The 72089-nt window shown below is 41.6% G+C and overlaps 1 protein-coding gene across 1 annotated transcript; it reads left to right on the top strand.

The window, feature by feature from the left end:
• Positions 1-16468: 16468 nt before the first annotated feature.
• Positions 16469-34163, top strand: LOC311039635 (ring canal kelch homolog; the record flags this gene model as incomplete). Its single annotated transcript, XM_084049572.1, has 10 exons — positions 16469-16600; positions 17121-17318; positions 18067-18201; positions 19692-19883; positions 20342-20485; positions 21582-21744; positions 22507-22650; positions 28356-28541; positions 32813-32984; positions 33923-34163. 10 exons carry the CDS (start codon positions 16469-16471, stop codon positions 34161-34163), a joined length of 1707 nt encoding a protein of 568 aa, XP_083905698.1.
• Between the last annotated feature and the right edge of the window lie 37926 nt (positions 34164-72089).

Raw genomic sequence — 72089 nt, 5'->3', positions numbered from 1 at the left:
CGATGACGTCATCGCGCATTCGCACATGGTCATTATAATAGTAAATAATACAATAATACATAAACACCGGACCGCTCATGGTCATTATAATAATAAATGAAGAGAGAGAGAGAGCAACACTTACAGTCTATGAAACAAGGCACGCTCATTTATGGCTAAATAATGTCATACTTAATAATAAGACAGTGGTGGGAAAAGTAGCTCATTCACTGTGTGACGAAAACCCTCTTTCTCTGCGCCAAGTAGAACACACGGCGCGCACACAGAGTGAATGTGGGGTCTGTCGTCCTAAAACACAATCGCCCCGGTGCCGAGAGTCCCTGCTTTATAGTGGTGTTCGATGTTTTTACATTGCCAACTCTCACATGTACATAAACGTTCAGATTTCAAATATAAAGTGCTTACCCCTGAGCCACGGACGTTACAAGGCGATCCGGACCACGATAAGTACCCGTATCTCCCGTATTGTTCAATAAAAAGCATTTTAATCCGATCGTCGGCCATTTTCTCCTAATTTTCTCCGATGCTTTCAACCATGCGACACCAATGGTTGGACGGTGTATTGCACTCTGATACATTACCAAAATAAAAGAACAGAAAAAGAAAATGTCCGGCAATGGGATTAAAATGCTTTTTATTGAACAATACGGGAGATATGGGTACTTATCACGGTCCGGATTGCCTTGTAACATCCATGGCTCAGGGGTAAGCACTTTATATTTGAAATCTGAACGTTTATGTACATGTGAGAGTTGGCAATGTAAAAAAAAAAACGAACACCAGAGACTCGACGGCGTCATGTGAACCATGGCTACTGTTTGCGCTGCAGCTGAGCCCTAATAATGTTGTTTTCGTTTATGTTCACGTATGCTGTTCACGTATGCTATTAAAATAATGCAGCTATTGCAGTATTGGGCCTTAACATGTGATTACAAATGTATTTGTATTTGGCCCCTCATATATATAATTATAAAATAAATGTAAATATAAAATCTGATATAAAATTGAAACATGCAGCTGATCGATGCGTTTCTGCGTCTACGTGTGGACAGGGATTTTTGTTTATCTTTGTCATGTGGCCAGGGATTCTTTTTAAAAACGGAGGACTAAAATATCCGTTTAGTAAAAGATCCATGTACGTTTAGCCAAGGCCTTAAGTCACGGCTGCCAGAGAGAAATAATAACAAGCCACAGCTCACAATCAATCAAAGCTGCCAGCTATATAGGTAAATGAGGAAGAAGAGAAGAGAGACAATAAAACAAGTTAAGAGAGAGAAGGTAGAGAGAAGGTTTGATAATGGAAGCACACCGCATCCTGGCTACGGCCATTGGTCTGCTATTGATGAGTTTAATGCAGCAAAATCAGCTCCTGTTATATTTGCTGCTGACCCGGAGGAGGAGCCGGTCGGCGGAGAACTACGCGCGTCTGCGACTTGGGCTTGGAGCGCCAGACTCCACATGGCTTGCGCCTCTCCCCCCCCACCCAGAAGCACCGCGCTAGACAATGACACATGCGCAAAAGAACAAATGTATACCAGTCTGATACCAGTGCGTTTACATGGGCAATGTAGCCCGATTCTATCGGTATATACCAGCCCTTCAAACCCGAATGAAATTTCATTCGGATCAGACCGGTATGGCCATACCGATGCGTTTACATGAGCAATTCTATTCTGAATGAGCATTCATTCCGAATTGAAGTGGAATAAACCTGTCCATGTAAACGCAGCCACTGAGTACTAGTCCGACACCCAAGCGACACCTGAGTGACACCTAAGTGTCATTGGCTGTCCTGGCTGTCCTTCACTCCTTTAAGCCAATGGCGACACGGCCCGCCCCCCGCAGTAGTCCTGCTCCGCTGCCTCCCCTCATTCACAGACAGTGCAACTTTTACTGCACCTTCAGACAGGAAGGTTAGCCTAAATGCTAGCGTGCTTCATTAGATCTAGTTTGGCTATTAAGTAAGGCCGGGCCGTTAACGCCGTTACCGGGCTAAGTTAACGGCGGACTCTTATCGTGCGATAAAAAAATTACAGCCGTTAATCTATTCTCAAAGTTGGGTCTGGGAGCCAATTACATTAGCTGATGTATGCCTGGTCGAATTACTCTGTGTCTGTGTGTGACTGCGTGTGTGTGTGTGTGTGTGTGTGTGTGTGTGTGTGTGTGTGTGTGTGTGTGTGTGTGTGTGTGTGTGTGTGTGTGTGTGTGTGTGTGTGTGTGTGTGTGTGTGTGTGTGTGTGTGTGTGTGTGTGTGTGTGGGAGGGGGGAGATAGGTGTCGGGTTTCACATGGTGTACCGACGTGCGCACTGCTGCCTCTCATTCACTCAGACAGAGACCGAGTGTGTCCGTCTCGTTGTGAGCGCTGCTCGCCTGTTGCTCCACTCGTTAATTCATTTGCTCCAGGAGTGTAAGCCCAGCAAAGCTTATTGATCATTGGGCAAAAGCAAAGCCTCCACTACCGTGTTGGTGGACAAATATAGCAGTAGTTGGGCGCTGTTTGGCAATAGAGTGTAGGCCAGTGGTTCTAAAAGTGGGGTGTGGGGATCCCCAGCTAAATGATGGGTAGTTACTACCAAATGGACCCTTATGGGTCTGTAACTCAGAGTGTACAAATCGAACCAAATGGACCCTTATATGGGTCTGTAACTCGCAGTGTACAAACCAAATGGACCCTTATGGGTCTGTAAATTCAGTGTCCAAATGGAACCAATTGGTCACAATTTTCAAAGACAGGCCTACTGGAGAAACTTTTCAATAGCAGACTAGATTCTTTTTTGGAAAGATTTAATGTAGCCTACTCTCAGAGTCAATATGGTTTTAGAACCTACTCTCAGAGTCAATATGGTTTTAGAACTAACAGATCAACATCTCAGGCATTGATGGAATCCATTGAAAGAATCACAGTTGCAATTGGAATATTAATTTACCTCAAAAAACAAACTGGAGAAAATTGGCATTAGAGGCATTGCAGTAGATTGGATTAAAACAAAGTTATTTGGACGGACGTCAACAGTTTGTGAAGCTGGGCAAATACAGCTCAAATAATTTGGACATTGCTTGTGGCGTCTCCCAGGGGTCAGTATTGGGGCCCAAACTTTTTATTCTTCACATCAATGATATTTGCCAAATGTCTAAGCTTCTGTCACTGGTACTTTTTGCAGTTGACACTTTTTTGCTCTGGGGATTATCCAGATGATAATATAAAATAATTTGGAATAAACAGGGATTGCTTTTTAAAATGCAGTGTTTACACATGTTTTTCAGACAGGATAAAACTGTTTTTTTTATCGATCATATCGACATCGGTTATATCGGTTATCGGCCATAACAGCATTATATCATATCGGATATCGATATCGGCCAAAATGTCACATCGGTGCATCCCTAGAACACACATATTTTGAATGCCTTCGGCAGACTTCAAATGAGCCATTTTAATCTAGATAAATCTAGATTAACTCCAGGATTGCAGATATATTAATCTAGATTAAAAAAAAATAATCTATGCCCACCTCTACTATTAAGTTATTATTTGGCCATGTTCACACTGACTTCAATCCTAGCTATTGTTGGGAAGACCCGTGTGGTGTCACAAAATGTTGCCACCACTTATATAAAAAACATTAGAGCGTTTAGCGTTGCAGATTCTGTGACGCTATGTTGCCAGGTTTGGCGAGAGAAACAAGCAATCCAAAAAAACAAGTAATCAGGTCTATGAAAAGATTGGGGCAAAAAAAGCCTGCCGCATGCGGCTTCATTATGACTTTGGTCATTTCTTGTTTGTCTCCGCCAGGCCGGACGGCTGGAGAGTATGTTTTTGCCCCCGTCCAGCCATCCGTCTGTGTGTTTGTCTATGAGCAGCTAATCTCCGCCACTGTTGGACCGATTGGCGTGAAACTTTGCTTTGCTGGCACATTAGCCTGTTACAGCGCCACCAGGAGGCCTATTTTTCACTCCTAAAGATTTTGTCCAAACCTCACGCAAATCAGTACACATTATCTCTGTAGTCATGTAATCAAGACGTATCTGTCTGATTTTTCAGATTCCGTCTTGATTGGCTATTCAATTGGCTTCCAAAGGAAGAAATGGCACTATACATGTTTTAAATCTGTCTCATGATGGTGCTATAACAGGCCAATTCACATTTTGGCCTATAACTCTTGAACCATCTGTCTTACGATAAAACATATTTTCCCCCTGGATTCCTTGGATCATCCCCAAATAGGCCATGACCATTTCCACCTGAAAACGCTTTTCCTTTGTGTTGCTTTTTTATATTTTTTATTGCAAAACACACTTTTTGCTTATACTATTGATGTTGTCCACACGATCACACCTCACCCAAATTGGTATTTCATATCTCTCTAGTTATGTCATGTGATCAAGATGTACAGTATCTCTCAGATTTCTCATATGCCATTCCGATTGGCTTCAATTGGCTTCCAAAGTTTGCGCGAGAGGCCCGTTTTGCACAAAATGCCTCAAATCATGAACCTACTGTAGTGCTCGAATCCCTCACTCTCCATATCGGCCCCCTCCGGCCATTTGTGCCAGATTACATTTTCCACCATTTTTCATTTTCTTCAAAACACACGTTTTGCTACTACTCCTACAGATGTTGTTGTCCAAAACTCACAGAAATCTGTACACATTAACTCTGGGCTCATGTGATCAAGGTGTACAGTATGAGTCTGCTTTTTCTGATCCAATTCCAATTGGCTATGGCTGTATAACATAGTATTATATAATGAGGTTACACACTCATTTCACCTCATTCCCTGTGGCAGAGGGACTAGAACAGACTTTTGTCAATCATTAATCAATCATTATTTTCATGTAAAATCCACTTTTTGTTAATCCTTTAGTGGTAATGTGCATTTGATTGAAGATCAAAATGCATGTGATTAAACAAAGCTGTCTGCTTTTCATATGGATAAATACTCTGGTCTTAGTGAATGCTGAAGGTAAGACCTTTTTCATTTACACAACACTGCATCATGTGTTTTTTTGTTTTTGTTTTTTTACAACAACCATAGTATGTGGAAATATGGCAAATTGGCACAGGAATTCAAATGCTATTTTGCTTTTTATTGATTTCTTGCTGCTCTGGTCTTAAACTCTGAAACAAACAGTCTGGGAAAATAATAATACAGGGTTTGATAATGCTGTGGCTTAATGTGCAATCCATAACTATGGATAGGAGGTTCTCTTTCAAATACTTGTTTCGTTGTCTCAGTATGAGGATTGATCTCTGCTCCTACAGTATATCCTTACCCCAAGCAGCCAGTATTGACAGGCAGTCGTGACGCCAACTGACTATGCCTACAGCTTGACTCGTCTAAAAAAGACCAAATCTTGCTTTACTCAGAAAGCAACTCCTTTCTCAGACTACCAACTTTTGCACACCCAGCTTAAAAGTCAAACAGAGTGAGCTACGCCTCAGTCACCGGGCCATTACTGTGTTGGTAGGTAAAGAATTCTAGATTCTACTCTCTTCTCCTTTTGGGAGAGTGTGTAGGATGTCACTAGACAGCAATAAGGCTGACAAACTACTTTAGTCCCTACGCTATAGCTGCTTAGCTTTCAGCGACCATGCTCAATGCAAGGTGCCAAGCTACCTTGCTCTGGTCAATGGAATGTTTGTATTGACAAGATCTGTAGGGGGCACAGTGGAGTAACTAAGACAAAAATCCATCCAGTGGAATATTTTCTTTTCTGGACAAAACATTTATTTTAGTCTTACTTTTTAATTTGGGGAGTAGTATTGTATTGTATGTATTATGAAGTAAGGTATATACCCTCTTATCTATATGTACATTTGTGCATGTTAAAACTAAATACTGTTCAAATACACTTATCTATAGTGGGCAGGGGGCCTGCACCCTCGCTATGAATGTTTTTGTTTTTACTAGATAATTAAACCAGCCACACCAGTGAGTATCAACCTTTTCTGTTTCTGAGACTTTACTTTCCCGGACTGTAAGACACCTCCATGTGTTTATGTGTCATCATAAAGTGTCCGTTACTGGGGTGTTAAGGACTCAAACACCTGCATTCACACGTGTCCTGCAGGGACAGGAGAGAGCTCTCTGTGGTGCACTCAGCTGACCTCACTATACCCTCCATAGAACAGTGGTTCTCAAACTTTTTCATGTCAAGGACCCCCAAATTGACACTTATTAATCTGCAGATCCCCATTTGAAAAGATATGCCAGGGACCCCCATAAGAGAAGATTTTTATGGCTCTATAGCAGTGATTCTCAACCATTTTAATTTCAAGGACCCCCAGTTTGACATGCATTAGGCTAGGGACCCCCATTTTATGGCATTTCTATCTCTGGGACCCCAATTTATGTTGTAAAATCTATGTTAATTTAACTCTGAGAGTGTACAAATGGAACCAAATGGATTTGTACACTCTTGGTTCCATTTTTGGTTCCATTTGTTACAGACCCATAAGGGTCCATTCCTAACCATCCATCATTTAGCTAGGACCCCCTGGAACTCCCTCAAGGACCCCTGGGGGTCCCCGGACCCCACTTTGAGAACCACTGCCATAGAACTCTTATGGTGCACTCAGCTGACCTTACCACCCTCTATAGAACTTGCACGCACACCTTCTCTGCCTCACTTTTTTTCCTTCTCCCTTTCTGGAAAACAACAACAATGATTCAACCACTTATTAGTGTGGTTGCCCTAACAGGGCAACCAGACTATTGTTCTAGTCCCACTTTATTCCACTTTCTAGATAAACTTTATTTCAAACCGCATCTCCTCCCACAGTTTTTATCCCCCAATGTCGTGTCATGTCAAAATGACCGGCTTGACCGGGAATCGTGCGCTTGTATTTTGCTAAGAGATTGGTTAAATTAATCAATTGATATTGATTAATTAGTGCATTAAATTTCCCCATCCACTTTAATGGAAAAGTGAAAAAACTCAAATTCAAGTCTCAGAAACCGTAAGAGCTAGAGTTACCAGATTTGGAGGGGAGGTTCATAATTTAGTCCGAAATTATTATAAAAATTATCACACCATTCGGCCTCATGGTGGCGCTATAACAGTCCGCTTTACGTTTTGGCCTATAACTCTTGAACCGTAGGTTGCAAAATTTCTTTTCACCTGGATTCCTTGGGACACGACGCATCTCCCCATATAGGCCACGCCCATTTGCGTCAGGACAGATTTTCCGCCATTTTGAATTTTCTTCAAAACACACTTTTTGCACCTTTTCCTACAGATTTTGTCTAAATCTCACAAAAATCGATACACGTGATCTATGGACCCATGCGATAAACATATCCAAACGGCATTTTGATAGTCCTTACCGTTCGTCCGTAATTGGCTTCCAAAGTTAGTGGGAGGGGCCCGTTTTACCAAAAATGCCAAAAAACAACAAAACGTCCGGTCAATCTCTAATTTGAATCACATGTCAAGGGTGGTTTACTCAAAGAATCCCCAAAAGCATTTCCACTTTGATTCATATGAGGCGCCACAAATGCGCAAAATGTAACCGTTTGATGCAAAAACATGATTTTTGGGGGGATCAGTTCTCTCAAAAAGAAAAGCAAGTAATCTCAAGAGTGACATGACGATGTCATTGGCCCGCTATATTTGTGGGATTGGGCCTGTTTCTTTAGTGGGAGGGGCCTATTTCCTCAAATCAAAACGGCACGCGTCACGAACGCGAGATCCGATCGGCACCGAATTCGAATCACGTCGCGGCCACGACCCGCGACGGCGCAACCACACTTTGCAATTTCCCAGAGTTGCGACGTGTCTAGTTTTCTACTTGGTCTGTGTCTCATAGGAGGGCTGTGGACAGTCCAAAAACCCGTCTACCAGTGACATCATCATTAGGCAGGATTTTTTTTTCAACAAGATTTAAAACATTTTATTTTGATTTTGATTAACGTGAGAACAATGGCTTCTATTATTGCATTGCAACTTTCCAGGAATACAAAGCCTGCAGTTTCTATTAGCTTGGATTCCCCATCGATGATGTCACTGGTAGACGGGTTTCTGAACTGTCCACAGCTCTCCTATGAGACACAGACTGAGTAGAAAAAAAGGGTAAAGTTTTATCATGAGCATTAGTGAGGACCTACTATATGAAGATAGGTTGAAAATGGGTGAAGTCGTCCTTTAGATACTAAACAAGTTTTAAAATCTGGCACACAGCTCTTATTGGCACTATAGCGGGGCGCACCTGTTAACCTGCAAACACTGTCTTCCTCTAATGACAAAAAAACAAACAAACAAACGTAGGCCTACTTCATGAATTATACTGTGGCAGATTGTAAATAATATGGCATATAATGTAGGCTGAAAGCTAAGATGGTCAAATAATGCATTGATATAGCCTGACACTCAGCCTGAATTTTCATTTCGTTTCACTCCATGCGAGGTCAGCGATTCAGGGGGTGGAGCCAGGCTAGCATAACATCCGGAACCTTGTAACCGCCGTAACCGACATGTTTCCAGTCGGACCTAATTCTGAATGATACGGACAACATGGCGACCTCCACCACCGTAACCCAGAGTTGTATAACTCTTTGTTTACAGTTTACAGCTTAGTTAAAATATTGATATTTACACGACATACATTTTAGAAAACATTGGTTTTATTAGACACGTGATGTTTGTGATGTCTGGAGGGGTTGACAGCTCTGTTATTAAAGGAAGAGGCAAGAATATGTAAGGATGAATTAAAGTAATCTCTGTTTTAGGGTAAATCAGTCCGTTAATAAATCTGACTCCATGACTTTCTAAAGGTCTGTGACAAATACAATATATTAACAGAAAAACACACACATCTGCACATTCTACACACCCAGTGGTGGAAGAAGTACTCAGATATTTTACTTAAGTAAAAGTAGCAATACCACAATATAAACATACTCTGTTACAAGCAAAAGGACTGTGTTCAAAATGTTACTTGAGTATAAAAGTACAAAAGTATTGGCATCGAAATATACTTAAAGTATCCAAAGTAAAAGTACTAAAATGTTTGAAAATAGCAGATCTACAAGCACACAACGCATCGCAGCTTGTAGATCTATAGCGTATGTATTGAATAGGGCTAAAGTGGTTAATGTATGTTTTATAGCCTAATGTAAGCATTTATATCTGCAAAGTAACTAGTAACTAAAGTTTTCAAATAATTGTTGTGGAGTAAAAGTATAATATTTGTCTCTGAGATGTATAGTGGAGTACAAAGTACAGAAAATTGGGAATACTCCAGTAAAGTAAGAGCACCTAAAAATTGTACTTAAGTACAGTACTTGAGTAAATGTACTTAGTTACTTTACACCACAAACTATGAAAACAAAATCAATACAACAACTGCAACTTTAGCCTAGACACAGACATGTCATGTATACATATATAGCCTATTCAACCATTTGTACCAGTATACTGATATAGAATCAATATATGCAATATAATTAACTTAATATGTATAGGTATTTATACAGCAAAGGCTCTTATTACACTTTAATCTCAGCATCCATATTCTGGGGGGAACATTAGCCAAAAAACAAATTGCAGATCTACAAGCTCACAACGCAGCGCGTCACAATGTGATTCGTTGTGAGCTTGTAGATCGGCTACTTTTGAAAATGTTTAAAAGTTTTAAAATGAGGACACCTCGACTGTGTAATTGCAGATACCGATGTTGTCCAAAAAGTCAAATAATGGTTGATATATTGGTTGGGCTCTAATGTCCATCTTTCTGTTCAACATGCTAATGTCTTTATAATGTGTGAATTATATCTGGAACTGTTTCTTCCACAGTATCTTTCCAGTAACCTGTTGAAGGAGTATGAGGAGGAAAGGAACCCTAACCCAGGCATAACTATGCACCAAGCACATCATATTCAACCATTTGTACCAGTATGCTGTCAACTCATTGGGTATGTAGTAGTACAGGAATGTACTGGTTGATTCTGATGTTTGTTTATGCATTCATTCACGAGATTCTTATGGTTGTGTTGTTAAACACAACCATAGGAAACAATGCCCATTTAGATCATGTCAATGGTCAGGTCTCACCTAGACACAGGATCTGACACAATTTTACCTGATGTTCAGATTCAATTTATCCCCCTTAGCTCAATGGTAAACAAATCTGCACTTTCTCAGGAAACCGCGTTCAAATCCTGGGTAGAAGAGGATGGTTACGTATTGCTGCTTTAAAAAAGGAGCCATATAAATGATGGTTAATCATTGATCTGATGCTGATCTCTATTTGTTGTACTTTATTGTCCCCTTGACAAAATGTGTCCTCTGTAGCTATTTAATCCATCTGGGTGATCAATGACACAAATTGGTATCATGATATTTATAGACCCAATGTTGTCATTCTTTCCATAATCATTCTAATTACACAATTCAACAATGTGCATCCATGTATTAAAGCTGTAATCCATACGTTTTAAGGTAATTACATTGATGTCCAAGCTATAAGAAAGATGACAGCGCATCTAGTGTTTAATCTGGTGTGATGTCTGCTTCAAATAGCGTTACTGACATTGTCAAGCAGTTGGTGTCCTACCTGACACCAGGGTCTAAACGTTGTTTAACTCAATCAGATTCAGTGTGAGGATTGAGAGGGTAGTAATGTAATGTCAATGGAGGGTAGTAACATACACCATACATATGTACTAGTTATATTGTATTAACATACTGTACCATACAGATGTGCTAGTTATATTGTATTAACATACTCTACCATACAGATGTACTAGTTAAATTGTTATATCTATATATCTATATATGTTATATCTATATGAGTAGTTCCGGAGAAGCGGATTGAGTGGCCCTGTCTTGCCCTAAGAGGACTGACCGTGGGTAGCTACTGGAACGTAAGTCGGGGCTTGATCAACCCCGGCTGGGTCACCTGGGCGAGGGTGTATGTTGTATGTTGCGAGACCCGAAACACCCTATGACCCCAGGCTACAACACTGATGATACGTCCCAGGTGCATCCACGTGATGTTTTCTTTATAGTTAGTGACTCTATTTATAGTGGCTCATAGGAATTAGACTACGTGACAACCAGGAATAGTTTGGTGACCACCTGAGAGACGGATGACAACCAGAATGTAGACGGCATCCGGGAGCAGTATGGGTTGGCGTCCCAGCCTGTGTCTTCCGTGAGGAAGAAGCCCAACAAATCCACGGTGAGGTCTTTACGGAGGGCCATTCAAGCAAGCCGCAAGTGGAGCCTGCAGTACCACCACGGCCCAAGAAACCATCACGCCAGAAGGAAATGTTTGGATCGGGGGGAGTCTGGTGCAACGCTCAGGTCCTGGACCTGGTGAGACGAAGGAGGAGCCCGGCCAGGAGGCCACCCACAGAGCCTAGTCCCTCCACGTGCCAGAGCCTCCCCCAGTCCCGGCAGAGTAGTTCCGGAGAAGCGGATTGAGTGGCCCTGTCTTGCCCTAAGAGGACTGACCGTGGGTAACTACTGGGACGTAAGTCGGGGCTTGATCAACCCCAGCTGGGTCACCTGGGCGAGGGTGTATGTTGTTGCGAGACCCGAAACATCCTTTGACCCCAGGCTACAACACGTGATGATACGTCCCAGGTGCATCCATGTGATGTTTTCTTTATAGTGTATTAACATACTCTACCATACAGATGTACTAGTTATATTGTATTAACATACTCTACCATACAGATGTACTAGTTATATTGTATTAACATACTACCATACAGATGTACTAGTTATATTGTATTAACATACTACCATACAGATGTACTAGTTATATTGTATTAACATACTACCATACAGATGTACTAGTTATATTGTATTAACATACTACCATACAGATGTACTAGTTATATTGTATTAACATACTCTGCCTTACAGATGTACTAGTTATATTGTATTAACATTGACTGATCAATTTCAAAACCCTGTTCTTTGTAAATCTCTCCAGGAAAGGTTCCTCAAACATCCTGAAGGTTATGCCCAAGAGATGGCGCTGTCACACAGAGTCAAAGAATGGGAGGAGAACATCTGTCCCGTGCTGTTAATGCAGGTACCACACAGTGGTGGAAAAAGTACTCAAATTCTTTACTTAAGTAAAAGTACCAATACTGCAATATAAAAATACTCTGTTACAAGTCAAAGTCCAGAATAAAAAAAATACTTGAGTAAAAGTACAAAAGTATTGGCATCAAAATGTACTTAAAGTATCAAAAGTAAAAGTACTAAATATTTGAAAATAGCAGATCTACAAGCTCACAACGCGTCGCATCGCGACGCGTTGTGAGCTTGTAAATCCGCTATTTTCAAATAGCCTCGTTATAAAATAGGGCTAAAGTGGTTCATGTATGTTTCATAATATCATAATTTAAATCTGAAAAGTAACTAGTTACTAAAGTTTTCAAATAATGGTAGTGGAGTAAAAGTACAATATTTGCCCCTGAGATGTAGTGGAGTGGAGTGTAGAAGTAAAAGTATTGGAAATTGGAAATACTCAAGTAAAGTACAAATACCTCCAAATCTTACTTAAGTACAGTACTTAAGTAAATGTACTTAGTTACTTTCCACCTCTGGTACTACCACACAACCTGTGGCTTTACCACACATAATCACATTAAAGTCTGCGCACTGGAATTTCTGATGAAGATCTTTTGATTGAAACATGAACAACAATAAACAAGTGCGGAGCTGAGAACCAGCGTGCAGACTTTATTCTTCCAGCCCCAGGACAAATGAGCGTGCATTTTCTCTTTGCCACAATCCATAACATGTGTCAGTAGTAGTCTTAATATCAATGTCATGGTCTATTCACATGGCTTTATATTTTTTGAATTGGACAAAATATAAACCAATACAATTATTACAGTCTCATTGAACTTGAGGATCTGAACAAATAAGTAAATGGTGCCAAAGGAGCTGTCAATAGGTTATACCATCTGTATGGTCCTTTAAGTTCACCTCAAGTTCACCTCTCTCTCTCTCTCTCTCTCTCTCTCTCTCTCTCTCTCTCCCGCCCCCCCCCCACTTTACATCCATGACTATGGGGACAGGATCGTGGAAGGTTCGGGCAGCATGAAGCAAAGGTAGTCATTCACTTCCATCTTGGGTGGCCTTGACAACTTGGAAGCATGTAAGTACATGCTTGCTTCCCTCCAGCTGGTGAGCAGTCACATGTTAGAACTACTTTGAATTTAGCTGAGCTCTTTGATTTGGACTGTACGTACGTCACACCTGATGTGAATGTTTATTTCTACTGTCATTACCAGGCCAATGGTTACACGTTGGAGATGGACTAGGGTGAGTACCTGGAGGGAGGAGAGCCTGGACACCATGAGACTGACCCTGCTGTGCACCAACAGACCGCTCTTTAAAAACCTCAATGCAGCTAATGCCACCTGTTCTGGGGGCGACAGCGGCTCAGTAGGGGTAGAGCTGTCTTGGAATCGGAAGGTTACCGGTTTGATCCTATTTGTGCTGCAGCAAGGATTAAATAAACCATATTGTACTGTAACATAACAGCATGTAAGACAGACAAAGTGACAGATGCAAGCTTTCCAGTTGTCTGATCCTTTGGCCTGGAATAAGCTTTGATTCACTAAACCATTTTAGAGATAGGGTTAATGTCATGGAGGAAACATAAATCTGTAAATGTTTTGAGAGCCTTACGAGAGAGCTTGTTATGGTAACATTATTAGAAATAATCACACCAAGTTACATATTGAAGTAACAAAATGTTTTTATCATTTATATTTAGTCATCTGTACTAACTTAATATACAGTGTTCTATGTATGTCTTAACCTCAAGGTCAAATACAATTAAAAATAATTGTTTGTGGCTTTTCTTTATAATATTAATAAATACAATCATAAACTGTACTAATGTCATGTATACTGTCCTATTAATGTCAATGACTAAGCATATTGGTTGAGGGTGACCGGTCCCTGCTCTCTGTGTGTATGAATATATATAATATCTGTATGCTGATGTTCTGCACTGCATGCACACTTGTTTGTAATGTCCAGCAGGTGGCAGCAAAAGCCTAATTTCATCAAAGAATATGCCACAAGCCATGACGTTTGTATATTCATGTTGAATATTGAATTAGAATGGGTTAATGATCACATATGTTCATGTTTGTCGTAGGGGGTCAATTACAACACATTTTCATAAGTAAGATGACCTTTGTTTCACAGCCACATACACATGATAATGAAAGATGTCTAACTCCAGCTGCAGTATTATCCAGTCAGTCCATCAGTTCAATAGATTGAAGAGTATTGTGTCCTGACTTTGATGCAAACACTGATCTGGTAGACCTCATTCTGTTCTGAGACATTATAAATGTAAATAAATGTATCATAGTACAGAAGATGATGCAAAAGTCATCTTGAGGAAAAGATGGATGGGTACCCCATGGAGCCCCTTTAAGGACCCCAGGGTGTCCCCGGACCGCCGGACCCCACTTTAAGAACCACTGGGCTATGGACAGTTCAGTTCCAAGCAAATGGAAACTACAGCCTTTCTCTTCCTGGTAAGTTAGAATGTGTTATCCTTTTAGCATTAATGTCTTACTGTACTACATGCTGTTTACATTTCTGACTAATGACGTATCCAATCAATCAATCACGATCAGGCACAATCAATACTTTGTAAACCACACCATTATTTTTGCCTCCTGCTTTGCGTTATTTTCCCCCCATTTTCTTCTGGATGATTTTCCTATGAATGGAAAAGAAGTTTAATTTAACTGTTTACTGTAACAGTACATATTTTTGACTTGTTTATTATTGATCGAATATTGATATCAAAGACAAGCACAGCAAATTATAGTTCAATACAAGGTCTGCTAAGAGAATTTAAAACCCAGAAAGCACTATGGCTTGTTTCCATTGGGGTACAATATGATGCAAATATCAGTAGAAATCAAAAATAAAAATATGTAGGCCTACAGTTCAATAAACAGTTAGGCTACTTCCATTCATAGGAAAAGCATCCAGAAGAGAAAGGGGGAAAATAACTGTTAAAAGCAGCAGCAAACAGAATGTTAGAATGTGTGTTTAAAAGGCGATCTACAATAACTAACTAATATTATGAAATATAATAATTGCATTGTAATTGTTATAGATAGATATATAGATAGATAGATAGATAGCCTGCAGCAAACATAATGGTGTTTAAAAGGCGATCTAAAATAATGAACTAACTAATATTATAAAATATAATAATTGTGTCGCACCATCGCTAGAGATAGACAGATATTATAGCCTGCAGGCTGTAATATATGTTTGGGTGGGCGTGTTTGGGTGAAAGGGGCGCGGCCTCCCGATCGAGTGCGGTCACGTGGTGACAACAAGCGTGAGGAAGAAAGCACGTCCAAAAAGGAACATTTGTGTCATTTATTCGTATTTATTTATTGCTTTACGGACTAATTCCATTGCAGTTTTACGAGGTTTGTTCATTTATGTAAATTGTGTCACGACTGTGTTTGTTGTAGCCTACTTGAGACACACTCACACATACGCCATACTACACTAGCCCCTTGGATCAAGGCTTTCACTGACTTTCACTTTCCTGCCTACGATTGGGTTGGCTAGCACCCCCAGTGGGTCCTGCACTTTCATCAGTAAAGCCTGTACTCCATATATGTATGTACATTACAACAAATATATAAGGTGCTTACCCGGTTAGTCCAAATGTTAACTAGCATTTTGGGAGTGTGCAATGTATTAGTCCATATTTTTCAATAGATAAGTGTTTTAATCCTGTCTGTGTCATATTCTGTCGGAATTCAGTTCCCTGTGTTCCTCAGTGGATCATGGTCATTAATCTGCTTTTTAGATATTTTTAAGACATAAACAAGTAAATAAATGAATGTGGAGGAAATGGTTGAACTGAATCAGTTGTTTTAGGATAGTTTGCAATAAAACAGGTGCAAGTATTTACAAGTAGGCCTACAACATAATCAACAACACAACGGCTGTTAGTAATCATTTAATCAACACCAGCCCATCAGCAAACCATGAAATATTTCTAGATTTTAACCTTTATGTATGTATGTATGTATGTATGTATGTATGTATGTATGTATGTATGTATGTGTATATATATATATATATATATATATATATATATATATATATATATATATATATATATATTCTATCAGGTCTCGCTAGGACCGTTATATTATACCTCTATGGCTAGGACGCGCCTCACTAGCCAACACACAAGACGGAAACAACAGGTTGGGAATTGATTGCTTGAAATAATCACCTGTGCGTCCAGTCCCAATGTTAGTAAACAAATAATTGGTCTATATATATATATATATATATATATATATATATATATATATATATATATATATATATATATCATTTTTAATTTTATTATTATCATTATTTATAAAATGTGTCGGCAATGGGTCCCGACCCACTGTTTGGCAAACAGTGGTGTAACCAGATGTAACAGTAATGCTGTGTGTTGTGCAGACGTGGCCCACTGCACCACACCTCGCCTCAGCCATGGCTGACAACATCGCGACTGCTGCCTGCAGGAGTGCATCACCACCGGATGAGAAGAGAATGAGACTGGACACTGACCATGTGAGTTTGTTTTACTATTTGAACTTTTTGTTTTTGCAAAACCGTTGAATACGATACAGTATTTTTGACAACATGACATGCCCAAAATAGGAATGCCAGGCAGGATGAAAGTGGATGAAAAAGCAAGTTTTGGATTGATGTTTAGAATTTGGACATGGCCTCGTGCCACCCCTTGTGATATTTGGTGCCATACTGTAGTCCATTGAAGTCCAGGAAGTACTGGCATTCACCTCTGTGATGTCACACAGGTGGAAAACGTATTCAAAATTAATTAAAAAAAAAACTCAAAACACACTTACAACATAACAATGTATTATGTCCTCAACTCAGTGCACAATATGTGAACTGCCCCTTTAAACTGTCATTGAGGGACTAATACACAAGGGAAAATATTACATTTCACAAGGTATACAAGGACAGTTTCAAAGCCACCATTACCAGATGATCAGCAAAATATTCCCAGTTGTTTTTTTTGTCTGATAATATAAATCTCCCTCTGGATGTTGCCGTTGCACTTCAGGAGGACGGCACCAGTGCACTTCTACTACCCTCACTGGATGCTAAGTTGTTTGAGGAACCCAACCATCCCAAAAGGGTGTTAGAGGGCCTGAACAGGCTGCGCCTCAACAGTGCCTTGTGTGACTTGATCCTGTGCTGTGAGGGACAGGAGTTCCCCTGCCATCGTTACGTACTGGCCTCCTTCAGCCCTTACTTTGAGGTAACATTACACACGACAGTTATTGACCTGCTGCTGTTGCTTAGGGAATGGCATTTAATTCTGCCTTGGCTTTCAAGTGAACCGAAGATCAATTAGAAAATGTGCTCCTCGGAGCACAAGTCTCCGCCAGCAGAACCGTGCTATCAACTGTCATCAACTGTGATATCAGTTTGTACTGGAATGTACTGTTCTTGATTAATCCTGTCTAAGCTATTTATATTACGTATTGTGATGACACCAGTGTGTCTACATAATGTATTGCTCCGCCATTTCTCAGCCATTTTGTGATTATTCCTGTCTTACCTCACTTTGAAAGAGACCAAGACTCTTTCAAAGTGACACATCTATTTAAAGGCCGCTATACGTCATGCGTCTCACTAGCCAATCTGAGCACACTCTTTCAACGTATTGTCACGTGTCACGTGAGGCTTGACCAATGTTAGCTTGGCCGAGGGGGGGGGGGGGGGGGGGCGGAAAGTGAAAACATAGTCTCCTGGCGGAGACAATTAATTGTTGACACAATGTAAATAAGAAACCAGTGGTTCTCAATGTTGGGTCCCGGCCTCCCGGGTCTCCCAGGGGTCCTTGATGAATTGCAGTTCCTTAACTCAGAGACTGAACAAATGGAACCATTATACAGTCTCTGAGTTAAAATAATACAATATGTATAGTGTACAAACCTGGGGGTCCTTTAAAGGTATAACTATGAACACTCCAAGCCAACCATTCACCCTTTCAACCTGCACAGGCCATGTTTACATCTGGCATGAAGGAGTCCACACAGGAAAGGGTAACCATCAGCGGAGTAGAACCTCAGACCATTGGTTTGTTGGTGAACTACGCCTACACATCAAAGGTGTCCATCTCCGCGGCAAATGTGCAGGTAATGTCGAGGTGACTGGTTGCCCCGTCGCTCAGAGGTCCTTCTGGTCGATCTACACGACAAATTGCACTTTTACCTTTGCGCTAGGTATGCTCTTATTTGCTTGTTTGAGAAGAGAATGCACTTAAGACTTCTGGTGATTAGTAGTTTTTTGTTGCCTACCTTTGTTGAATGCACTCATTGTAAGTCGCCTTGGATAAAAGCGAGTGCTAAATGACTGTAATGTAATGTTATGTATTATCATGAACCTTATTCGTTGTCCCCGTTTTTGTCCTACATAACCTTTTTTTCCCTGACCTACCAATCCGAAAACAAATGCTTTCATCATGTCACACATGATTAACAATAAAGTTGCACTGCACACAGAAAGAATGTCGCTCGGCCACACGCCTGTGTGTGTGTGTGTGTGTGTGTGTGTGTATGTGTGTGTGTGTGTGTGTGTGTGTGTGTGTGTGTGTGTGTGTGTGTGTCTGACTCTAGTCACGTTGAGACACACCACGTTGGTTCAGCCCTTAAAGTTTCCCCCCAAAACTTCACTTGGAAGTTACATTTAAGAAACTTTAATAAATATGACAACAGCAAAAGTTTTTATGTAACATTGTCCATCTTCTCTGCTTCTCTCCGTCCCGGTCCCCTCGACATGCTCCGCCTCAGCCGATCTGCAAGCCCACAACGCGTTGCCAGTGTTGCGAGATGTATGATAATCGCCATACCACAAAAAAGTGTGTGAATTTATTAAATTCCCAGGCTGCTGATTTGGGATCAGGTTTGGCTTTTCAAAATAAGTCTAGTAAGTAAATCTGACCCTAGAGCTGTACTTGGAGGCATTAAAAACACAGATCGCGTCTTTCCAGTCCAGTTCTAGGCTTTTATTTGTGTAAGGTCCAGGAAGTTGCCTGCTTCCACGCAGCATATGTGATGTGTTTTTCTCGAGTCTCAAACAAGGTTGTTTCTTACAATAAATACGCATTTTTTTTGGCAGTGTACCATAGTGTTCTTTTAAATATGATAATTTTAAACCTCCAGTGCGATAATTTAACATTTCCCATCTGGCAACACTGCGCATCGCTGTTGCAACGGTGTGTGCTTGTCAGCTGTGTTCCCTGCGCGACACTGTTCTAATCCGAAGCAAAAACAGGCACGAGGCAGAAACGCACAGACATAAAGCGGTGACGGGTCACAAACGAGAGAGAGCCCCAATATATTCTCCTCTCATAAAAATAACAGAAAATGAACGTAGATTATAGCCATAATCCTTAACTAATATAGTTGGTTTCACTATTTTGTTTAGCCTGTTATTATAGCATTTGTTAGTGTGCACGTCACGGGTGTTCATTATTGTACAACTATGAATTACTTTATATAATTATATAGTATATAAAATATTCGAATATATTCGAGCATTGAAATTCGAATGGGATTATAGAGGAAAACTGACAGCCCTAGTCTTAATGGGTTATTAAACAAACATTTTTGTTCATTTGGTCTAGGCCCTGCTGACAGCGTCAAACTTGTGGGATGTCGCGGCTGTTCGAGAGGCCTGCTGCAGGTACATGGAGTGTCACATGGACGCAAACAACTGTGTGGGGATTTACTGCTTCGCTGATGCGCACTCCTGTAAAATGTTGGAGAAACACAGCATGGATTACGTCTTGGAACATTTCAGTATCGTCTATCAGCAGGTCAGTGATTGAGGGATCATAAGTTTGTATGTCTTTTGTTGGCTCTATCTCCTAAAACTTTGTTTTATTACTATCGCTCAACCTTTTAACCACCACAACTCACCCAGACCTGGGTTGAAACTTTCAGTGATTGAATATAATATTAATGAGCTACAGTCACAAGCCCATTTCACTGTACAAACCATCTATCACCAATGAGCACTTCACTTGTACACACACACACACACACACACACACACACACACACACACACACACACACACACACACACACACACACACACATACACATGCACACGCACATACAGTACTCTTGTGTTTTTCAATATTAAGCACTTAAGCCCTATACTTCTCGTCCGATGAACAGACAAATAGCCAATCTCTCGGCTGTTTTTGAATCCTGAAATTGTTGAGAACTGAAACGGTGAGCAAATCTAGTGTATTTATTTCTACCCGTAGGAAGAGTTCCTCTCTCTCTCGATGGAAAGACTGACAAAGATTCTCGCCAGTGACCATCTCAACGTGCTCAAGGAGGACATGGCGTTTGAGGCAGCCATGTTATGGTTAGACAAGGATCCTATCCGTAGGCAGAGCATTGAAAAGGTCAGTTATCTCTAATAAAGGCCCCTGCAGACCAAACTGAGTTGTGCTGACTATTAGAGACTGGGATGGGAGATCAGATTTGGAGATGTTTGGTGTTATAAGGTGTTAAATCCCATCCGTTGTTGAGCGGAGTCCCTCAGCACTATGCTAGTGTATTGTGTGTGTATTTTTCACCCTACATTAAATATCTTCGCTGAAAATAGCTTGCGACGCATTGTAAGCTTGTCGATCTGCTATTTTCTACGAATGGTTTCCCAGAATACAGATGCTGGGGTTTAAGTAAAGGTTGCTCCTGCATAAACAGACTCTCTCCTCTCTTGGTGTTTGCTGTCCCAATTAATTCTTCTGGTTCTGGTTCGCGCTTGGCAAATGTGAGAGAGTCGGACGACGGGCGGACGGACGTGTTCTGATTTGCTCAGGCTGAACAAGGCCAACCATTTGGGCTGGAGGGTCGGATGGAACGGCTCAGACGCAGTCGCCTCACTAGCAACCGATGTCTATGTACACACACCAAACGCACTACAAGCGATTTTCCACAACTGCTTAGTGGTGTCACGATACGCCTAATCCACGATTCGATTCGACTTTCGATTATAAGGTCACGATTCGATTCGATACAATATATATTTTTAAAACGTCCTTTTTTTCATTTAGGCTATTGTCTTGATTTGTAAAGAAAAACACATGTTTCTCAATAAGTCCCTTTTATTTGAATAATATCAAATGAGAATGAGAATAACAAAAAGGGTTTTATGCCCTTACAACAACTGTCATTTTCAGATTCTTTAAGATGAGTTAACAACAACATTCGGGTCCCATGTCATTGTTTGGTTGCCTTTGTTGTTTTTATTCCATGTTTTTAAACCCTGTAGCACTTTGAGATTGAGCTATGCACAATTTCACCCACTTTTTTACTTCTGTAAACCTGTGATGTGACAATAAAGCAGTGCCCACTGTCCAATACATGCTTGACATGGTCTACCTGTATACATGGTATTTGCTGGTACTATGAAATGCATAATTATTGCATAATGTTGTTCACCCAATAATATCCAGTTGGACTAGTCAATAACTAGCGTTCTATGTGCTCTGTAAGGTGCTAGAGCAGATCCGTCTGCCTCTCATCAGCCCGTCCTACCGCCACACTGTGAGTGAGTCTCTGGATGTGCTGAAGGAACACACAGGCTGCCAGAGGTTCATCTCTGAGGCCAAGAACCTGGCCAAGCCCTGCGGTACGACACGCCCAGGCAGGACCACAGGTATCCTGCCTCACACATGCATGTTGCAACTGATGGTGGTGCAAAATGAAAAAAATACATCAAGTTTTTTTTCTGGCTGTACAGAAACATACCGTGCTATACAAAATATGTGTTTAATTTGCTAAGAATAATTGCATCATGATTTAATTTTTTTAATTGTACAATTCAATCTTTGATTTAGATTTTTGTGCTTTCGTAGAAGACCAAATGTATAACGATTTGTTTTTTGCTGGATTAATTCAGTGACTGCTAATTTGGGCTGTCAGAACATTTCACCTGACGACTGTGTCCACTTCAGCCCTTTGTCTTACTACTAATATGTGAGCTTGTAGATCTACAAACTCTGGCTATTTTTGGATTGGTGACAATCTTGGTGGTTGAAAAGATGACAAGCTTGTAGATCAGATCTGCTATTTTTGGCTAATGCTTCAAGTGGTTAAATACATTTGGTTCGAGGTTCCCACAGTCATGACATTCCTGGAATTTAGATAGATCTACAACAACATGTTGCACCGTGACACGCTGTTCACTTGTAGATCTGTTGATTGTCACATGACACCCTCGCTCGTGTCTGTCTAGGTACATTGGTAGCACACAGGTGTAAGAGCCTCAGTATTGCACCGTATGATTGCTGCAGGCCTAGGAATGCAATAAAATACTTTTGGAAAAGCTATGAAAAAAATTAAAGTTTTGAATATGAATTGTTAAACATGTGTGTGGGAACCCTAATTTGGTTTCAATCCCCCCCCCCACTTGTTGAAGTGATCGTGATGATTGGAGGACAAACTCGTGACATTGTCGTCTCTGACAAGATGAAGAGCTTTGATCTCCTTACCAAACAGTGGAAGACTCTGGGACGTGTGCCCTTCTTCTTGGCGTCCCAAAGTTCTTCTGTGGTGATGTCAGGTGAGGAGACGGCCTGTCACAATTATTACATAATCGCTTAATGGCAATTATTTGAAATAACCCAATATCTATTTTTGCATTATCATCATAATCATTTCCATGTGGAAACATGTTCATACATTTTTCCAAAAATGTGGAAATGGCAAATCTATGCAACACGTTGAGAGCTTGTAGATCTGCTATTTCCACTATTTAAAAAATAGTTTGAAAGTGTAAAATTATTAAATATGTCATTTGTTTTTTTATATATTGAAGTTATGCTATATTGTGAAAATAGTTGATCAGAAGCTCACTGTGACTAATGGGGATTCTTGATTGGCTTTTTTCACTATATTTAAAATGTATTGTCATTTGGAGTCCCAAGAGTCCCTTAATGTAGTCCAGTCAAAAGTACAATATTTCTATTTTGTAATAGAAATAAATATAAAAATATATAAAATATAAAATAAATATAAAAATATATTTTAAAAAAAACGTACAAATATACTTAAGTTCAATTAAATGTACTTGTTATGTTACTGCCCACCATTGCCTGTAATGGATCCTACTGTTTTGCCGCTGAATTCTTGCACTGCAAATTCAGTTGGGTGCAAGTGAATTTACAATTTAGGCATTGAAGTAGCTACAGAATATAGCCCACCTGGCAGCTTATGTCACAGTACACTGGACCTGTCCTGGCTTGGCAAAGATATCTGCATATGCACATAGCATAAACCAGCAGGTACAGTAGAGGTTGGACATTAGATGTGAGGTGGTGACACTTCGGTAGGTCCATATATTAGACTGTATAAATGAGATGGACAAAGCCACTCCGCTGCTTTCTGCAGACCGAAAATGAAGCCGATTGTTCCACGACTGTAGGTCCGCCATCGGGGGGGGGGGGGGGGGGGGGGGGGGGGGGGGAATGAATTCTATTGGTTGTGTAGCTTGTCAATCAAATCATCCCGCCCCTCCTAGAGAATAGCCTACTTTATCGTCAATTTTAAAATAAATAGGACCATAATTTAGCAAAACGCATATCCTGATGATTGAAAGGAGACTTTAAACTAGCGACTGGAAGCATATAGAATTTATGAAAAATTTTATTACAGTAAGAAAATCTAGTCTAAAGTTTGTCAAAAAACCCATTCACTCGCGTTAAAATAAATTCTTTCTGACACCGCAGGTCGGCGCAGGGTAAAACAGCGCCACTCTGGCCATTTTGTCGGCCTCATCGTAAATATCTAAGACTTGCCCCTTGGTCCATATTGGCAGCAGGCATATTCACCTTATTCCTGGAAACTCCCACTGTGGGCCTCGCCATGCCCACTTCGGGAGTGGCCAGGTAGGGGAGTGGAGGTGGCACGCTGGGCAAGACCTGGGCTGTTGGTTGTCTGGGAAGTGACAACCGGAAGTGGTTAAATTTGTCGGAAGTACCGCCCAAGGAAATTACGTTGATGCTTTACAAATCTGTTTACATTCTCTGTGAATTAAACGAGTGTTGTGATAGTTTAGGATAGAAAAGATAGTTTCCGGGGGAAACACGTACGACGGAAGTGCTGCCCTATAGACACTCTCTGCTTTAGGTCGTGACCAGGCTCTTCTCTTCGCAGATGAGTGCATAGACATATAAAGGTAGACGCCTCCTTCGGCTCTGAAGCGTTCGTATCTCGGGCGCGCTTCCTTGTTCCGCAGGGCTATCCCATATAAGGCTTGGGCAAGCTGGAAACTTCCGTGTGCGTCACAGAAGGGGGCGTTCGGTAGGCCGATCAGAGGCAGGTGGGGCGGGTCTTTTCTTAAGAGGCAGCCGCGCAGCAACTAGTCAGTTAGACGCGCTGTGATTGGCCAGTAGTTAACGCGATGTGATTGATCAGTAGTCAAACAGCCCTGCGGAAGAGTCTTGTATTGAGATACCAGTCGCTACAATGAACTGCAGAGGCCAATGAGGTATCTAGGTTTCTATATCTATGGATGAGTGAGGCTGGGAACGAGGCTAGGGAGGTGGGGAGCCCCATATCAATGAGTTTCCTGTTTACCAGCGTTGCCATGTTTACATATAATAAACAATTTGGAGCTTTTCTTTAAGTGTAGTTACTTAATTAGACTTGCTTTCTAATGCTTTTTAAACCAGCGGTTCCCATATTTCTTCATGTCAAGGACCCCCAGATTAATATGTATTTGTCCGCAGAGTCACAGACCCCCATCTGAAAATATGTGGTGTCAGAGACTCCAAAGATACTACATACTTCTGTCCGTTCTCTAGATATATGACGTGACACTCACGGGTGGCAAACTCGCACCGGAAGTTAGATGAATTACATTGCAGTGGATGGAGCCGGCTGGAGCAGCTCATGTACAAACATTATTTCTGAACAATTGAGACCATTGTAAAATAGTCGCTTCAGGAAAATAAAAGAAAACCTATCACACATTTTTTTCTGCTCTCTTGTTTTTCCATGTAACACTCTACATAAATGTATTTACGTAGGTATCCAAAGAGCAGAGAGAGAAGATTCTCACTGGGCAGCCAGACTGATTGACATTGACAGTCCCTGATTGACAGCTGTCTGCCAATCAGTCAACACCTCTTGACAGCTCACACACGTGAGCCCCCCCCCCCCCCCCCCCCCCCCCAGTGTTGCAGGCCACATGCATGGGCAAATTATTTTTCAATACTGCAATGTAGAATACTCAGTTACAATTAAAAGTCCGGAATTCAAAATGTACTTGAGTAAAAGTATAAATGCATTTGCATCAAAATGTACTTAAAATACCAAAAGTAAAAGTACTCATTATACAAAATGTCCCAATTCAAGTTTTCAAATGTATACAAATCTTTTGAAAATAGCAGATCTACAAGCTCACAATGCATCAAATCCTGATTTGTGATGCATTGTGAGCTTGTAGATCGGCTATTTTCTTACTGTATGTTTTGTAATAATAATCAAATCAATATAATAATCAATAATCAAATAATAATTAATAAAGTAATTAAGTACATGTACTCAAGTACTGTATTTAAGTACAATTTTGAGGCATTTGTACTTTACTCGAGTATTTCCAATTTCCAATACTTTTACTTTTACTCCACTACATCTCATACTTTTACTCCACTATAATTATTTGAAATGTATGTATGTATGTATGTATGTATGTACGTACGTACTGTATGTATGTGAGACATTTTTTATAATAAAAAAACCCCGAATATATTATCAAACATCTACAATGTGAACTATAGTGTTGACAGAGTGACAATGACATATCACATGAGTCATTGTGAAACAATTATGATTCATGGTCACAATAAATATATTATTTCAGTAATGTAATTAAATTGATTATATCTTATTGTATTTCATTTTATTTGAATGCAGGGTCATTAAAACGAGTGCATAAACAAACATATGTGTTGAATTAACTGTGCAAAAAGTCATTGGTTAAAGATTGGAGTCATTGGACTAACAGCTAGATCACAAAACTTGAAGAACAAGGCACTGGATTAATTAAGCTTGGCTGTTAGCCTGGTCCGGACCACTTTGTAGATTTTGATTAGTATTACAAAACATACAGTAAGAATGTCTACAAGCTCACAATGCATTGGGGGGGGGGGGGGGGGGGGGCACGTGTGTGAGCTGTCAACAGGTGTTGACTGATTGATTGGCAGACAGCTGTCAATCAGTGACTGTCAATCAGTCTGGCTGCCCAGTGAGAATCTTACTCTCTCTATGTAGAGTGTATATGGAAAAACAAGAGAGCAGAAAAAAATGTGTGATATGTTTTCTTTTATTTTCCTGAAGCGATTATTTTACAATGGTCTCAATCATTCAGAAATAATTAAGCAATATTACACGAGAGGGTGTGCTTTACCGTCATTATTGGCACGACAGTGATGCGGTCAGGAACGAGGCGCCAGCCGAGTTCCGCCAGCATCACTGAAGTGCCAATAATGTAAGGTAAAGCACACCCTCGAGTGTAATATTGCGATTATACAACAGTTACCAACAAAACACATCCAAATGTATTCATATTGTGGGGCAATTAATAATAAAAATGTTTCGCTATTGTCCGTTTCCCTGTAAAGAGAAGAGTTTTTGACTGAGAGACATTAAATAGTCCCTGTAGCAGTGCTTTGAGTTTGAGGCACCGTCTCATCAACACAGCTGAGCTATCAATGCTTGCGCAGTGGAATGAATTCCAGTAGGCTATATGCTCCGTCGTACGACCGTGTCACGCGGCCAAAATAACTGATCTACAAGCTGACAACGCGTCGCGATGGCGACGCGTTGTGAACTTGTAGATCGGCTATTTTGGCCACGTGACACGGTCGTACGACGGAGCATATAGCCTACTGGACTGTTAACGAAATGGGAGTCATTTTACTTTACACAGGAGGATATTTATAACCTTCTAACCATTGATCAACCGTAAATCCACCAAATTAACAACATAGTCCATTTTGCATAGCTGTTTGTTCTCCGGTGGCGGCGGTGGGTCAGGCTACTGTCTGTTTGTTTTCCTACCGTGGGACAGAGTGACTTCACAGCACAGCTGTGCCATATAATGGTCTAATCAGGTGCGGACTGGACTGCACTGCGGAGTGATTTATTAATGTGATTAGGCCCGTGCTATGATGCTGGTTTGAAGCACGGCTAGAAAGCTATTTCAACCAATCAGATTGCTTGGTCGGAACTACCTGTTGTATAATGTTTGTTCATGAGCTGTTCCAGCCGGCTCCATCCACTGCAATGTAATTCATCTAACTTCCGGTGCTAATTTGCCACCCGTGAGTGTCACGTCATATATCTAGAGAACGGACGGAAGTATGTCCTTTCCTTTCAAAAACTTCCTTGGAATGAAGCAGGACATAGATAAAAACTCAATGGCGCCCACTGTAAGAGGCAATGGTGGTGCCCTGGAGAATAGAATTAGAATAAGGTGAATACTGTGTACATGAGATTAGACAGTAAGGTGCAAAAGAGTATCAACCTATTGTCAGGTTCACAGGTCAGGCCTTGTTCAACAGTGACAAGTGAACCATCACAATAACATAGATATAAGCATTCAAGTTGTGTATACATATTAAAATCGTTATTTCTTTGACAATCATCAAGGCATAACTCGTTTTAATTCTGCTCTTCTCCCACCATAGGCTCTACTGTGTATTTTGCCGGATTAGCTTTGTCAACACCATCAACACCCATCAGTTGGGAGATGTGGCGATATGACGTTGCCCATAACTCATGGTTGAAGATGGCTCCCATGAATGAAGCACGCCGCACTCGCTTGAGTAAGATCAGCACACTATGGCATTCATTTTAAAGTCATATAATGTGTGTAACCTTTCAATTCAACAAACATTAGTCAGGTACTGTTCATTATCCAAATTTGTAATCAACCTAATCACATTTGCAACTCAATGATTTTTTGTTGTGCATGAAAATGTCAGTAGATCAGCAGTTTCTGAAATAATCAGACCTGCCCGTTTGGCATCACCAACCATGCCATGTTCAAAGTCACTTAAATCACCCTTTCGCCCATTCTGATGCTTGGTTTGAACTGCAGCAGTTCAATTCAAGTTGAATTTAAAATTACTTTTGGTATATTACTTTTTGGTATAACCTCTAAAGGAGTTGTTGCCTTGGTTTACCCAAGGAGATGCTGCATATTGCACATGGCCATGGTCATCAGTTGTAATGATCAGGTTTATTTATGTATACACTTAGGCCTGGTGATGCTGGACGGATATGTGTATGCAGTCGGTGGCCCGTGGAAGGACTCCATGCAGCGCTACCACCCCAGCACCAACACCTGGCAGCTCATCAAGTGTGTCGTGGTGGCAGTCCATTCCACTCCATCCGTTGATTCCATTCCTTCTCTGGTCGCACTAGATGGACTGCTCTATTATATTGGTATGGAACAAGTTTGCACGTCAGCCGTTTCAGCCTGCTGAAGAGTAATCAGGGTTCAATTTGCTGGAGGGAGGGATTCCATGCCTCTGCTTTTGATACCCCCATCATGCTATTTGTTGTACGACGACATATATAGGGCTTAGGTGGTTGTTGTCTACGCCAGGCCGAAGGTGTGGCCGAGACTGTTGTGCACCCTATCCGTCCGTGTGTGTGTCCGTCCGTCTGTGAACAGCTAATCTCTGGCACCGTTGGCCAGATCAAAGTGAAAGTGAGCACACAGTCACTCCCTGGATGCCAGAGCAGAACCTCTGCCCCATTTCTTTCACATTGGCCCGTTATAGCGCCACCAGGAGGCAGATTTTTCCTGAACACATTTTGTATATTACTCATACAGATTTTGTTCTAACATCACGCAAATCGGTACACATTATCTCGATAGTCATGTGATCAAGACGGATCTGTAAGATTTTTTTATCCTAATATTTCATCCTCCTGATTGGCTAAGATTGGCCTCCAAAGTTTGCAGGAGTGGTCTGTTTTGAACAAAATGCCTCAAATCATGAACGCAGTGTGCAATTGCCATGAAACTTTGTACGCACTTTCCTGATGAGACTGATTTTTCAAATCAGTCTCATGCTGATGCTATAACAGGACAATTTGCATTTTTACCTATAACTAGACCGATCGACATGGAACTTTGCATGCACACTTACTAGAGGACAAGGAAAAACCTCTGCCCTGCATTCTCCACATCACCCTTTTATAGTGCCACCAGGTGGCGATTTTAGCAAAACACATTTTTGGATATTTCTCCTACAGATGTTTTATTAAAAAAAAAGGGCTTTTATGCCTTTATTGATAGGACAGTAGGCTGACGGGAAATGGGGAGAGAGATGGGGTGTGACACGCAGCAAAGGCCTTCGGGATCGGGACTTGAACCCGCAACGCGCTGTCAGGCTACATTAAGCCTAGATGCCCGGACTGCTACGCCAGTGGTCCGGGCCTCTCCTACATATTTTGTCCAAACATCACGCAAATCGGTACACATTATTTCCCTAGTCATGTGATCAAGAAGGATCTGTCCGATTTTTCATATTCCATCCTGACTGGCTAAGATTGGCATCTAAAGTTTGCGGCAGTGGTTCGCTTTGAACAAAAAGGCAGAGGAAGAAATGCCTGGGCATTAGGGACATGTAATGTAATGTAATGTAATGTAATGGGCACCAGGGACATGTGGGCACCTGGATGAGTGGGCACCTGCATTAGGATTCGTGTTAGCATGCTGCTTTGTTACATAGCATGTTGTTTTGTTGTTGGTAAGTGATATTTAACCCACTGTTATTTAAACCGCCAAACACGACACAACAACGTCAAAAGTACAATATAAGAGTTTATTTGCCAAAATAGTACTGAGGTCAAAAGTACATTATAACAGAGTTTCAAACATTCGCAATAACTGGAATGATGGCCTGTGGAAGCCAGAGCATTGGAGCGTTTACAACCGTGCCATCAAGACCAACAACAATGTTGAAGGTTGGCATAACCGTCTGAACCGAAAGGCACAGTGTGGAAACGTGCAGCTGTACCTCCTGGTGAAATTGCTGCATAATGAAGCAAGCTTAATCCCCATCCAGCTCCAGCTTGTCTCAGAAGACAAGCTGCATCACTACCAGTGCAAGCAAACTAGACTTTTTCAGGGCAGACTGGCCAAGTTGTGGTCTGCCTGGTGCCCAGATGTCCAGGTGCCCAGTTGTCCCAAAAATATGGTGCCCAGATGTCCCTAGTGCCCACCTGACTTGTATTCGCTCCGATGTACACTTTTTCTAGTTTGTTCTGTTATTTGTGCAAATCGAACCCTGAGCATAATAACTGAAAATGTCTTTGGTATTACGTGTTATCCTGAATAATATTTGTGTGTGTGTGTGTGTGTGTGTGTGTGTGTGTGTGTGTGTGTGTGTGTGTGTGTGTGTGTGTGTGTGTGTGTGTGTGTGTGTGTGTTGGTCTGTCCGTCCGTCCGTCCGTCCGTCCGTCCGTCCATCCTCCTGGGCCCTAGGTGGCCTTCTAGATCCAGCCCTGGTGGCCAAGTACAGCCCTGAAACATCTGTATGGACAGAAGTCACTCCTATGCATATTCCCCGTGATGAACCAGCTGTCTGTACTCTAAATGGAAAGATCTACCTTATAGGTATCATACCTGTTCTTAGTCAGTGGTGGAAGAAGTACTCAGTGTTTTATTTGAGTAAAAGTAGCAATACCAGTATGTAGAAATATGCTGTTACAAGTAAAAGTCCTGTATTGAAACGTTTACTTGTGTAAAAGTGCAGAAATATTGGCATAAACATATTCTTGCAAACTAAACATAAGAGTATTTATTCATTAGTCATTATGCAGAATGGCCCATTTCACAATCATCTTATTGGGATGGGATATAGATTATATGTTCATCACATTGACTCATTCACTGCCAGAGTTTTTCAGAACACTCTGCAGCCAGTGCAGACGTATTTGAACATTTTTACAGAATATTTCGCTCCTGGGTGATCGACACGCAGAGTGTCGCAAAAGACTGAGGAGTGTCTCTGCTTCCATCGTAAAGGGGGGGGGGGGACGACGACGAGAAAGCTGAGAAAATATTTTTTCTTCCTAAATCCTTTAACATTAGATCGGACGGGGCTGGGTATGTTGTGATCACGTTATTTCCGGGTATTATCTTCTCCGGAAGTCATAGGATCACTCATAGGCAAAGAGCGCTATCTACTGTAAACACTGAAAATACTGTATGACGTGTTACATGTCATTGGCACAGTGGGCTTTGGAAAACATGTAGGTGTTACACGTCATTGGCACTGAATGAGTTGATTGTTAATTAGTGTGGTTGCCCTAACAGGGCAAACAGACTATAGTAATCTTCCCACTTTACTCTTATTAGTGTGGTTGCCCGAATAGGGCAACCAGACTATACTGTAGTAATCTGTAAACTTTATTCTTCCTAGATAAACTTTATTTTGGCACGCTACTCCTCCCACAGTTTTTTTCCCCCCAATTTCGTGCTGTATGTCAAAATGACCGGCTTCAACGGGAATCGTGCACTTGTATTTTGCTAAGAGATTGGTTACATAGTTTAATTGATATTGATTTATTAGTGCATTAAATGTCCCCATCCACTTTAGTGGGAAAATGAAAAAACTCCCATTCAAGTATTTTTGTCTCGGAAATCGTAAGGGCTAGAGTTACAAGACTTTGAGGGAAGGTTCATAGTTTATTGCCAAATTATTTAAAAAAAGATTACACCAGTCGGCCACATGGTGGCGCTATAACAGCCCACTGTACCTTTTGGCCTATAACTTTTGAACCGTAGGTCGTAAAATAAAAAAAACGTTACCTCTAGATTCCTTGGGTCATGACGCAACTCCCCATATAGGCCACGCCCATTTGCGTCTGGATCGATTTTCCGCCATTTTGAATTTTCTTCAAAACACACCTTTAGTTCCTCCTCCCACATATTTTATCCACATTTTTTGTCCGTAATTTGCTTCCAAAGTTAGTGGGAGGGGCCCATTTTACCAAAAATGCCAAAAATCAAGAACAAAACGTCCAGTCAATCCCAAATTTGAATCACATGTCAAGGGTGGTTTACTCAACAAATCCCCAAAAGCATTTCGACTTTGATCCATAGGGGGCGCCACAAATGTGCAAAATGTAACCGTTTGATGCAAAAACATTATTTTGGGGGGATCAATCCTCTCAAAATGAAACGCAAGTGATCTCAGGAGTGACGTCTGACGTGACAATGTAATTGGTGCAGCCTCCGACGGTATTCCTCCCAGCGTATTCCTCGAGTCCCGGCGGCCGCGACCGGCGTCGGCGCAACCACACTTTGCAATTTTCCCTGAATTGCGAAAATTATAGTTAAAATATATGCTGCTGAATAGCTTAACCTAAAACATTACACAATTTATCAGTTAGTGTTTGTTTTGTATTAATCTAATTCTGCAAAGTAAATAAAGCTCTTAACTAATTAGTAGTGGAGTCAAAAGTTAAATATTTGCCCAAGAGATGTAGTGGAGTAGAAATAAAAAGTAGCCTAGTTTAACCCTTTGGAAATATTCAAGTAATTGTACTTTAAGCACAGTACTTCAGTAAATGTGTTTAGTTACTCTCGACCACCACTCTTAGTTCCATAATGGACTCCCTTCAACTTCACTGTAGTTTGGGAACCTAATACGGCCCACTGACAGTCACTATCCTGTTCATTCTTGTTGATCAAATAGGTGGTACAAATATCAAGTACAAGGCAGAAAACACAATGGAGTGCTACAACCCCAAGACCGACCAGTGGAGCGTGTGTGCCCCCATGAGAGAGCCACGCAGTGAGCCTGGCGTGGTGGTGGTGGATGGAAAGATCTGTGTGCTAGGAGGAAGGAATTGGTACACCTACCAAGAGTAAGACACTGCTGGAGGCCTGTCGACATCTGATGATTCATTGTCACACAAATAAATGCGATTAACGACAGAATTTTTTTTTTGACGTTGAACCCTGACATGTAAATCAAAAAGTCTGTTTGGCTTTTTTGGCTTCGTAATTTTTTTTTTGCCCAGGGTAGATATGACAAATAACGTAACCCATTAAGACTGGGAACGCATCCGTGTTACTTTTAGATTTCTTTGGCCATTCAAAAATAGCAGATATACCAGCTCATAGTGCAGCAGCGAGTGCCATGCTATGAGCTTGTAGATCTGCTATTTATTTTTTTTATCCTGAAAATGTCTGCAAATCTTTGAATATATATAACATTTTTAACTCAAATCTTTGCTTCTGGGGGGTCTATGGAAGAACATATTTTGAGATGGAGGCCTGCGGCCAAATACATATTATCATTGTGGGGGTCCTTGACATGAAAAATTTGAGAACCACTGATTATAGCAACATAAGTTTTTTCAAAAAATTGATTTGGAAGACATTTGTAGAATCCCCAGAAGCAAAGATTTGAGTTACAAATGTTCGCTTTAAAAATATATGTATATAGTCAAAGATTTGCAAACATTTGCCACGTTTTTAAAAAAAAATTGCAGATCTACAAGCTCATAGCGTGGCACTCGGTGCCACACTATGAGCTTGTATATCTGCTATTTTTGAATAGCCAAATAAATCTAAACATGACACACAGATGCGTTCCCGGTCTTAATGGGATAAATATGCATATAGGAACGACAATCATTTTAAAAATACATTTTTGAAAATGTATTAACATTTTTCAACATTATGGCAATTATGCGAAATACAGTAATTGCGATTATCTCAAATAATTGTGATTATGTAATAATTGTGACTTGTCCACAACAGACATTTCTCTCATTGCTATTGGTTCCTCTTCATGCAGGTTTCCCAACAGCATTGAGCGCTACTGTGAAGAGACGGACTCTTGGGAAACCGTGGGACAGATGCCCAATGCTCGCCACAGTGCTCGCTACGCTCTCAACTGCGTTTCTTTCAGGCTGAGGGATGACTTCCCATGCACTCCAGCTGATGATGATGATGACGACGACGACAAAGAGGTTGATAGTCAGGGCCGGGCTTACCGTTGGCCTAGGGTGGGCTGCAGCCCAGGGGCCCCCAACTAGGGGGGGACACAAAAAAAAAGGAAAATCTTATTATTATTATTATTATTTTTTAAATATATATCTGGGGGGGGGGGGGGTCTTTGAGGGGGGCCTCAAAAACAGGGGCCCTGTTGATAGTGATGGTCCTAGTTCATTTGGTCATGATGAGGATGCTGATGATGATGATGAAGGAGCTTTCGGTTTTTCCAATATTCACTTTGGATCATTCCAGAGGAATATGTGTGCGTATTGGTAGTGGAATTACATTTTCTTGGATTCATGAGCCCTGACGTCCCTGGCACCACTGATGTACACTACTGTAGCGTGACAGTCGCCTTAGTTTAACCCCCTTAAACCCCATAGGGTTGAGCGGAGTCCCACAGGGCTGTGCACTAGTGTATTTTCTGTTTTCTGTTATTGTGGGGAAAGCTTTCACTGAAAATAGCCGATCAACAAGCTCACAACGAGACGCAACACGGGTTGTGGGTTGTGAGCTAGTCGATCGGCTATTTTCAGTGACAGCTTTCGAATGCTGGGGTTTAAGTGGTTAACTTAATATTTATTCATGTCTCACTGTCAACAGACTGTATGTTGCTCATTACTTTATATTCCCTGTTTATTCACTGTACATAATGTATGATCCATATTCCTTTAATGTAACTTTTTGACTTTTTGAAAATATTGTTTGGAATTAAGTTTTGTACGGAGCAAAAAAAAAAGAGTTGCGAGTCTTCATTTTCCTAATCATGACGCATCTCCCCATGTGACTACTGTATATGAGGAGTTGCCTATATACATGCATAACTAGTCCCACTACACCCTTTACCAGCTAACTAGATTGTGTTTTCGCTCTCTCCATCGTAGCAATTGATAACATTATTATAAATTGATTACATTTTCTTGGGGAAAATGACCCAGTTTGTTCCAATGCTTCAGTTAATTGTCCATAAATGTACTGCACTGTACAGAATAAGAAGCATTGTGATCCGCTATTAAAAGGAGTAGTTCACCCAGGTTCTATTCATTACACACCCCATGAAGCCTTGAATATATGGAGCTTTTTTGTTTTTTGTTGCATTCCTAAGCCAATAATGTGATTGTGTAATTAGGTGTGTAATTGATAGAAAATAAGTAATTGTTTGGGTGAACTACTCCTTTAATGTCCTCCACTATAACTAGAGGTTGTCTAAGTCACTTAAATAATAACCACCAATTTGAGCCAACATGACACTGACGCTCCACATCTTCAGAGGCAAATCATACAATTAATGAATTGTATGATTTGCCTCTGAAGTTGTGGAGCGTCAGTATAAAGTATGGAAAAAGTTAAAATAAGTAAAAGTCCCTCAAAATTCTACTCAAGTGTAGTACTTGAGTAAATGTATTTAGTTGCTTGTGGATTTCAGGGTTGTGAGGTCGAGGGCAGAATATACGGAGAGAACACAAGGCCTGTGCGTGTGCGTGTGTGGTTGGTTGTATTACTACGCTAGTGAGGACCAAATTGAGAAACCATTTTCCTGCTCTTCAAAAGAGAAATGGTTTTATGGAAAGAAAAAAATACGATTCAGCCTGAATCGTATCCCAATTGTTAGCTTACAATTGGGATACGATTCAGGCTGGGGTAAAGGTTAGAATTAGGCATTTAGAATTTAGGTTTAGTGTTAGTGGTTGGAGTTATGCCTGATCGATTTACACTTAGTTCTGCACAAGTGTCGTGCACTGGAAATAGCAGGGCTATACACGCTGTTTAAAAAAACTTTTGAAAATAGCAGATCTACAAGCTCACAGATCGACGATTTTCAAATGACCGAAATGTATAGGGCTGAAGTGGTTATTGTATGTTTTGTAATTATAATCAAAATCTACAAAGTAAACTAAAGTTTTCAAATAATTGTAGTGGGTAAAAGTATAATATTTACCTCTGAGATGTAGTGGAGTAGAACAATGTACTACTTAGTTACTTTACACCACTGCCCCACACACACACACACACACACACACACACACACACACACACACACACACACACACACAATGTCACAAGATATTCCATGTACGGAACGCTTTCTTCATTCACTGAAAATCACAGTTTGAGTTTTTTGGAGGGTTGCAAGTGAAAAAAATATGTTTGGCAATCAATCAATAATTCAGTCATTCAGAATCACAATAAGAAAAACTGGGATCGGCTAATAATGTTTGTTTACACAAATGGCACTATTGACAGCTTTAAAAAAAAACTATAACCACATATTGTTAAGTCACAGTAATGGCCACCAATTTGAACCAGCACACTTGCCTGTTACAAAATCGCGGATATATATATATATATTTTTTTAAGTAACGTATGATGCGATTTTAAAGTGTCGGTAAGACTTTATATTAAGGTTGGGTCTATAGCCTAATGCGTTATAACCACATTCATAATGCATTATCTGCACTAATAAGGCATTATAACGTGACAACTTATAACAAGGTTTAAGAAGTATTCTAACTTTAAACAAAACATCTACTGATGCACACACTTGGACACATCATCAATGTTGTTTCCTGGAGTCACTGGGTGTTTCTGGTCTTGCAACAGACACCCTCCTCCAGGCGACCCGACCGAGTTTGATCAGACCCCGGTCTGTGTCCAAGTGGTATGCTACTGCCCCCACTGTCTCTTGAGGGGAGTTGGAGACAGTGCTAATTCGGGGTTAGGGTGGCAGGTGGGATGTTAACAGCAAGTGTTGGCGACACTACCTTTTAAAAATAGAGGGCATAATGTCAAACACCCAAACAGAAAAGTATCAAATAAAAGGTAAAAGCTCAAATGTTTTAATAAATACATAAAAATAAAGGCAGAGTAAAGACATCAAGTAGCAGCAGATATCAAATATGTACAAGTGTGTGAGAATGGAGTGCATAAAATGACAGTGCCAGTATAAACAACTGAGCTGACCGGGCGTTCAGCAGCCTGACAGCTTTGTAAAGTCTGTCATTCAGCATGCAATATCGCCTGCCTGACAGTAGCAGAGTGAACTGATTGTACAATACACAATATACATTTAAAAGCTTCAAACTATAATTAGTCACATCTGCCTGCAAAAGGAGTTCATCAAGGTTGTCCCTGCAGTGAGCCATCGGCAGGAGAATCACACATGGTAATAGATCACACTTCTTTTCATGGTTGTACTAAAAGTGTTTTTAATTAGAAATGGTCTCTGCACTGGTGGTCACTGTGCCGCCACTGCTCACTGTTCACTGCCAGGTGTTTCCTTCTGCATACTGTATGTAATAGTAGAAACATTTGAAGACATTGTGTGTCCCATCGTCAATCTTTTAAAATGTAATATTAACTCATCAGATTGCTCATAATTCATGCAGTTCTTCTGATGAACTTGGCAACATGTTTCACAATACAGAACTGAAATGAATATGTACTGGGCCACAAGGATTTGTGTTGTTAAAATGTGCCACATTCCACAAGGACTTTGTTTGTTTGTTTATAGACGATCTACTACAAGCTCACAACAGTCGATGCGTTGTGAACTTGTACATCGGCTATTTTTAAATAGCCAATGTATAGGGCTGAAGTGGTTAAACTGATGTTGATGCTAACACATTTTGCTGGGGGCCACCTGGAAACCCCTCGAGGACCCCTCGGGTTATCTGGACCCCACTTTGAGAACCACTCATATATATGATCTGCTTTTGTTAGCTAATGTCTGCTAAACAAAACAACGGATTACCAAATCTGCCTGCACAGCAAAATCCTCAGTGTTAGTTTAACTATACTCCTTAAGCGTCCATTCGATACCATTTGTACTCACAGAATGTCATTATTTTACTTTGTAGGTTCAAAACAAGATTCACAGCTAAATTAAAGGGAAACTAGAAAAAGTGCTCCTCAGGTAGGTTATTGTGGCCTCCTGGTGGCGCTAATAGGCCAATGTTTAAAGGGTGCATTTGTTTTTAGGCCTTGCACGGCAATCGGACACTCCATTCATGGTTTGAGGCATTTTGTGTAAAAAAAATGTTTTGCTAAATTAGACCTGCTGGTGGCGCTATAACAGGTGGCATTTGTTCCTCAACATAGTGTGAATGTGCGTGCAAAGTTTGACCGCAATCGGACGGTACGTTCATGATTTGCGGAATTGTGTTCAAAACCACTACTGCAAACTTTAGATGTCAATCTTAGCCAATGAGGATGGAATATGAAAAATCAAACACATCCGTGTTGATCACATGACTGGAGATCATGTGTACCGATTTGCATGAAATTTGGATACAATCGGAAGGAGTAATATAAAAGAATGTGTTTTACATAAGTCGGCCTCCTGGTGGCGCTATAAAAGGCAAATGTGAAAAATGCAGGGCAAATGTTTTTCCTTGACCTCTAGGGAGTGCGCATACAAAGTTTTACACAGATCGGTGCAGTTATAGGTAAAAACATGAATCGGCCTGTTATAGCGCCACCATGAGGCTGATTTGGAAATTTTCAAGTGGAATTTCTTCCTCGGCATAGTGGAAATATGCCTGCAAAATTTCACGGAAATTGCATGCTGTGTTCATGATTTGAGGCATTTTGTTGAAAACGGAGCACTCCTGCAAACTTTGGAAGCCATTTTTAGCCAATCAGGATAGAATATGAAAAATCTGAAAGACCGGTTTCGTTTAATGACTATAGAGACACTGTGTACCGATTTGCGCGATTTTTGGACAAAATCTGTAGGAGTACTGTCAAAAAATATGTCTTGCACAAATCGGCCTCCTGGTGGCGCTATAACAGGCCCATGTCAAAAACTTGGGGCAGAGGCTCTGAATTGGCATCGCAGCGACCGGGCCAACGGTGCCGGAGATTAGCTGTTCACAGACAGATGGACACACACACACGGACACGCGGACGGACGGACGGAGGGTAAAACATATGCGCCGCACACATGCTCACAATGCGCCGCGATGTGGATCGTTGTCAGCTTGTAGATCAGCTATTTTTTAAGATGTTTCACATACACAAACTAAGGATTTTTTTGTATGACTTTAGTTAGTTTTATAAACACAGTACAGTTTCATTTATTTGTATTTCAGTCAACTACAATATTTGTATTGGTTTTAGTAAACTACCATAATAACCCTGCTCTATTCCTTGATGTTAGTGCTGGGCAGTCTGTCAAGTCTTCTAATATGACAGATTTTTTTTTTTAAACAATGTAATGAAATATTCATTCAATACAGATATATTAAGGTTCCAAGTTCAGAGGCTTCTTGCCAGGTGTTTCATACCGTCACTGTTGGGTGGAAACCTTCCTTGTATGTCGAAAACTGTTACTTTACATGAAATGGAACAAAATAAGCAGCTTTCTAATGGCTCCATTATAGTAGCCTGGTTCCATACCATAGACCCCGCCCACTCTCTGAGTGGTCAGTCTCATAATCAGGCTACCATAGTTATTTAGTCACAAGCTCTTGTTAATTATTTTCATCGGTTAAATTGTTATAAAACCCCACACACACACACTTAACCACTTTGACTTTTTCCTAATGTATACTTGTCTGCTTTTGTACTTGATAACCTGGGAGCTTGTAGATCTGTTATTTTTGCTACTCTTGTGCGACACTGTTGAATGAGGAGGTGAGATCAGTGATCAGGAGTAGTAATCTCACAGTTCATAAGTACAGTGATTACAATTTCCCGAGTTCATAAGTCTTACAGCTTTTGGAAAGAAGAGAAAAGGAAGTCTGGCAATGGCATCCCTGGGGCCTGTTCCTCAAAAGGTGAATTAAATAAGCCTGGCCTTAAGCCAAATCCAGGCTTGACAAAGTCGGGTCTGTATAAGCCTTGTTTATTCCGTTCCTCAAGCGCCAAGCCAGGCTGAAAAGGAGCGACTTTGTCGAGCTAGACCTTGTCAAGCCAGGCTGTGTCGAGCCAGGATAATGAAGCCAGGCTTCACGTATTTCTATAAAAGACCATGAAAGTCGATAGCAGAATCCTTGAACTTGACCAATCATGAAGCCTAAAACCAGAGCGGCGTTCTTCTCTGTGGCTGAACAGCAGCACTGCAGCAGCTCATGGAATCATACAAGGAAGTAAAATGTATAAAGCAATAAAGGAAACGCGACCGCAATAAATAGATCCAGGGAGAAAGCGTGAAGTGTGTGTGTGTGTGTGTGTGTGTGTGTGTGTGTGTGTGTGTGTGTGTGTGTGTGTGTTTGCGACGGGACGGGACGGGACGGGGGTCGGGTGGGCAACGGGACGCGCAATACCCCTACATTTGCAAGACCACTTTGGTAGAGGTTTGGGTTGTGCAGTTACCTTGCCATCATGATGTAACTCCAAAGGTGGACAAGAAGTTAAAAAATATTTCTCCATTGACTAGAAATTGATAATTTAAAATATGTTTCTCACTTACATTCAGTGAAGAGGCTCTTTTAAACCCGTAACTAATAATTACTAATATTAATAATTTTTATATATATATATATATATATATATATATATATATATATATATATATATATATATATATATATATATATATATATATATATATATATATATATGTCAGACATTTTCTATAATATTAAAACAAATCTGTAATATATTATCAAACATCTAACAACAATATGAACTATTTCAGTAATATAATTAAATTGATTATATCTTACTTTATTGATTTCATTTTATTTGAATGCAGGGTCATTCAAATGAGTCGAGTCCATACAAGCACATGTGTTGAATTAACTGTGGAAAAACTTGACGAACAAAGGCACTGGATTAAGTAAGCTTGGCTGTTAGCCTGCTCCTGACCAGGCTAACTTCACAGCTAAATTGCCATGGTAACTAAGGTAGGCTTGCTTCAATTCTCTTTTGAGGAATCGGGTCATGGCTAAACTTAGCCAGGGTGAACTGGTTAAACTAATCTTCAAGATAATTCAGCTTTTGAGGAACCGATTCAGCCCTAATCCTGGCTAAATTAAGCCAGGATAGGTGGTATAGCCAGGCTTTAGCTCTAATTCACCTTTTGAGGAACAGGCCCCTGGTCTCCAGGTGAGTGAGGGCCAGATGGACCACATTTTCCCATAATTTCGAATTTAAGCATTCAACTTACAATAAGCAAGGTCATCACATACATCAGATGCAGAGAGACAGTGTAGTGCCACAGTAATCTAGGATTGCTGGTAAACCAGGAACCTAGCATCAGTCTAAACAATATACTGCCAAAATGAAAGTCTACATTGAAAGTATAGGATACCAGGCAGGTAATAGTCTATACATTTGAAAGTATAGGATACCAGGTAATATAGTCTATACATTGAAACTATAGGATGTTTGTACCAGCTAAACCATATGTAGTGGGTTGAGCTTTCTCTGGTTGCCCCTAGCAATGCAAAGCAACGCCCCCCATATTCACCAGGCTGATTAATAGGCAGCTGTACGCAGTCGCTGGTTAGGTGGCGTTTGTCAGTCTGCCTGGTCGTGGGTTGCGTGCGGGAGCGTTGCGGTTCAGCGTCTCATTTAAGGTACCGCATGTGACTATGTTAACTGTATTTATATGTGAGCTTAGCCTGGGAAGCATACCTTTTTGGGTCTATGATCTGGTCGGGAGCGGAAGTAACCCTACGTCATCAGCTGCGTCATCCGCGTCATCAGGTAGCCGTAACAGCGAATCCGGAAAGACTTCACCCAAAAATAACTACGGCCGGGATCAAGGGCATTGTAATAGGGCCTACCTGATAAAATCCTTGATGCGGCGTAGTTTAGCTTATTTTTTAAATATAAATGTGAGTGTACTTTCCGGAGACTATTTAGCGTCTGCCTACCTTTGTTATCCCACGGGGTAATTCTATTCCATTTAAATAGGGATTGGGGAAACAAACAGGGGGAACCAAAACAAAGCGGGTCCGCCAAACCGGAACGGCATATTCCGGAAAGTGGAATTGCTTTTTGTTTTGTTTTCAGTAGGCGTGGCCTAGACCGGATCACACAGGCCATTAATAACGAATACCAGGCTTTCCTCCGAGGTGGAAAGACTGGTGACGTGAGGTTAATGTGAGCTTAGCAAAACCTAATGTTGTCCTACTCTGCAGGTGCTCACTGCCCCCCACTCCCCGACCTGTTCTCTTCGTAAGCGAAGGTGCTCCTGCTCCCGGTGTGCGTGGCGTGCTGTCTATCTGTCCTAACTGTAGTATACAACTCTCATAGACGTATTTATGATTTTGACGTTTTCAATCTACGAGAGTTGTAGACACTCCTCCCCATTGTCACTGGGACTTTCAGCTCCTAGCCTGTCCGGAGCTCCAAACAAATGCAATGTACAATGTACAAATGCAAAAATAAAGGTGCTTACCCCGAAGCCGCAAATGTTAAAGTAATGTATATCTTTTGTATATCTTTTGTGAGTGGCAAATGTTTCACAACACCCACTCCATGAATTTCACTCCCGAAAGCCTTTTATTTATATATTTTCTATTGAACATGGTCGGGGTTGACTGTCCCGCGAAAATGACGTCATCTGGACGGAAAATGGAAGCGGAAATGCACCGGTTTCCTGTTTGGCCAGGAACTACTGCACCGGTTTCCTGTTTGGCCAGGAACTACCGCGCTAATAACAAAAAGGAAACTCACGCTGATTTTAACAGATTGTATGATTTAAAGAACGTAAAAAAACAGAAAAAGAAAACACAGCTTGTTATATCCACATAATAAGGCACGCTACTAGATGGGTGAGCTTAAGGTCCGTCTTTACTGTGTGTATCAAACATGTACGCTGGCGACGCACGTTACAAGCCAGTAGCAACAACAACAGAACAGTCACACTTTACGGCATAGCTTTACGTCAGTAACAGTCGTACATTCCCCTAGTGTCGTAAACACAACGGTACACTCATACGCAACATTCCCCCCCCCCCCCAAAGAAAACCATGAAACACAACCCCACCCCCCCAATGTCTTATGCATTCAGAAATTGGTAACATAGTCCTTGAGGTAATCCGGTCGAGCCCGGTCTCGAACTGGCCATGCCACGGGCACCACCGGGTGGTCATTAGGTGCCAGAGGGCGCACCACCACCGGGTGGTCATCAGGTGCCACAGGGCGCACCGGGGGCAAGTCCATATCACCTGCTGTAAACTCAAAGTCAGTATTAGCCCACATACCTGCAGCAGCAGGCGGTGTCACAGGCACGGGAGCCTCCAGCCCCACGACAGCAGGTGGTGGCACTCGCCGAATGCGGCTGGCATGCCAGCGCGACCCATCGGACAGGCGGAAAGTGGCAGGCCCCAGCTGGTCGGTTATCTGCATAGGCGTGGACCAGAAAGACTGCAGCTTGTGGCCCCTGTGAGGGCGGCGGACGCGGACCCAGTCCAGGGCCGCGAACGATGGAGTCTTCACCCTCCGTGTCCTGTCGAAACGCTGCTTCATCTGACGCTGCCGGTTGCGGACTCTGCTGTGCCCTCGAGTTGAAGGTGGCACCATCACGGAAGCCCTCAGTCGATCCAAAGGCAGCTGCAGCTCCCGTCCCAACATGAGGAATGCTGGGGAGCAGCCGGTAGTGGAATGCTGCGAGGCTCTGTAGTGCAGAAGCGTGCGGCGAAGAGCTGTAGAGAAGGAGAAGCCAAGTGAGCTCTGATGCCATTCTTCAGTGTCTGGTTAAATCTTTCCACCCCCCCGTTGGCCTCAGGGTGGTAGAATGATGTACGGACGTGCTTTATGCCCTTGTCCTCCAGGAAGGCAGCAAACTCCGCAGAGACAAACTGGGGGCCATTATCCGTCGTGATGGCCGTAGGGTGGCCCCAGCGGGAGAAGAGCGAGTCCAGGAACTCAGTCACCACGCGGGTGGTAACAGTCCCCATGGAGAGCACCTCAGGCCACTTGGAATGAAGGTCGTACACCACCACCATGAAACGCTGGTGGTGTGGGACTGCATGAAGCTCCCCGCAGATGTCGAGCTGGAGGTGCTCCCAGGGCTTGGCAGGCCAAAGCAGCGGTTGCAGCGGCGGCGGGGCGGGTGGGCCGGTTTTGCCACTGAGAAGGCAAGCTGTACAGTCCCTCACTAAGGCCTCGATGTCTCTGTCAATGCCAGGCCACCACACCAGGTCACGACAGCGCTGCTTCACCCTCACGATGCCCAGATGACCCTCGTGGGCCATGGCCAAGATACATGGTCGCAGGCAGTCAGGCACCACGGTGCAGAGGCCGCGGGCTATGCAGACATCGTTCCAGCAGGACAGCTCGTCCTTGGCCCGGTGAAAGGGAACCAGCTGGTCTGGGACCTTCGCGGGCCACCCCGAGCGGATAAAAGTGCGGAGCTGGGAGAGCACCGGGTCCTGTTCCGAGGCTGTCTGGAGCTCTTGGAGGGAGACTGTAGTCTGGAGTGGAGAGTGGAGCATCTGGATGAGGCCCTGCTCAGCGGAGTCAGGACCAGGATCTGGAGAAGGGCCGGGGGTTGCCCGTGACAGTAGGTCTGCTACTACATTGTCACGACCTGGAGGGAATTGCAGGCTGAAGTTATACTGCTGGAGCCGCTCCGACCAGCGGTGGATCCTGAGTGGCCTATGCCCTGTGCCAGACGTTGCGAGCAGAGCTGTGAGGGCCTGGTGATCCGTCCGCAGTGTGAAGGAACGGCCATACAAGTACATATGCCAACGCTCACTCGCCCAGATGCAAGCCAAGGCCTCCCGTTCCCCCACTGAGTACTTTTGTTCTGCTGAGTTTAGAGCCCGAGACGCAAAAGCGATGGGCCACTCAACGCCGGCGTGGATCTGGGACAGCACAGCCCCCATCGCTGTGCTGGAGGCGTCACAGGTGAGGAGTGTGGGGCTTGCGAGGTTGAAGTGTGCGAGCACGGGTGGCGAGGTGAGCTGGACTTTGAGCTGCTGGACGGCGTCTGAACAGGCGGGGGTCCAAACCCATGGTGCGTCCTTCTTCAACAGCTTGCGCAGTGGGGCTGTGGTGGCCGAATACTGAGGGAGAAAACGTAAGTAGTAGGCCGTCATTCCGAGGAACGAGGCCACTTGGGCTGGACAGGCAGGCTCAGGGAGGCGTAGCACAGCCTCCACATTAGACTGGAGTGGACGGAGGCCCTTGGCATTCAGGCGGAACCCCACAAACTCTATCTCAGGCACGGCGAAGACACATTTGTCCCCGTTCAGAGTGAGGTGCTGGCTGGCAAGGACATGGAGGACTCGGCGAAGGCGCTCGTCGTGGGCAGCAGGCGTTGAGCCATGAACCACAATGTCATCCAAGTAGATCACTACCCCAGGGATGCCTGCTAGTATGGTGGCCATGATTTTCTGGAAACAGCTGGGGGCCGAGCTGAGTCCGAAAGGCATCCTTGTGAATCGAAACACCCCCATGTGTGTGACAAAGGCGGTGAGACTCCGGCTGTCAGGGTGTAGAGGAACCTACAGATAGCCCTGCCGAAGATCCAGCTTTGTGAATATGGTGGAACCATGAAACTGTGTGGTCAGTTCTTCCGCTGTAGGCAACGGGTACTTGTCGGGGACGACTGCCTTGTTAACTGCCTTGAGATCAATGCACAGGCGCAGCTTCCCTGTCTTTTTCCGCACAGCCACCAGTGCCACCAGAGCCGCGTTGACTGGTTCAATTATGCCTGCCTCCAAGAGGTTGTTGAGCTCTCCAGCCACCTCGTCGCGCAGGGCAAGAGGAACGCGTCGCAGGGGCTGGATGACAGGGTGCACATCAGGGTTGAGGAGGGGCTGGTGGTTAAAGGCAGTGAGGCAGCCCAGCCCAGCGAACAGTCCAGGCCATTGTTGGGGTCACAGCGAATCAACATGGTGAATAGTGAGCCCACTGTAATCCATGAGCACAAAACCTAGGTCAGTGAACAAGTCCAGGCCCATGAGGTTAGCACCGTGGCTTGCCACTTGGAATGTGAAAGAGGAAACAGTCTTAGTGCCATAGCGCACCGTGGAGCTGAAGGTGCCCACGATGTTAATCTTGGAATTACCATAACCCTTGAGGGGCACTTTGGACGGCGCAGCAAGCGTGTGGTGTGGAAAAAAATGCGTGACTGTAGCCGCATTCAAGAGGGACGCGTTAGCCCCAGTGTCGAGCAGTAACGGCAGGCACACGCCATCAAGCTCCACAGTACACACTTTGAACGGCCGGCGAGCAGCACTCACAGAGTGTATAGTAGTCGTGGGTGCAGGGTCAGTAGCTGAGAAAGGCTGCCGTGGGGTGGTGGCCGGGGCAGAACGGCAAACCTTGGCAAAAATGGTTTTGTTTACCACAACGTTGGCAACGCTGGCCCCTGGGCTCTAGGAGCATGTGATGATGAGCCGCAGTTACTGCAGCGCTGACCTGGGGGGCGCTGTCGTCCAGCATAGTTTATGTGGGAAGCGTCCTGGAGAGGATCAGGGCTAGTTGAACGCGATGGGGACTCGACCTGCTGTGCTGTGAGTGCAGGCAGTGGAGATGAGGCGCAAGCCAATTGCCTGGCAAACCCCTCTGCTGTCTCAAGTTGAAAAGCTATTTCCACAGCCTTATGAAGAGTCAGGTCATCTGGGGACATTATCAATTTTTCACGAACCTTTGGGTTATTGGTGTGCTCAGCCAGCTGGTCTCTAATCATTTCGTCTTGTAATGCTTCAAACTTGCACAGACTGGCCAAACCCCTCAGATCGGCCACATATTGGTGAACTGACTCACCCGCACGTTGTTGGCGCTGGCGAAACAAAATCCTACAGAGGATAACGCTTTGTGAGGCTGCAAAATGTCCAGACAGTAACGTGACACAGTCTGCATATTTTTCGGCGGTCCCAAAAGTGGCGAATATCCGCTGTCCTTCTGTTCCCAGGCAGTGGATTAAGATGGCCCTTTTCCGTGCATCGCTTACGTCCGTGAGTCCAAGAGCCGTGATAAAGGTCTCGAACGACCCGAACGACCCGTAAACCGTAAAACCGTAAGACTCGTAAACACAACGGTACACTCATACGCAACACAGCTCACGGTAACTAAAGCTCCACTGGCTAAGAGAAACGATCCACAGATAGTATAAAACAATTAAAAGTACGCTTTTTGGAACGCTTCCGTCTTCCGGTGAAAACAAATGGAATTCTGGGTAACGCAGTAATAAACAAACGGGCTGCAGTGACGGTAATGACCAGCAGAGGCTGCTAAAAATAGTTTTTTTTTAATTTGCACTGTACAGCTTTAACTAACTGTCCGGAGTTCTAGTGCAATGTAATAATCCATATCTTTCAATAAAGAAGTGTTTTAATCCCGTCTGTGGCCGAACGCCATTTTTTCACCCTTGTTTACTTTCTGTTTACATTGAGTGTAATTCCGGGTTTCACCAGATGCGGCGCATCACTACCGCCCATTGGGAACTTCAGAATCGGCCACAGACGGGATTAAAACACTTCTTTATTGAAAGATATGGATTATTACATTGCACTAGAACTCCGGACAGTTAGTTTGGGCCTTTTGGGTAAGCACCTTTATTTTTGCATTTGTACATGTTTGGAGCCCCGGACAGGCTAGGAGCTGAAAGTGCCAGTGACAATGGGGAGGAGTGTCTACAACTCTCGTAGATTGAAAACGTCAGAATTATAAATACGTCTACGAGAGTTGTATTCTACAGCTATGTCTGTCCAGTCTGTGCTGCTCTAACTAGTTATAGAGGTAGGGCAGTCGCGCTGCGCACATTGTAGTTTTTGTCTTAAGTCATTGACCAGTTTATTAATTATGTCCTTTTGTTTTGTTAGGAGAAGCTCTGTGCTGTTTTTGTCCTTATTACTTTTGTTATTTGATTTGGTAATTTAATTTAGGTTTATTTTTGATTTATTATGTTGTGCAAACCAGCTGTTCTCACTGATAATAAGAAAGGTATATCTGAGGTATATTTGGCTCCGGCCATACCAGTAAGGGTGGCTATTGTTGTAGTTCCTACAGTTGGGTGGTCACGGGTGATACTAGGCAGTATTGGGGGTTGTATTTAGCTTAGTGCATGATGCTTGCATGCTGACTATTTTTAAGAACCCAGTGTTGTGTGTATTTTAACATTTTCTCTTGTGTCTTACAGTGCATGTGTGCCTTGTGTGCGCTTTTGGTGGCGGTGAAACCCCTCTCCCCTCACTCCCTGCCTCCCTCCTGTGTGCAAGGACACCTATGCCCCCCGGCTACTGGTATAGGCTATCGCCCCTTTTAACCCTTTTTGATACGTCTGAGCTATTTTGTACAACATTTAAATTAGTCTTTGAAAGTGATAAATAAACATATTTCATGACCTTGACCTTCTATTCTAGTTTGAAGTATTATTGATAGTTGCTTTTACTCTGCCTTTAATTATAAATAAAACAAACATTCTTTTTAAACTGGAATTACACGTCTCTGCTCCTCTTATTATTAATAACCTGTGGTCGGTATTCAATGTGTATTGTGCATCATATGGTATTCTCTGGGTGAAACTCCCAGGGTGGCGTAGTCAGCTATCCTGTTTCCGGGGCCATAGTGCCCTGGTCACACATAACTTTGTTTAATTGGGAATCGGCAGCAGATTTGAACGGGGAACACACATGAAGGTGTCATCTCTGTTTCCCATTCAAATCTGCCTCTGAGCCAATCAAGTTAAACTATGGGACACTGAACTGGAACAGAAAACAGGTATGCCTGGGACAAGTTGCAACAGCTATGCGCAGAACCTTTTCAGACAATTTTAAGTCAGATTTCTGTCAAAGAAACAACACTAAGTTAACTGGTAAATGCTATTCTATGCCCAGTTTCTACTATGGTGACAAGTACTTGTAACCTGTTCGAGTGGCTCCTGAATTAACAACGCACATTGCATTTTCTGTCAATTAGTTTTTTGTAAAGGTCAAACAGAAATATGAACAGCCCGACTTCTCGATTAAAAAAACCTGAAAAATATTTACCTTTTTATTGACCTTATTCTATTCTATGTGGTTGAAAAATGGTTTGCCCTGTGGCTTGTGAACACCTGTTCATCTGTGTCTCATCACAGAGTGCCCACATATTAATAACGTAACCCTCTCGGACATCAAATCATCATTCTAATAATAGCAATAATAAACAAAACAAGCCCCAGCATGAAACATTCCAGCAAAATGATCAGGCATAATTCACAATAAAGGTAAATAAAGGAGAGGCTGAGCAGTTGTAAAGATACACAATAAATATGAGGGACAAAAAGAGCAATAGAGAAATACTCTCCCCTGCGCCCTCTACAGATCTCGTCAATAGAAAAAATCCATTGACAAGATCTGTAGAGGGAATTAGGTTCATTTTACCCCACAGCCACCATTTTAGACAACATTGGCTAGAATACTACTTAATACAATTTCTTTGCTAAATTATTCACACGGTTTTATCCATTACCAACATGTATGAAATACATCTTTAGACCTTGGTAAATTTGATTTGATATAACAGGCATTCTACCTGACGTGTAGAAATCTTACTTTGACCGTCAAAAAAAAAAGAAATTGTGTAAAAGAATGTTTTCTACTTTCCCCATGTGCTTCCCAACTTCACAGCCAGCTGCAAATGATGGATGTCTACTAGATTTAAGGTCACATGACAACACAGTTTTCCAGGGGGCTGGTTCAAGGGGGTGGTTCAACTTACCCACTGGCTCATCTTACTCCGTTCTCCCTCTGCTGTCTTCAATAACTTCTCTGACTTGTAGCCCGTATGGCTGCTCAAAGCGGGTTAGGAAGATGCTTTGCAATAAACATTCTCTGCCAATCTGCTAGTTACAGGAACGATTGTTGACAACCTCAGCCAATCAGAGACCATGCATTCATATTATATTAATTACCCATGATGCAACGACATGACAAGTAAAACTTTGGCTGACAAAAAACTAAACAAACCACAACAAAACAAAACAAAACAACAAAAACAATACACCTTCATCCAAAAACCTTTGCTTTGTTTTTGTCTGAATTATGTATAACTGCTACCATGGCTGTGATGAGCAGTGCACCTGAATACTTTTAAATAAACCTGCAATGATAAAGCAGGATGGAAATTATGACTTATCTTTCTTATGCTGCAATTCTACCATTGTGGCTGTTGTGGAAGTGACTGAAACATGCTGTCTGATCCATCTCGCCATTAAATGCAAAGCTTGATAATCATCACCAAACTTTACCTGTGATGTCACAAGGTGTCTGTATTGTGGCCTAAACTCTTTAGTCTTAATAACAATAGTATGAGTCAAATATCTAGGCTGTTGACAGATGACACAAATAAAATGTTTATTATATTTTAAAAATGTTGTGATCATTTGAAATGACTACAGGATGATATCAATGAAGAAATGCACAAACTGAAATTACGGTTTGACTGAAATGAACATTCATCTTAAATGAGGTAGTACATAGTAAACACACAGGTGCATATATAGATGAAGATGGGATTGCAATAGAAAGGCTGCACAAAAACATTTGTTTTACAATATTTACAGCATATCCATCCAAACAGTATGTACACGAGGTATTAGAAAAAAGGTGCATGAGCATAGCAGCTGGTATATACTGTTCATAACATAGACATTAAGGTGCAAGAAGAGTATCAGTGTGTTGTGCATTAAGGAAAGCAAAAGTCCAAAGCCAGCCAGATGATGGCCGGGTGGATACTGTTTATAACCTGGTGGTCTGGCCTTGATACTAAGGTAGGCCACCTTGCCTGGCCGCAGTCGTTATATAGGAGTTTGAACAATGAGTGTCTTGGGTGGTGCCTGTCCTTGATGATGCGCTGTGCTTTGACTATGCACCTCTTCTTACGGTTCCTGGAGGAGAGCTCGCCTCCCATTATGCGCTCTGCTGACCGCACCACCTGCTGTTTTAATGATTAGCTATTATTAAAGGAATAGTTCACCCAGAAAGTTACTTATTTTCTATCAATTACACACCCCATGAGGCATTGAATTCATGGAGATGTTTTAGTTTTTATCGCATTCCTAAGCCAATCATTTGATGATCAACAGGAGACTCCTTTGAGTCTCCTTTGTGTCTACTAACGGAACATTAGCATCTGTATTTTATCAAATTATAGGATCAGTAATGTGACAAAAACAAAAACAAATCTCTGTGAATTCAATGTTTCATGGGGTGTGTAATTGATAGAAAATAAGTCATGTTTTGGGTGAACTACTCCCTTAAGCTACTTTCTGTGAATAGGATTGATTGATTGATTATTGCATAATTTATTAACACGATTGTTAACAGTACAGATAGTACAGTAGAAAGGTTATGCGAAAAGGATAACACAAAAAGCCCCAGGGAATTTAGTCATATTGGCTTTTCCAAATTAATATATCAAAGTCCATATTGGGACAGTGCTTAGTATGTTAGTGCAGTGGTTCTCAAAGTGGGGTCCAGGGACTCTCAGGGTTCCTTGAGGGAGGTCTAAATTGACCCTCACAAGTCTGTAACTCTGACAGTATACAAATGGAACCATTTGTACTCGACGTGAAACTGTGCACACACACTCCCTGGATGTCAGCGGAACCTCTGCCCCACATTTTTCAGATCGGCCTGTTATAGCGCCACCAGGAGGCCGATTTGTGCACCAAAAAATGATATTACTCCTACAGATTTTGTCCAAACATCACGCAAATCCGTACACATCACCTCTATAGTCATGTGATGAAGACGGAGCTGTCGCATCTTTCATATTCCATCCTGATTGGCGAATTTCGAACATTGCTGGCCCACAATAACCTACCTGACCTGGCGGAGACCTGTGCTCCGAGGGGCACTTTTTCTAGTCATAATGGTATCTTTTTGAATATGTGTATAATCTTAGATAATACCTGCAATCTTTTGGGTCAGTTGAGTACTGGTTTGTCAGGTTTGCCAACCTTTCAGGCACCTATTTGAGTTTATACTTCCACCTCCTTTCATGTCTTTGATTAATGTATAGATGCAGTTGACTCACTATACAATATCCAAAATGTTCTATTGGGAATGTTACTTTCTCTGTATTAGTCTAGGACCTGGCTAAGATATGTATGCACTTAATTTAGGAGAGAATATCTCAACTGTTCTTGGCTGATATGACCCCAGGGAACAACTTAGGAACTTTGACTAATTCTCTATCCGAGATGAAATACCTGAAAATGACCACGCCCTTTTTAAAATGACCATAACCGGTGCACTACTTCCAACATGGCTCTATCTGCTAAATTGTTGGAGCTACAGATACTGTATACTGAGGTGCTAAAAAAAATCAGAATACGTGTTTAGGGAAACATACTAAAGTGTAAAATTTCTAATTTCATATTTTATGACAGAACAGCTAAAAGAAACGGCTAAAAACATATAGTCCAGGGCCATAGGGCTATTTTTGTGCGAATCAATCTAAGAGACACCACCTGCTGTAGGTTTTAATGATTAGCTATTATTAAAGGAATAGTTCACCCAGAAAGTTACTTACTTTCTATCAATTACACACCCCATGAAGCATTGAATTCATGGAGATGTTTTAGTTTTTATCGCATTCCTAAGCCAATCATTTGATGATCAACAGGAGACTCCTTTGAGTCTCCTTTGTGTCTACTAACGGAACATTAGCATCTGTATTTTATCAAATTATAGGATCAGTAATGTGACAAAAACAAATCTCTGTGAATTCAATGTTTCATGGGGTGTGTAATTGATAGAAAATAAGTCATGTTTTGGGTGAACTACTCCCTTAAGCTACTTTCTGTGAATAGGATTGATTGATTGATTATTGCATAATTTATTAACACGATTGTTAACAGTACAGATAGTACAGTAGAAAGGTTATGCGAAAAGGATAACACAAAAAGCCCCAGGGAATTTAGTCATATTGGCTTTTCCAAATTAATTAATAATTAATAATTAATTCTCTATCCGAGATGAAATACCTGAAAATGACCACGACCTTTTTAAAATGACCATAACCGGTGCAGTACTTCCAACATGGCTCTATCTGCTAAATTGTTGGAGCTACAGATACTGTATACTGAGGTGCTAAAAAAAATCAGAATACGTGTTTAGGGAAACATACTAAAGTGTAAAATTTCTAATTTCATATTTTATGACAGAACAGCTAAAAGAAACCACTAAAAACATATAGTCCAGGGCCATAGGGCTATTTTTGTGCGAATCAATCTAAGAGCACCACAATTGTCCCAGATGTAACCCAGGTATGCTCTAATGATTTAGCAAGGGTGCCCGAGGAACCTTACTGGACCCATCTTGCAGATGCCAGTAAAGCTTGTGCCATCCTCCTCCACTGTGGCTGCAAAATTCATGTAGTGGACTCAGCAAATGCTGCAACGCTGCAGTCGATATATAGATGTTGTATGATTAGGACATTAAAAAACTGTCATCACCTTGAGGAATCAAAAGGTGTGTGTGTGTGTGTGTGTGTGTGTGTGTGTGTGTGTGTGTGTGTGTGTGTGTGTGGTGCAGTACAGTATGTATCAGTTATTGCAGACCTGTTCTGTTGTTGTAGTAACACCAAGACAAAATCCAAACTTAAAACCATTTGTTGTTTAGCAAATAACTTTTCTGATTCTAATTTAAACATATTGTTCAAATTCCATACACCTTTGACCTTTATGATAGTATTACATTTATGCTGAGCATTGATGTGCATACTGTGGCTGTTGCTGTATAATTTTGTATAGTCATATTGTATTGTTTCAATAAAATGACATTATTTTCTCCAGTTTGATCTTAACTCATTCCTACAACTACTGTATACACTCAATCTGGATGAAACTGTATGTTACATAACATGTTTGGTATAGTGGCCATATTTGTAATAAGCAAATCAGAGTGCTTTAGATGGATTCAATCATAAATATGACCATTCCAATGTGTTCTAATGCTCAAAAAGCATAAAGTAGACACTACATTTGCCAAAAATGACAAAGACTAAGGTAAGTAAAACACATTTTCAAAACTAATATTTCTTTGAAATATGCAAAATAGAGGTCCAGCCACACCCAGTCATAGAGATAAGCATTCCAACATGTTTCTAATTGTCAAAAAAAATATGATTTAGACACCAAGTTTGCATTCATAGCTCATCTGTTTCAAAGGTTTTAGCCAAAACCTTTTTCAGGTGGTGGCCATATTGGATTTGGCCACAATGATGACCCGTTGCTGGCTCAGGTTAAATCATTAGGCTCAGGTACCCTTGCTAAATCATTAGAGCATGCCCTGGGTTACATCGGTTTATAGGTGCTTTTAGACTGATTCACACAGAATATTCCTATAGCCCTGGACTATAATGTGTTGGCATTTCTTTTTGCGTTTTTTAGCTATTCTGTCATAAAATATCAAATTAGAAATATTACACTTTTCTGTTTCCATAAACATAAGTATTCTGAACATTTTGAGCATCTCAGTAAATCTGTAGCTCCAACGTTTTAGCGCCATGTTGGAAGTAGTGCACCGGTTATGGTCATTTTTAAAGGGGCGTGGTCATTTTCGGGTATTTTGTCCCGGATAGAGAATTAAAGTCAAAGTTCCTAAATTGTTCCCTGGGGTCATATTAGCCAAGAACAGTTGAGATATTCTCTCCTAAATGAATTGCATACATATCTTAGCTAGGTCCTCTACTATATTCCTTTGAATCCTGGTACCTTGATAGTAATAGAGACATAGTTTTTAGCTTTCAATGTGATGACAGTACACACTTGTATTTATTTGGTATTGATTGCATCATACACTTCTTAAACCTCACTTCCAGTTGCCTTGACACAAAGCTGAGGAAGACCGATTACTTAGGTGAAAACGTGTCTGTTGTTCTTACCGTCTGGGAGAGGTAATTAACTGTGAAAAGGACACTTATTGAGTGCTGGATGTCGTCTTCTCGTTATTTTATGAATATTGATCCAAAGACAAGTATTAACACGAGCTTGTGACTAAATAATAACCACATCGGAACACAGGTTTTGGGGGTACAAGGTTTCCACCTGACAGCGAAGATATGATGTAATAGTATTGTTGTAGTATTGTAGTCAGGGATATCCAAATGTGTGTAAATAGGCTATTTGTTTTAGGTACACAGTACAAACTGTTAATGACTTGGACAGTAGAGACACACCACCCAAAATCAAAGAAGACATTTGTCTTGTCGCTCCCCTCTCCATTACATCATCTATATACTACTAAGTTCTACACACACACACACAAAACATTTATACTTTGTATGTTAGCTGTGATTTACAGAAAATAATTTTACACACACACACACACACACACACACACACACACACACACACACACACACACACACACACACACACACACACACACACACACACACACACACACACAAAATGTACGGATACATTACACACTTTTTCTTTTACAAAAGGTAAAATGGCTCATACAAATCCTGTACACAATATATCTGAATTCAGATACCATTCACAGTAAACTGGTTGAAAAAAATAAAACAATTATGAATAATAAAAATATATATATCTAGATGACAGACATAGAAGTGCAGTCATGCAGGACAAGATGAGGTGCCAGAGTATACCAGAGGAGACTGGGGAGGAACAGGCAACAAAATTCCAGCCCCATCACAGCATCAATGACATCAATGACCTTCTCTTTTTCTTTTTCTTCTGCTTCTCTGACCCTTTTTTCTCTAAGGCCTGTAGTCTCTCCTCAGTCCCTTTGTCTGTCACCTCGGGTTGTCTGCTCTTCTTCTTCTTCTTGGCAGGAAGCCAGGCAACTTCTATGAACGAAAACAGGAGTGAATAGTGTAGTCACATGGTTGTGTTTCAGCCCAACCTTGTTTGTAGAGATGTTTGCCCCCCCCCCCCCCCCGTTACCGATTCCTTGATGACCTGACTCAGGTTGAACCCTTTGTACAACATGAACACATACATACACAGAATGAATGACATTTTGACAGTGACATTTTACCAGCAAACTGATTAGCTCTGAAACTTACACTCTATACTAGCACCTCACGTGTTGCTGTTTGCCCGTGTAGCATAAATTATAAATCACCACATGATTATTACATGATACTGGATAGACTCGCAGATACAATGTATTGGAGGTATTTCTGATAGCGGTATCAGAACTCCTCCTATGTGTAAGCAACCTCTGGTAGACAACTCTGCGTACAGTGTCATGCAAACTATACAGCTTCATTGCAATAGATTTGCATACCTTATAGAGCATAACAGTGGCGGTTTTGTGGTTCTACAGATAGAAAGCCCATGTATTTTTCCCATAGAGATTGCCGAAAATATATATATTACAAATATTTGAAAAACGCAAAAAAAATGATTTTTCTAATTCAATTCAATCTTTATTTCAGACCCAGGATGATCCATATCAAAATTAAAAAAAGCACAATACAATATAGTATACAATATAATTAAATATTCAAATATTGTTTGACACAGAATCAAATGTGTTATGGTCATGATTGACCAGGAGCCTGGATGGCTTGGTTCCAGGCTTAACATAATTAATATAATTATTTTTGTAAATCTGTATGGGGAAAAATGTATGGGCTTTCTATCTGCAGAACCACAAAATGAAATGCCACTATAGTAACCACTGCTATGCTCTATAGATTCATTAATTTAGGATAATGCCATGTTAGTCCATGCAGACTGACTGTACGGCAGACCTAACTTATGGTCGCTCTACCAGATAGTTACTGTAAAATAACCCACCATGTTGGTATTCTTGTCAAAACTGGCACATGTTAAAACATGTATACTAAATAATTACACTAAGCACGAGTAACTTTCATGTCATTCAAGATTTCAAATGCGTTTTTTACGTTTTCGTCTTTACTGTATGTTGCGGCGCTCATTGCCTAGCGCACACTTTTCTGATGCAATTGAACAATTTGGAATAGCAATTAAACTCTAAGTGTGTATGTCTACCACTAGCTGCTGTTCAGGATCAACTGGGTCATGGAAACTGGTGGTCTTCTATTTGATATATGGATTCAAAAAGTGGATAAAACAAAAAAACGAACTCAGTGTGTGTAGACTGAGACCAGCTTCTTCTTGGGACTCTTCCTCCTCTGTGGGGACATTTGACATCACGGTCACATCTCACAACAATTCTACACACTACAGCAACAATTCCCAATAAGTGGGCTGGGGCCCACTAATGTGCCAACCTCTGTTCTATAGACTACTACAGGGTGGATGGGTGGAGCATCAATTTCATGGCATGGCCAACAAGTCCTGTTTGTACCGCTCCACAGATGCAGAAAGGACGACTGGTTTCACATGCCGCCTGATGACATATGTTGAAAATAGTCGTTCTACAAGCTCACAACCTATTGCAAAGCGCTGTGAGCTGGTATTGAATTTGAGCTCCTATGTTTGCTGTGAAACACCGGTGTACAATGTGTATATAGGCCTAGGCTATTTGAGACTTTCCCCCTAAATTAATAAACTCTTTTGTATTGAGGTTGTAATAGTCTTAATGATAAAATCAGTTCCCCTTTCACAACAGCATTTCCAGTAGTTCTTAGACATGTTTTCAAACAAAGAATAATATGATTCATAATAATCATCATCCTCATCCTCTGGCTTTTTACCATTTCTGACAACTTTGACTGGAGCTGGAGCAGGAGGTTTCGTTTGTCTGGCTTTTTTCAGGAGTGGAGTCTGATAAACAAATAATAATAACAATGCAATTAAACTCAATTATATTTAACCACTTATGCCCTACATCCTTTGTCACTTAATAATTTGCCCAATATAGGGACGCCAGGTCTAATGTGGTTAATCAACTCTAAATATTCAATAAAGCACAATGAAATCATCTCTGTCCATTCCATACCTCTTCTTTCCCTGCACTGCTGTCCTCTTCAACCCATTCCTTGCCTTCCTCTTTAGGGGGAAGAGGGGCCTTCTTCTTCCTCTTCTTCTTCTTCTTCTTCTTGGCAGGAAGCCAGGCAGTGGCCACAGGAACTTCTATGAACAAAAACAGGAGTGAATTGTGTAGTCACATGGTTGTGTTTCAGTCCAACCTTGTTTGTAGAGATGTTTGTCCCCCCCCCCCCCCCCCCCCCCTCCCCCGTTACCGATTCCTTGATGACCTGACTCAGGTTGAACCCTTTGTACAACATGAACACATACAAACACAGAATGAATGACATTTTGACAGTGACATTTTACTAGCAAACTGACTAGCTCTGAAACTTACACTCTATACTAGCACCTCACGTGTTGCTGTTTGCCCGTGTAGCATAAAGTATCAATCACCACATGATTATTACATGATACTGGATAGACTCGCAGATACAATGTATTGGAGGTATTTCTGATAGCGGTATCAGAACTCCTCCTATGTGTAAGCAACCTCTGGTAGACAACTCTGCATACAGAGTGTCATACAAACTATACAGCTTCATTGCAATAGATTTGCATACCTTATAGAGCATAACAGTGGCGGTTTTGCGGTTCTACAGATAGAAAGCCCATGATTTTTTCCCATAAAGATTGCCGAAAATATTTATATTACAAATATTTGAAAAACGCATAAAAAGGGAATTTACTAATTAAATTAAATCTTTATTTCAGACCCAGGAAGATCCATATCACAATTAAAAAGCACAACACAATATAGTATACAATATAATTAAATATTCAAATATTGTTTGACACAGAATCAAATGTGTTATGGTCATGATTCACCAGGAGCCTGTATGGCTTGGTTCCAGGCTTAACATAATTAATATAATTATTTTTGGATATCTGTATGAGGAAAAATTAATGGGCTTTTTATCTGCGGAACCACAAAATGAAATGCCACTATAGTAACCACTGCTATGCTCTATAGATTCATTCATTTTTCCATGCAGACTGACTGTACGGCAAACATAACTTTTGCTCGCTCTACCAGATACAGTAGTTACTGTAAAAGAACCTTGCACACAATGTTGGTATTCTTGTCAAAATGGCACATGTTAAAAATGTCATTCAAGATTTCAAATACGTTTTTTACGTTTTCGTCTTTACTGTATGTTGCAGCGCTCATTGCCTAGCGCACACTTTTCTGATGCAATTGAACAATTTGGAATAGCAATTAAACTCTAAGTGTGTATGTCTACCACTAGCTGCTGTTCGGGATCAACTGGGTCATGGAAACTGGTGGTCTTCTATTTGATATATGGATTCAAAAAGTGGATAAAACAAAAAAACAAACTCAGTGTGTGTAGACTGAGACCAGCTTCTTCTTGGGACTCTTCCTCCTCTGTGGGGACATTTGACATCACGGTCACACCTCACAACAATTCTACACACTACAGCAACAATTACCAATAAGTGGGCTGGGGCCCACTTATGTGCCAACCTCTGTTCTATAGACTACTTCAGGGTGGATGGGTGGAGCATCAATTTCATGGCATGGCCAACAAGTCCTGTTTGTACCGCTCCACAGATGCAGAAAGGACGACTGGTTTTACATGCCGCCTGATGACATACTGTATGTTGAAAATAGTCGTTCTACAAGCTCACAACCTATTGCAAAGCACTGTGAGCTGGTATTGAATTTGAGCTCCTATGTTTGCTGTGAAACACTGGCGTACAATGTGTATATAGGCCTAGGCTATTTGAGACTTTCCCCCTAAATGAATAAACTCTTTTGGATTGATGTTGTAATAGTCTTAATGATAAAATCAGTTCCCCTTTCACAACAGCATTTCCAGTAGTTCTTAGACATGTTTTCAAACAAAGAATAATATGATTTATAATAATCATCATCCTCTGGCTTTTTAGCTGCCTTACCATTTCTGACAACTTTGACTGGAGCTGGAGCAGGAGGTTTAGCTTGTGTGTTTATTTTCTGGAGTGGTAAACAAATAATAAGAACAATGCAATTAAACTCAATTATATTTAACCACTTATGCCCTACATCCTTTGTAACTTAATAATTTGCCCAATATAGGGATGCCAGGTCTAATGTGGTTAATCAACTCTAAATATTCAATAAAGTACAATGAAATCATCTCTGTCCATCCCATACCTCTTCTTTCTCTGCACTGCTGTCCTCTTCAACCCATTCCTCGCCTTCCTCTTTAGGGGGAAGAGGGGCCTTCTTCTTCCTCTTCTTCTTCTTCTTCTTCTTCTTCTTCTTCTTCTTCTTCTCGGCAGGAAGCCAGGCAGGGGCCACAGGAACTTCTATGAACAAAAATGTGTGAAAAGTGTGAATAGTGTAGTCACATGGTTGTTTTTCAATCCAACCTTGTTTGTAGAGATGTTTGCCCCAACCTTGTTTGTAGACCCATTCCTCCCCTTCCTCTTTAGGGGGAAGAGGGGCCGTCTTCTTCAGGGTCGCCTGCTTACTTGCCTTTAGAAAAATGAATAAATAAATGACTATTTAATATTGTCATTTTGACATCATTGAAGCTTTACAGATCCAGTGTGATGATAGTGGTATTGCACTTTTAGTGATTGGCTAGGGAAAACCTTTATATAAATTTAAAAAACAACTTTGACGAGTTCACAAATGGAATTTGTGAATTGTGAAGATCCTTATAAAAAAAAGCCCAAATAAACACTACCATTACGGATAGATTAGTCACTCAATCAGGACTTCTCAGACCATAGCAGTACAAATTGTTAGATGGTTATGTAGATAATGTTTTAAAATCCACCTGGGTATATAGGCCATTATGTTGCCAAATAAAAATAAAAAGAAGATTGTAACATTGTTAACAACACGTTATGTGGTGCATTGTGCATTGCTATATTTACAGTTTTGAAAATACCACACCTCACCACCTACTGTTAGAGTTCTCAAATTCTCCCCGAACCCGACCCTACCCAACCTTTTCGGACCGGGCCCAAAATCAACAGCCTGGTAAACCCCCCTCCCTCCGGAAATCTCATTTGCATTTGATTTCAGGAAGGAGTCTGGTCTACAGGCCTGTATAGGCAATTTGGGAACTGGGCTGGATTAGTATCATTGACTGACAACCCCTTCAGCCAATCAGCAGTTCGTTCCCCTTCAGTCAATCAGCAGCTCATTTTCCCCACCACCAGGTAAGGGGACTTTTGAAGAGGCTATGCCAAAAATAGGTTGCTTTATTCGGATACATACGTGTCACTGCCCGCCCCTGCCGGTTTTCTGAATTTTTATGTTTAACACTTCGCCTGCCAGAGTTATTTCAGATTTTTTGCTGTTGTCTGCCAGAGATTTTTCATTGAAATTTAAAAAGTACTCCGGAGCCGAGATACATCATTTTTAAGTTTTAAGTTAACAAGGAAGTGGATGGGAGTCTTTTCCTTCGAAAAATCATATCTCCTTGGCCTTTGGGTCAAAAAAAAAATAAAAACGTGTTTTCAATAGAACGCATTTATGCGTGATTGGCGGCCAAGTGCGCTATTTAATAAATCGCATTTATGCGTGATTGGCAGGAAATTAGTTAAACAACTAAATTCTATCCAAACGATATCTTAAAAGTAAATTCCATGCCTCAAAAAATAAGTTTGAGAGCGTTTTAAAGTGTTAAAACCAAAACCAAAAACAGTGCACAGAAAAAATGGCGGCACGCTCCATTCTTGTCGGCTGCACTCGGTTCCATTTGGTTCCACTCGAACTCGCCAACTGATTGGCCAACCTTCGATGTCAATCACAGAACATCTGATAGGACAGTTCATGTTATGAACTGCGGAGAAACGCCCACACAGGCCTGTAGGCCAGACTCACTGCTAAAATCAAATACAAAGGAGATTTCCAGAGGGAGGGGTTTACCAGGCTACAAAATCAATGCTAATTAGTCTGGCCGGGCCAAGACTCGGGTTCCTTGAAGAAAGGAAAAAAAATAAGAAAATAATAATAATTTACCCCCAAAAAATACATTTTTACTTCCCCTACCGGCCTAACGGTAAGGCCGATGTAAATGGCAGTGGATGTGTTGGATGCAGCTCAAAGTGAACTTTACTCAGGTATCTAGTTTTTCACCGTCCGTCCGACCTTCCTATCCCGTGTTATTAAAGAAAAACGGGCAACAATGGCCAAAATCATAAATTAGCCGTTTCCAAGATGTTTTGGCCATTATCTCTGGAACGGAAGGTCCAATCTGCTCAGTTCAAAGCTAGTTGGATGCGTGACTTTGAGGACATTATGACACCTTCTCGGGTTTTTGGGGGTTTTCTGGCCTAAAAGTATGGGTCGAGCCAGGCCGAGCCTCGGGCCGGCCCAGTAGGGCCCAATTTTCAGGCCCGTTGAGAAGTCTACTTACTGTAACTGTAACAGCCAAAGACAAGTGTGTCTTGTGAGTAAATAAAGGGCAGTTTTCACCAGTGAAGAATCAGTGAAGCTTAACCCATTTAGAATTGAGGCCGATTCTAAAAACGCCTTCTAAATCCTGACCTGAAAAACTTCAAATATGTATTCAAAAATTACAACAAATGTATGTTGCTATATACTGTACATAGCAACAAGAACCCCAAAAGGTATTCCCGTCCTGAAAGTTACAAATAAGGGTTTCCACCCAAAATGGGTTAAAGAACAGTTTGACTGATGGGCTACATGGGCCCTGAGAGCCTGCAGCCAAGATAGCATCAAATCGACAGATCCACGTTAGGTCTGTTTTATTTCTATGTTAGTTGTGTTACAACAACAACAACAACAACAACAACAACAACAACAACAACAGGAGAAAAATGTGCCCAATCTGTATCATCATTTATTATTCCTACCTGAGTAGTGTCCTCGGCTCATACCGACAATAAGCCTCTCCGACCGACTTACTTAAATTGCATCTTCACAACAGGAATAGGTTTGGCCAGGGGTCTTCAACAGGGGGTCCGGGACCCCTAGGGAGTCCTCAGAGCTACTATAGGGGGTCCGCCAAATCTTTGTGTGATAGGATTTCGTAATTTTACATTAACCACTTAAACCCTAGAATTCCTTTTCTGAGGGGAACATTAGCCAAAAATAGCAGATCTACAAGCTCTCAACGCCTCGCGCTGCGAGGCGTTGAGAGCTTGTAGATCGGCTATTTTTGCTAAAGAGGCTATAGGTGTAGACTATAGAGGGAAAAAAGAGCAGACTAAGTAAAAATCACACCCAGTGTGAAGTGGGCGGTGTGTGGTCATCACAACATGACTCACTTTAAAAAAAGGATAAATTACTTTTTTAGCGGTGCCAGCCGCTCTACGTTTGACCGTGTCTGGGTGTTATGTCCGAGCACGAGAAATGAGCGCGACCTCATGACCTCACAGCTGCACACACACACACAAACACACACACTCTGCCTTTATGACCTCAGGAGACCACATGCTGACCTCAAGTGAAGAACAATGCCCCACCAGCCCCCCCCCTTGCTTAAGTCAACAACCTCTCTCTCTCACACACACACACACACACACACACACACACACACACACACACACACACACACACACACACACACACACACACACACACACACACACACACTTAACATTGTTTCTCTAGTTCATATATAGCCCAATTAAATAAACTCCTCAAAGGCACCGCTTCCTTCACACAGGGTGTGATTTTTTTAAAGTCCATACTGCTATTCAAAGGGCTGCACATGTGTCATGTGTTTCGCTAGCCAATCACAGTCCTGTATTTGCAAAGTCAGCCAATCACATTACAGTTAGTGGTGATGACACTAGCTGTAATGTGATTGGCTGACTTTGCGAAAGTATCGATTTGCATTAACAATGGAAGGGTTAGGGGTATACAATGCGTTGTAGACTATTGGCCAATCACGGTGCAGGATTGGTCAGTGTCCAAAACTCACTTATAGGGGGCGGCTACACCGCCCCAAAAAAACCCACTGAAACACAATTTGATACAATATAGAGTAGGGGGTCCCTGCTTCATCTCTCTCTCAGCTAGGGGGTCCTTGGCCTGAAAACGTTGAAGACCCCTGGGTTAGGCAATGTCGTTCCTACTTGATTGCTACTGCTTAATATCACATAATCTTCCACAGCGTGCGTATTTGATATGTCTTGTCTCTTTGTCTAATATTAGCACCATGTTTTTCGTCATTTGGCATCATTGAATATGATTGAACGTAGGATTGAGCCTAGGATTTGGTATCATTGAGAAGTATGACCCTGCCTCACAAGAACATTCATGTACTTCACATTATTACATATTTATGAATAGTTGATTGATTCAAAATATATATAATACTATGGGACTTGTGCATCCTGCAGGCCATACCTTTAGACGCTTGGACGGACATCCCATGTTGTCATCAGAGTGCAGCCTCTTGTTGCCGGGGCAATCAGGAGAGACGGTGTGTGTGACACACCCCAGCTGTTCGTCACGCAGCACTCTGCTGGCCTCAAGGGACACACTCTGCTTCTCTGGGCTACTCATGGGTGACCAGGCGTACGCCTGGCAGAAAACCATGTCATCCTCATCTTTTACTTCCCCAGCCTTCCACAGACATTTAGGAACTCTAGGTGAGGAGTGGGCGCAGGAGTCTCTGGACATGCTGGGGGTCTGTGAGGACAGATAGGTGGACGGGACGGGGGTCTGTGAGGACAGACGTGGTGGACTGGGGGTGTCTGCCCTGCGGGGTGTGCCCGGTGGACTGGGCGTGTCTGCCCTGGCAGACGTGCCTGGTGGACTGGGGGTGTCTTCCCTGTCGGCTCTGGACTCCAACAGAACCTCTTTAACCAGACCACTCAGCCGCGTTTTACGTGGCGTCTCCTGTCTCCCGATGGCTGAAATGATGTCCTCATCCTTGGCTATCACATACACACGCTTCTGTCCCCTGGTCACAGCTGTGTACACGTGCTTCCAGGTCTGGAAGCGGCTGTTTCCCAGCACATACACAATGGTCTCAATCTCAGAACCCTAAGTGGATCAGTGGCAAGAGTATCAGTGGTCAGAAATGTTGTTTGAGATAACATTAAATATATTTTTTTTAATTGCAAGTGAAGAGGGCACTGTGTGAGAGTCCTTTCTTCTGAAAAAGATGTGCATTTCACAGACGTGCATTTCACTATTTATTTATATAAGGAAGACCATAAATGTTGTTATTGTCTTTGTTCATGCTCATGAAGTGCTCTAAGTGCTCAAAGTGAAAAGCGCAGCAGCATATAGAATAATGGCAAATTAGTTTTAACTAGAAAAGAGAGTTGCTCTGAGCTGAGCACAGGTGTCCGTCCGGCCAGGTTGCCTACCCAGGCGTTTTGCAAAGCAGTCATAGCCAGTTGGAATGGAATCTAAAAACCTGACAGATACACCGTGATCACATTACCACAGAGATAATATGTACATATGTGTGCGAGTTTAACAAAATCGCTACGATTAGCAGCAAAAAGTATGTTTGGGAAAAAAGCAAGTTGCCAGCGCCTAGGAGTTGCGTCATCATCTAAGGAATCCAGGGGAAAAGACTGTTGACTGTATGTTCAAGAGTTTCAGGCCAAAATATTAAGTGCCCTATTATAGCGCAGATTTGAAAGATTTGGGGCAGAGGTTCTTCCTTGTCCTACTAGGAGTATGCGTGCAAAGTTTCAAACCGATTGGTCCAACGGTGCCGGAGATTAGCTGCTCACAGACTGACTTACTGATGGACGGTCAGAAGCGGAAACATAGTCTCCGGCCTGGCCGAGACAATCATCACCAATAATTAAAAAGAGTGCATTGCACTATGAGTACAATAGGAGTGGTGTGAGGATACCTGGAAAGTATGGATGGTTCTGGCCCAGGCATGCTGCAGTCTGCACTCTCTCTGCAGTTCCCTGAATTCCTCTGTTATCACCCGCCCATCACCATCATCCAGGGTGAGATACCTGCAGCGCCTCATCCTGAAAGAGCCTTCATCTTCATCTTCATCTATTGTCACATCCTGCCAAAGAAATACAGGTATGGTTGAAATGCATTTGTTTTGTTGCATCCTGGCCTAAATGACCAGACACAGTCAACAAACAATCGGCATATTTCATAATATTAAAGCGACACTATGTAGCTTTTTAAATTATTAATTAAATGTAATTTTGTCCAATCTGTATGGTAGAGTATGTTAATACAATATAGGCCTAATTTATACAATCTGTAAGGTAGAGTATGTTAATACATCACTTCTACAATTGGGGTGGTTGTATTTAGTCTCCTTGCTCTTCTATTGAGACATTACATAAAGGTCATGTCTCACCTAGACACAGGATTTGACAAGAATTTTGACTGGATGATCAAGGTTTAATTTATCTCCTGAGCAGCCCGCAGGCTCTATTAGCTCAATGGTAACAATGTTAGCACTTGCGCAGGAAAGCAGGTTCAAATCTGGGGTAGAAGAGGAAAGTTACACAAGTCAGACCTTCGTGATGACAAACACCTCTCCATTATAGAGGCGCGGTTTGTCTTGATTGGTGTATGTGCTCTTGGTGCAGCACACCTTGTCTCCAGTTTGAAAACACAGCTGGTTCTTGTGATCTCTGCAAGCAAGGAGAAGTGATCACAGAAGAGGAAATAGAAAATGATTTATAAACGTGTTTTTCAAAACAAATGTTTACTATGATGAATAAAACATAACACGGTACAGTCAAACAGTAAAATGATCAGTAAAATATTATTATCATTTTGCAACAATGAATTTATATTTTAACAAAAGCTTATATCATTTAAGCTATTTCCAAAACTTGGGACCTCAGTCTGACCACAATGGTCCATTCATAGAGATTTATATTGTATTCAAAATAGAGCTATGACAATAACACATGCTATAGTATCTACACTGTATTACAGCAGTCGTTCTCAATCTTTTTCATGTCAAATTGATATGTATTTGGCTGCAGACCCCTATCTGAAAATGTTTTGTGCCAGGGACCCCCAGAAGAGAAGATGTGTTCAAAAATGTCCACTAAGATTTTTAAAAGATGTTCCAAAATAGGAGATGTACAAGCTCGCAGCACGTGCATCTATTTTTTTTTAATAGCCAACATATAAAATATGGATAAAGTGGTTAAAACAATGTGAAGCTATATTAACACATTTTGCTGGGGATCCCCAGAACCCACCCAAGAACCACTGTATCACAGTATGCAAATATAGCAACAGCCTTTCGGTGAGACTGAGGTACAGTAGTGGCAGCAGCATCATCAAAAACCTAAGCTGTTGTTTTGGTTGGTTGGGCATACACTACAGCCTATTAATTAAAAGGTAAAAGAAGGTATGAGCATATCTAGTCACTTACCTGGTTGTATGGTTATTGTATTTCTTACAACAAACTTCATTGATCAGTTCAACATCCGACCTGTGAAAATAAAATATAGGCTAATAATGAATGCATGTCGTTAAATGTTGCTTTTCATTTTCAATGCTTTGTTGATTTCTTTACCTTTTGAAAGCAATGAACTGTGAGGTGTTGTCATCCTTCAACCCAGGAGCAGAGTCTATCAGTAATTTGACAGCAGTCTGTAAGTCTAAAAACAAACATCTTGTACTTTTAGTGTACGCTACAGCACTTGTAATCTATCATGTAATTGTCCATCATAAACGTGCTTCTTTAGAGTCAGCATCTGTGTTAACCATCTAAGGGCACACTGTAGGTCCAATTATGCTGTCGGGGACCTTTTTTGGCGATCGCCAACAAAACCCCCCCGATCTGACGCAGATCGGGCTTTGATCGGCAAGATATTGCTCGCTGTGTGTGAAAGGCTCTGCGAGAGGATCTGGCCGCGATGATAGCGCTCGGCGATGCCTTCCAGAGCGTTTCTAGATAACTAGCAGGTTTGATATTTGGCTCTGTGGCCGACTGGACATCATACAGTATCATACAGTATGAATGGGGTTGCGATCACTCTCAGAGGCGATCCACCGTGGCTAGGGGAGGGTCGCTGGACCTGACCGCAACAAAAAGTCCCCTGCATAGTACCGCAATATTACCGTCCAGTCCTGTATTAAGTTAAACATTATAAAACAGAATGAGAAAGTGAGCGAGCGTGCTCGAGGGGGAGTCGAGCTGTGTGTGTGTGGGTGCATGCAGCCTGTGTCTGAACACTGTTGCCAGATTTTGCGAGAGAAATAAGCAACAAGGTCTATGAAAATAAGCCCAACAACAGCGACTAGGCCACATGAGCACTTTATACCTATATACAAATACATTGGATATTTGAAAATAGCCGATCTACAAGCTCACGTTGTAGATCGGAAAACATCTTGTGAATTGTGGAATATTTTCCAAATCCACACACATCTTGTATGGGGGTCTATGGCACAACATATTTTCAGAAGGGGGGGGGGTCTGCAGACAAATATCAATGTAGGGGTCCTTGCCATGAAAATGTTTGAGAACCACTGGTTTAAACAACATTAGGAAACAAGGCCAAATAAGCAGCTACACTTTCAAGCAACTTTACAGAAAAACAAGCCCAAAGTCGCTTATAATAAGTGGACATGGCAACACTGCTTCCGAATTGCATCGCACACTTGAGAGAGAGAGATAATTATTTAATGTCGATCAATAGCGTCCTGTCTCGGTCTCACGCAAATATCACGGGAGCCTTGCATGTTTTCGTGAGACATCGGTTAAAATGAATTGGAATAAAAACAAATGTATGCATCGGGTTCATCCTAGTGAACTCTTGCAGTGTGTGATCCCTTTTCGGCGATCAATCGTATGTGAAAACTACAACAATATATAACGGCCAATTTCAAGAAAGAGACTAGTGTGAAAGACATAACGATCAGATGAGCCCCCGACCACTTTAAAAGTCGTACAGTGTGTTTTGGATACATTTTATTCTGATAAAACAGAACACACTTTTTCCTCCAAAATGCATTTCAATGAAATCCAACAGATTTTGCTATTATTTAAAAATAATGAGTACCCACCATCGGCTGATGCCTGGTTAGTTGTCGGTAGACGTATATGGATAAACCTTTTGTCAGCAGATGCCATCTGCTGACCTTTCAGATCCACTATTGCATCAAACTCCAGCTGCCAGTAGGTTCTTTTCATCCCCATGTCTGCAATTCTGTAATTCATAGAGATGGTCATTTGCAAAATATTGTCTATCTAAAACATGTTTCAAAACAGACAAAAAGACTATAATAGTACTAAGTAAAAAAAAAAACTGCCCCTTCACAACGGAACAGAGAGCCTCATCGAAACACCAATGACATATGAGCTCCTCAACATTATTCATGAGTATATATTAGAGAGAGAGTGGTTTAGTTATTTATTTGTTGGACAAGGACAAAGACACACAGGATTGGTTAAAACAACTGAGGGTGAATGTCCTACAATGGCTGAGTCAAAGTCACCTGACAGGGGGGAGTTTCCCCGGTAGGTAGCGCGTGGAAGGAACACGTTATTCCAACCAGTTCCTTTCCCCTCCATCAGGCGCCCCGGCTGTCATGGGGGAGGGGGTATAGCGACCAGGATTACTACATGTTTTTGTGAGGGTATTAACTACCCTAGGAGACACGGGGAGAACATGCAAACTCCACACAGAGTAGGCCCTTTCACCAACCCCACCTAGGGTATGGGCACTAAAGACACGCCCCCAGCGCCCACAGCGTCCCCGGCTGGAATCAAACCCAGGACCTTCTACTGTAGCTGTGAGGCGACAGCGCTACCGACTGTCCCCCCCATTTGTGATTATTAATTAAGTACAATGGATCTTCTAAGAAAAGCTTAAGCCGTCAACACGTCTCCAAAACGGAAGTAATGAACCCATTTTCTTTAAACCTGCTCCAGTGTACGTGGATTTTGAGAAATAGAATTGAGTTATTTCTTTGCAAGGCTACCCCTTGACACTCCACTACAACACAACTCCATACATGTAGACATAGTTTTATGAAAATGTTGATAAATGAGGCACCAGATACAGAGGCCCTACGAGGGGGAAACAAATAAAATGGACGAAGGATATTTACTGTCCGGCGTTTCTAACAATGAGCTCCGACTCGGCACGGTGGTTGGTCTTCATCTCGATGGCCCATGCGCGGGGCACTTCCAGACTTTGGAACAGGTCACACAGGGTGTTGCCAGGCTCGACGCTGGGCAGCTGTCTGACATCACCTGCAAGCAACGCAATTAGTCTTGCATGTTGTCAGCAGCATAGAGCTTTTTTTAAATATATATATATATATATATATGAGCTTGTAGATTGGCTATTTTCAAGAGATTTTTGTACATTTTATACATTTGAAAACTTGTGAAATGGGACATTCTGCATAATGACTACTTTCTACTTTTGGTACTTTAAGTACATTTTGATAACAATACTTTTGTACTTTTACTCAAGTCAATTTTGAATTCCAGACTTTTGCTTGTAACAGAGTATTTCTACATTGCAGTATTGATACTTTTACTTAAGTAAAAAATGTCAATACTTTTTCCACCACTGGTTGTCAGCGTGGCCCATGGAATGGAGTGGTTATATGGAATGTATATAATATCAAACAAAACGTATATGTAACCAGGCAAAGTTATATCAGCATAGGACACAAACTAAAATAGTGGTTTCTTTATTCTGGGCAGCTTTTAACTGCTTCTCTGTGTGTGTCTTTGGCTAAACAAGCAGAACATCCCTTTGTTTTAAACAGAGCATATGAACAAGCAGTTTATAAATAACTGTAGTGTGCCAAATCAAGTACACACGTTAGCTGGAAATCACCTATTTGATTTCAGCAGCCTAACTTCAGAAGTGCCAGCAATTACCCCAGCTTAGAGTTCACAGCTTCACAACAACCACTCACAGAATCTGTCCAAAACAACTTGATGAAACGCCATGATAGACAAAATCTCTCAGCATCTGCCTTCCTACTTCCAGTTGCATCCTTTTTCCCAGTTCCCCTTGGGCCCGTAGGCAACGCAACAAGAACACTGGCGCCATCTGGTGACAGTATTGAGCCCTACTCTGTCCACCTGGCTACATTATGCATATTTTAACACCCATCAACAGTGGTGGAAAAAGTACTCACAATTCTTACTTAAGTAAAAGTATCAATACAGCAATATAGAAAAAAGTATTGGCATCAAAATGTACTTGAAGAACCAAAAGTAGAAAGTACTCTTTATGCAGAATGTACCATTTCACAAGTTTCCAAACGTATAAAATGTATAAAAATAATTTGAAAATAGCAGAGAAGTGGGCTTGTAGATCGGCCATTTTCAAATGGCCAAAATGTATATAGGGCTGAAGTGGCTAATATGTTTTGTAATAATGATACAAATAAAATAAGTTTAAAAGAAAAAGTAACTAGTAACTACATTTTTCAAATAATTGTAGTGGAGTAAAAGTACAATATTTTCCTCTGAGTTGTAGTGGAGTAGAAGTAAAAGTACTGAAAATTGTACTGTAAGTACAGTACTTGAGTAAATGTACTTAGTTTACACCACTGCCCATCAAAGCACTAAACTGGACCTAACCCAGAATGAAGACAGGTAGAAGCTCAAGGCAAGACAAACTAGAGAGCGAAATGAAGAGAAATAATGACCAGAGAAGAGAAGCATTATTGTCCATGTTCATCTGGTTAGAACATAAAGGGAAATGTTGCCTTTGGCTTTTACCACATTGATGACCAGGCAGACTTTAAATGTTTGAGGATAATATAAAGGTTTGGTTCTAGTGAATTCTATTATGTAATGTACAAAGCTGCTATTATACTAACTGAATTGATTTAAGTAGTTCAACGTTATTGATATAAAAAGGTGCAGCAAGTGATATTATTTGTTCAAATCTGTGATTAATAGCTCTATATTCTGATAGTAATAGTGACAGTGCTATAGAGTGATTGTTCAGTAACAGGGGTCTCCCCATGTCTCCAGCCCTTTAGTAAATAGAAAATACATTTTCAGGTTGAGATACCAATTTCATCCAATCAGGAGAGGATAAAAAGTACAAAGAGCTGAAGAGACAGGGAGACCCCTATTACTGCACAAACACTCTATAGCAATGATAACTACAAGAATATATAGCTTTCACTTCACACAATATCACTTACACTACGTGGAAACATTGGGCTGATGCTGCATGCTGATGGGGTTAACATGCA

The sequence above is a fragment of the Gymnoscopelus microlampas genome, assembly GCF_963454915.1.
Source record: "Gymnoscopelus microlampas genome assembly, chromosome: 23".
NCBI lineage: Eukaryota > Metazoa > Chordata > Actinopteri > Myctophiformes > Myctophidae > Gymnoscopelus > Gymnoscopelus microlampas.
This window is presented reverse-complemented; position numbering and strand designations above follow the sequence as displayed.